Source organism: Callithrix jacchus, chromosome 2, assembly GCF_049354715.1.
Source record: "Callithrix jacchus isolate 240 chromosome 2, calJac240_pri, whole genome shotgun sequence".
Taxonomy (NCBI): Eukaryota; Metazoa; Chordata; class Mammalia; order Primates; family Cebidae; genus Callithrix; species Callithrix jacchus.
In genome coordinates, this window is record NC_133503.1 from 66,775,869 (window position 1) to 66,847,754 (window position 71,886).

Here is a 71,886-nt window from a genome sequence, read left to right on the forward strand (position 1 = left end):
AACAGGTGTGAGATGATATCTTATTGTGGTTTTGATTTGCTTTTCCCTGATGATTAGTGAAGTTGAACTTAACCACATATGTTCCATATATATATATATGTACACAAAACAAGTATATATATGTGCATATGCATGTATATGTACACACATATATACACACACACATATGCACATACACACACACACACATATATACATAATTTTTTCTGCAGAGATGAAGTCTCCCTATGTTGCTGGTCTCAAATTCCTGGGCTCAAGCAATCTTCTCACCTAGGCCTTCCAAAGTGCTGAGATTACAGGTGTGAACATTCTTTTTTCATTTGACTTTTGTTTAGTATATGTATGTTTCCTTTGGAAAAATCTCTATTCAGGTCATTTGCTCATTTTTTAATTGGGTTATTTCTTGCTATTTAGCTGAATTCTTACATGTTTTGGATATTAGCCTCTTATCATTTACATGGTTTGCAAATATTTTCTTCTATTCTGCAGGTTGTCTTTTCATTTTGCTGATTGTTTCCTTTGCTGTGAAGAATCTTTTTAATTGGATTTAATCCCATTTGTCTAGTTTTAGTTTTGTTGTCTGTGTTTTGGGGGTCATATCTTAAAAACTCATAGCCAGGATAAATGGCAAAAAGCTTTTTTCCCTATGTTCTCTTCTAGTAGTTTTACAGTTTTAAGTCTTAGGTTTATAACCTTAATCCATTTTGAGTTGATTTTTGTATATGATGTGAGATAAAGGTCCAATTTAATTTTTCTGCAAGTGGATATCCAGTTTTTCTAATATAATTTATTAAAGAAACTATCATTTCTGCATGTGTATCCTTTATGACCTTGTCAAAAAGTAGTTGATTCTATATGCTTGAGTTTATTTCTGGGTTCTCTAGTCTGTTTCGTTGATCTATGTGTCTGTTTTTATGTCAGTACTATACTGTTTTGATTTCTATACCTTTTTTAATAGAATTTGAAATCAGGAAGTGTGATGTTTCTAACTTCGTTCTTCTTTCTCAAGATTGCTTTGGCTATTCCAGAGCTTTCGTAAGTCCATATGAATTTTAGGATTATTTTTTCTATTGCTGTGAAAAATTCATTGGGATTTCGATAGAAGTCATATTGAATTTGTAGATTGCTTTGGGTAGGGTGCCTATTTCAATTATAGCAACAATATTAATTCTTTTTATTCATAACCTAGCAGTTTTATTTGTGTGGGGCCCTTCCTCCTGTCTCCCTCTTATTCTCCAGGGAATGCTCATGGATAGGCTGTCCCATTTCACCAATTCCCAAGGAAGCATAGCATCTCCCAGGAATCTCTAAGAGACAGAAACAAGGAGAGTCAGTAGTCTGCATGCCCCACCCATTCTATTAAGAACAACGAGGTCGTGCAAATAGGTAACCAAACGAAGAAAATGTCAAAAGTTTTGTCTCCATCTTCCTTTCCGTGTCCTTAACAAGCAGTTTGCTGAGATGAATTCATGCTGGCAATGAGGAACTGAATCCCCTTTCCAGTAATCTATCAGTCTGACAGCATTTGTTATCTGTCAGTTACCCACCCCATGAAGAAGGCTGAATGAAGAAGAATGAAAGAAACTACCTTTGTTGGAAGACAAAACAGGGACATGATATGAATGTCCCAAAAAGGAGAGCCTCTGAAATGGACTTTAAAAAAAAGAGGTACAAAGAAATCTATATTTATACCAAAACAAAAAGGAAAGAATAACAAAAGGAAGAACAGAAACAACGAGTGACTTTTTTTTTCTCAGAATGAAGCTTCACAGGCTGGCTTGGGGCATGTGCCTATCTGGAATCAAAGATACAGCCTGGAGTAGAATGGGTGGCTCCTCAAGGAAAATTATGATTAGACATAAAAAGAACCACATAGATACCTTCAGAGCATGATTTCCCTTATGAGTTTATCCATGACCTTTCTGGGAACCCAGTGGAGCTAGCTTTCTTGGAACTATTCATCTGAATAAAGCTCCAGAGGTTTTATATGAGAGCAATCTCACAGGCATCATTGTTGGGTCCATTTTACCAAGATCCAGCCAAGGCTTTTTATTAGTCACCTTTTCCCTTATTTCTATGGCAACTGTGGGGATGGGAGGCTTGTTTCTACGTGGGCTGTGCTGTTTTTATCTGACACCACTTTAGAGCCATTTAGCTTGGGCTGAATTTGGGTGGCAACTAAATTCAGGGAGCGAAGAGGAAATTCAGGACCAGCAGAATCCCAGCAAGATGGAAAAAGCCCATTAAGTTTCAGTTTCTTGATGCCTATCAATCTAAAGGGAAGAAGAGCCTTTCTTCACCCTCTGTCCTAAATATTTTGAGACTCAGAGACAGACAGCTGAGAATCACAGAAAGTAAAATATTAATATTTGAAAATGTGTTTAATCTTGGAAGTAAAACAACTACTCTTGGGAGATAGCTGGGAAAGTGGTCTTGGAGTCAGATATAACAAAATAGCATCTGTTTTGAGCATTTGTATGCCATGTGTTGTGCTAAGGACTTACATGTTAGTTAGCCATTGCTGCATAACAAATGACTCCAAAACAGTCCCTTCAAAAAAGTTATCATCTTGGTTTCCAGGGATCAGAAACCCGGGCATGGCCTAGCTGAGCCCTCTGCTTCATGGTCATTCACAGGTTGCACCAATGGTGTTGTTCAGGGTTATACACATCTCAAAGCTCTCTTGGGGAGGGATCTGCTTCCAGGTTCACTCATGTGCTTGTTGACAGGATTCAATTTCACTGTTGAAAGGCTGTTGGACTGAGGGCCTCAGTTTCTCACTGGCTGTTGACTGGAGGCCACCCTTAGTTCCTTGACATATGGGTCTCTTTCTACATGACACCTGCTTCATCAGGGCAAGCTTAAGAGATGAAAGAGAGAGACAACATTAGTGTCTTCTGTAACCTTATCTTGGGAATGATAGTCCAACACTTTTGCTATGTTCATTTCATTAGAAGAAAGTCATTAGGTCCAGTCTGCACTCAGAGGGGGAAGATTACACAATGGGGTGATACCAGGAGATGGGAGTCAGGTAAGCCATGCCAGAAATACCTCCCACACCTTGGCACATTATGAATGCTTAGCCCTTCACAGCACCGCCTAGTACCCATGCCCCCATGGTTTATAACCATTCCCCCTCCCCAGGCAAATCTAGGTGCAGAAATATTCTTCTCTGCAGGCCATGAAAAGAAGTCCCCTCCTGCCAAAACATCAGTAAGAATGAAGAAGGAACATTTATTCCCCGTTTGTATTGTTTCCCTGGGAGAGACTTTCTCTGAGCACTCATGGTCCCTCTCCACACCCCTTACTTCCTCTTCCGGGTGGGAAGATGGGGAGATGATGCTGAATCATATCTTCTTTTCTTTCCTTTATGTTTGACTGTCTATGGGAAGACAGTATTCTGGTTGGCTTGCTCGGCCATCTTAGCAGAGCTCTGTCCTTCAGAGGGGAACATTGAAATTTAATTCAGGGAAGTTTTAACAAACTTTTTATCACACCTAAGTACCATCTAGCATAGCTTTTATCAGTGACAAAGTTGCACTTTAATCTTCACCTTGCTGATTCTTAGTTGTGTTCTAAAATAGAATGTATTAGTAGAAAATCTGAGATATAGTGAAGTCAGCAGATCAGGAAACAGATACCATTGAAAAGATGTTTTATTATTCACAGTTACCAAAAGGAGCAAGCATGCTGTACCACAGGGACTTGCAAGGGGAAGGACCAGACTTGGTCACAGGGCAGATGAAGAAGCCCCTGTGTGCCAGGAGCCTTTATTATGGTCACTGTGGGATGGAATGGGGAAGGCAGGGCAAGCAGGTTCAGGATTGGCCAGTTTGAGTAATCTCAGTGGGCTCTGGGCACTGGGGCAATCTTAGTTGTCTGGAACCTGCCCTGGGTGATTAGGGCAGATGCACAGTGGACAGAATATGAGTGCCTGATAAAGGAGTAGTTGGGGCTGTAAACTCTAGATTGATTGGTTTGTATTTTGAAAACTGAGTCCTTGGGAGGAGGGCTCCTTCCTAGGGGAGGAGTGGGGGTGGCAGGCAACAAGGGAGGCTGGAGGCCAAGGTGAGGTGACTCAAGTATGTTATTGGGTTGTCCAGAACAAGGCATGCCTGGCATAGATGTGCAGATGTGCAGGGGAAAAGTGAAAGCCTCAAGTTCACAGAAGCTGGAAATGCAGTTAACACAGCTTCCTCCCAGTAAGTGCAGGAATCATAGGAGGCAACGTGTAGAGAGGGACGTGATCTGACGTAGGCTTTAAAGAGGCCCCTTTCTCTGCTTGGTTGTTAATGGGCTGCAGAGCAGTCAGGGAGACCTGAGGAGAGGCTCTGGCAGGCATGGGCCAAGAGGGTGGCAGCTATTCAGGCTGGGAAAAAGTGAGAAGATTCTGGTGAGATGCTGATGGTGAAGCCAGGAGGAGTCACCGACTGATTGAAGGCAGGATGTGAGAAAGTGGCGGAACTGAGTCTTTGTGACTTGCACAACTGGAAGGCTGAATCACGTCCTTCTCCACACGTCCCTTTCCACACGTTGCCTCCTATGATTCCTGCACTTACTGGGAGGAAGCTGTGTTAACTGCATTTCCAGCTTCTGTGAACTTGAGGCTTTCACTTTTCCCCTGCACATCTGCACATCTATGCCAGGCATGCCTTGTTCTGGACAACCCAATAACATACTTGAGTCACCTCACCTTGGCCTCCAGCCTCCCTTGTTGCCTGCCACCCCCACTCCTCCCCTAGGAAGGAGCCCTCCTCCCAAGGACTCAGTTTTCAAAATACAAACCAATCAATCTAGAGTTTACAGCCCCAACTACTCCTTTATCAGGCACTCATATTCTGTCCACTGTGCATCTGCCCTAATCACCCAGGGCAGGTTCCAGACAACTAAGATTGCCCCAGTGCCCAGAGCCCACTGAGATTACTCAAACTGGCCAATCCTGAACCTGCTTGCCCTGCCTTCCCCATTCCATCCCACAGTAACCATAATAAAGGCTCCTGGCACACAGGGGCTTCTTCCTCTGCTCTGTGACCAAGTCTGGTCCTTCCCCTTGCAAGTCCCTGTGGTACAGCATGCTTGCTCCTTTTGGGAACTGTGAATAATAAAACATCTTTTCAATGGTATCTGTTTCCTGATCTGCTGACTTCACTATATCTCAGATTTTCTACTAATACATTCTATTTTAGAACACAACTAAGAATCAGCAAGGTGAAGATTAAAGTGCAACTTTGTCACTGATAAAAGCTATGCTAGATGGTACTTAGGTGTGATAAAAAGTCTTGCCCTCTGGTCAGACTGGTGAGGCTGCAGGTGGAGCAGGTTTGCAGAGGGAAGAGCAGGGGTCAGGTATGAACTTGTCAATTGTAAGAGGTCTGGGAGACATTATAGCAGGCAGAATCATAGCCCGTAAAGATTTCCACATCCTCGTCCTTGGAATAGATGATTATATCACCTTATATGGCAAAGTGGAATGAAGATTGCAGATGGAATTAAGGTAACTAATCAGCTGACCTTAAAATAGGGAGATTGTGGCTCACGCCTGTAATCCCAGCACTTTGGGAGGCCGAGGCAGGTGGATCACGAGGTCAAGAGACCGAGACCATCCTGGTCAACATGGTGAAACCCCGTCTCTACTAAAAATACAAAAAATTAGCTGGGCACGGTGGCGCGTGCCTGTAATCCCAGCTACTCAGGAGGCTGCTGAGGCAGGAGAATTCCCTGAACCCAGGAGGCGGAGGTTGCGGTGAGCTGAGATCGCGCCATTGCACTCCAGCCTGGGTAACAGGAGCGAAACTCTGTCTCAAAAAAAAAAAAAAAAAAAAAAAAAAAAAAAAAAAAAAACAAATAGGGAGATTATTCTTTATGATTTGTGTGAGTAAGCTCAATACCACTACAAGGGTCCTTCAAGGTGGAAAAGGTAGGCAGAAGAGGAGTTGGTGTGAGAGTGCTGTGATGTGATGTGATATGATGTGATGTGATGAAGAGTCAGCTGCCCGTTTGAAGATGGAGGAAAGAGGCAGGAGCTTGGCCGGGCGCGGTGGCTCAAGCCTGTAATCCCAGCACTTTGGGAGGCCGAGACGGGTGGATCACGAGGTGGACCAGATGGAGACCATCCTGGTCAACATGGTGAAACCCCGTCTCTACTAAAAATACAAAAAAATAGCTGGGCACGGTGGCGTGTGCCTGTAATCCCTGCTACTCGGGAGGCTGAGGCTGAGGCAGGAGAATTCCCTGAACCCAGGAGGCAGAGGTTGCGGTGAGCGGAGATCGCGCCATTGCACTCCAGCCTGGGTAACAAAGCGAAACTCCGTCTCAAAAAAAAAAAAAAAAAGAAAGAGGTAGGAGCCAAGGAACACAGGGGAGCCCAGAAACAAGAAAAGGCAGGGAACCAGATGCTCCCCTAGAGCCTCCAGAGGAACACAGCCCTGCCCACATCTTGACCTTCATCCAATGACGCCATGTTCTGACCTCCAGAACTTTAAGAAATTTTTATTGCTGTAAGCCACCGAATTTGTGAAACTTTATTATGGTAATAGATGGCTGGGCTCAGTAGTTCATGCCTGTCATCCCAGCACTTTGGGAGGCCGAGGTGGGAGGATCACTTGAGGTCAGCAGTTTGAGACCAGCCTGACCAACATGGTGACACCCCGTCTCTACTAAAAATACAAAAATTAGCTGGGCGTGTTGGCATCCCTCTACCCCGCTACTCAGGAGTCTGAGGTAAGAGAATTGCTTGAACCCAGGTGGCAGAGGTTGCAGAGAGCCGAGATCACACTACTGCACTCCAGTCTGGGCAATAGAGTGAGACTCTATCTCAAAAAAAAAATGAAACTATTAATAATATAGATATTTACATAACTGACCAGTGCTGTTGGAAAAATAAATAAGCAAATAATATAAAATAATTATGCAATGAGACACAGAAGGAGAGATGAGAGTTGGGGGTATGGGGATGGGGGAGAGAGAGAGAAATAAGCTGGAGGTGTTAATTCCTGGGGCATTGGCTCCTGCAACTTCTCCTTCAAGAGCTAACCACATATTCTTCCTCAATTATGAGGGAACTCAATCCTCTTTCTGTTTACTCTTGTTTGAATTAGGTTTCCTTAACTAGCGCCCATAAGTCCTGACTCACACATAGGTTTGTGGTGAGGGAGCTAAGTGGGACGCCATCTACCAAGTCCAGTCTCGCCTGGGTGGAAGTACAATCTCATCTCTCATATAAGTTCCACTGCTGATCAGGCACGGTGGCTCATGTCTATAATCTCAGCACTGTGAGAGGCTGAGGCGAGGGGATCACCCGCGGTTAGGAATTCAAGACTAGCCGAATATGGTGAAACTCTGTCACTACTAAAAATACAAAAATAAGCTGGGCATGGTGGCACTTGCCTATAATCCCAGCTACTAGGAAAGGTTGAGGCAGGATAATTGCTCCAACCTGGGAGGTGGAGGTTGCAGTGAGCTGAGATCGTGTCACTGGACTCCAGCCTGGGCGACAGAGCAAGACTTTCATAAAAAAAAAAAAAAAAAAAAGAGAGAGAGAGAGAGAGAAAGTTCCATTTCCTCCCTTTCCCCTCAACCTTTCTTTTCACCTACCAGACTGGAGGCTTAGGGGACTTGGATGGGGAAGAGGGTGTAGGCTGCTCTTTTGTTTCTTCTTGCCCTCCCTTAGCTTGTACTACAGGGAGCTGCAGCTACCTGTTTTGGAGATACTGCCAGCCTTACCCTTCTTCTGGGCTCAAGAAAGAGGAGGAAGAGGGTTAAGGACACATGACTCTGCTTGCCCAATGCTTTTGTCCTTTCAGGCTTTTTGCGGTCACTGCCAAATTTGCTGGCCAACACTTGATGAGGCTTTGAAGGCCTCAATGTGGAAGGTGCTGGAGTGGCTCTCACAGGGGCACAAGTGTGGGACCTGGAGGAAGAGAGGAGTGAAGCCCCCTGAAGTCTGCATTTAGCAGATGAATGACTCCAAATCCCTCAGATTTTCTCTTCGTGCCTTCCTGTCTTCTGCTTAGTTAGCATGGGAGGTATGGGAGAGGATTGAGGTGGCTCTGCGGTGTCAGTTCCACCCTTCTTAGTAAATCCTTAAGGATAGGCAAACCTTGTCCATCCAAGAGCCCCGGTCAATTGGCCCTGTGCAACCACCTCCTAGGCCCGAGCTTCAGATGGCAGGGAACCTGTCCACCTCATCACCATGCCCATGACATGGAATAGTTGCCAGTGTGTGTTTATGCGATGAATAAATGAGGGCATTAGTGGCTTTGCAAGGGAGAGAGATCAAAAGAAAATGAGCTGGGTTGTATCCTGGGAAAAGGAACTCGAAATATTAATCATCTGCCAGAGATGGAGACAAAGGATGGAAAAGCCAGTTGTCACCACACACAGCTGAAAGCAGGAATGGGAGAAAAACAACAGCTTCATGTTTATGCTGCTCGGAGTTTAGAGTATTCAAGAAAACGTTACATGATCTCCATTATCTCACTTAATCCTCACAGCCATCCTTGGGGGCAGGTACTATTAATCCATTGTGCTGATGTGCAAACTAAGACTCAAGAAGCAAAGTGCCTTGCCCAAGGTCAGACAGGTGGTGGGTCTGCTGCTCCAACTCATAGCTGCCCCTGGAAATTTCCATGGCCTCAGGATGCCACCATCAGCAAGAATCCCAGAAATCATTTAACTTACATGGAAGACTCATCCTGGCAGCTCTCCTCGGCTATTCTAGGAAGTCAGACAATGCCAGGGCAGCTGTGTCAGAAAATATCTCTGCCTTGAGGTTTGAAGCTCTAGGAGCTCCCTGACCTCAAACCATCAGAGCTTCTGAAATGACTTAAAGAGACAGCTACAAGCATCTCCAACAGAGGGAAGATGTTTCTTGAATGCTCTTTTTTCCTTTTAATCTTACATTCTACTTGGCTCGCTCTCAGCCCCTACCACTGCCATTCAATTTTTTTCTTTTAAGACAGTCTTAAGAATGGAAGAAAGGTGAAGTTGCTGAAGCCGAGTGGGCACATGGGAATCACTGTTAGTTTCTCTACTTCTCCCTAAGTGTGAACATTTGCCCAGACTGAGGGTCTATGACAGGCAGGTTTGTGTCCTGTGGTGGAAGGATGCTTGATCACTGGATTCTCATGTAGCCAGGAAATATTATTCTGAAATCTGTTTAGATCAAGGGTCTGCAGAACCACACCCTATGATTGGCTGACTATTTTTGGAATTAAAGTTTTATTGGAGCACAGCCACACTCATTCATTTAATCATTAATTTAGTATCTGTGGTTACTAAGCAGATCTGTGAAGGCAGAGTTGAGTAGCTGTGACAGAGACCTAATGGACAGTGAGTCTTAAACTATTTACTAACTGGACTTGTAGAACATGTTTGTCTATTAGATAAATGTGGTTTAGACTGATGATGATGATAGTGATGATGATCATCATCATGACAATGATATTGATGGTGGGGATGATGACAGTGATTATGATAATGATGTAACTGACTTACCTTAAGGCATGCCAAGAAATGCCTGAGTGCTTCCTTAAACCAGATGTGGACTCAGCAGAAAAAGGATGACAGCTGGGTGTGGCTTTAACTTCTCCTGAGGGGATCTCCTGGAAGAGGCAGCTAGCACTAAATAAAGGGATGACCAAGAGACAAGGGCCCAAGGGGAGACTGAAGACTGCAAAAGGAAAGGCATCTCCATCACAGAAGTTCCAGCAGAGGAGCCCCCAGAGAACCCACAGAAACACCTTTGATGGAAAATCTCAGCTTTAACACCTTCCCAAACCAGAGAAGGCAAAGCTGCCTTGTTGTGTCAGAAATGTCTCTGCCCCTTTCCTCTCCTCCTTTCCATCCTGAGTGGGTAATGAAAGAGCAGCTAGCAAGTGCAGAGGAGGTGCAGGTGCAGTCAGCAGAGATTACTGGTTGACCCCACCTGTCCCTTCCACTGAGGTTGGCTTTAGCTGAGGAAGGGGTGGAGGAGCAGCACCTTTACCTTTGAGAGGAGAGGGAGAGATTGATTAGTATCATGGAGGGACACTGTTAGCTCCTGAACTGAGGCTGTGGCTGGGGACTGAAGTGGCTTAGGTCTGCCTTGGCCACACAGGAGGGAGGGGCAGGAGAGGCATGGGGACTTTCCTTCTAATTCAGGAGAAACAGAGAAAGGTGGTTTTTGACCACCCTCTGCAAGCCATTCTTGTTCGATGTAACCATTACAGTGATAACAATGACAAGAGATTCACAAGGACCTCTTTATGGCACCAGAGTAGTCTCTCCATCTTGTGCACTCCTACCCCTAACCATAAAGTCTATGACTTTGAAGACAAGAGTCCTCTGACCTCACCCATCTGTCCATCCTCCTCTCTCGGTGGCCTCCCTCTGAATTTGAAGCTTCAGCCACATGGATTGCATGCCTTGACCTGAAATTGATATTCTCTTTTTTCTTTTTTCCCTTGGTACCAGCTCTTACTTGTACCAAGCGCCTTTCTCTCTCCTTCACCTGTCTGCCTCCTCGTCAACTTGAAAGACTCTCTGATCACCCAGTGTATCATAGCCACTTCTTCCTGTCTTATTGGTCACCCTGTGTGGCCCTTATTACCATCCAAATAAGTCACTAGTGTGTGTAAACACGTTTGCCATGAGTCTGCCCAGGCCTCTATTCGGGTCTCACTATGCTCTCAGCGCTTAGCCGAGGGCCTGACACACAGCTGTGCTTTCTACATACAATCTTTCGTTTTCAGAATATTGCTTCACATTATTTTAAAACAGTGCAGGCCAGACAAAACTTATCTCTAAGCTGCATTCATTGCACAGCTGCTTGTTTTGGATGGATGTTCCAGGAAGCTTTCTGAAATCCGAAAGTGGGGGCAAGGACTCATGGCCTCCAGAGCTCAGGAGACCACAGGGAAAGGCCTGGATGAGAAGAAAGTGGGCAGGAGAGATAAGGAGTTGCCGGAGGACTAGGGAGGGCCCCAGGGAACCCAACTCCACGAGCAAGGCTCTTCCCAGAATGCAAGACTCGGCCTAAACACCCTCTGCCCAATGACAGTCTCTGCTGCTACCAAGGACAACAGTCCCCAGACTATTCCAGCTCAGACTCAGAAGGAATTCTGCCTATGAAAACAGAACAGCATCAAACTGGGTTTATGATGCATGACCAGGTCCCAAAATAGTATCCACGCCGCCCCCCTTGTCCCACTGGAAGGCTCCGTGTGAGTTTCTTTATTTTGAAGTCACTGTCTGCAGGCTGCTCTAGCTTCCATTCTTTTTCTTCATCCTGCACCCGCTGCTGGCTAACTCTCAGCAGGAAAGCTGTGAACTCAATTGTTTTTTTTTTTTTTTTTTTTTTTTTCAGACGGAGTCTTGCCGTGTCTCCCAGGCTGGAGTGCAGTGGTGCGATCTTGGCTCACTGCAACATCTGCCTCCCAGGTTCAAGAGATTCTCCTGCCTCAGCCTCATGACTAGCTAGGACTACAGGCGACTGCCACCACCCCCAGCTAATTTTTTGTATTTTTAGCAGGGACGGGATTTCACTATGTAGCCAGGATGTTCTTGATCTCCTGATCTCATGATCTACCTGCCTCAGCATGAGCCACTGCGCCCAGCCAAACTCAATTCTTAATTAAGTTCCCTTGCTGCAAAAAGTAACCACACACCCTCCTCCCGCTCCTCGCAACACACACAGAGGCGCCCCTGGTCTTTTTCTCTGTGCATCTGATGAGGTTGGATTGGAAGGGAGAGGGAAGAGATGAAGAGACTGTTGCTCCATGTCTGTTTTCTGTCCTTTATCCTCACTGAATTACATTCAGGTCCATGTAATAGACTTTTGAATAGTGACAGACTGGACTTCAACCTCTTCCACTTACCCACTTGCTATGTGTCCCTGGGTAAGTCACTTCACCTCTCTGAACTTCGGTTTTCTCATCTATACCTTTATGTCATTAAGTAGACACCTAATTAAATGGTAGTGGTCCAGCAAGGTGGTCCTGCTGGCCCCCACTTTACAAAGGAGAAAAGTGGCTGGGAGCACCTCAGTGACTTCTCCAGCCATGGCGGGTGTTATGGGTTCCAGCCGGGCTTGCAGGTCCCCAGTCTTGTTAAAATCTGACCACTTCGTTGGTGTTTCCCACCAGGCCCTTCTCCTGTGTCTCGATTCTTCCTTCCTGAGCCCTCCTTCCTGAAAGCCCATCTCTCACTTTATTCTTTGACCACTTTCTCTCCTCAGCTACCCTGCTTGCTTTCAATTCCTTGATGCACTGTGCTCCCTCCTGCCTTGGGCCCTTTACACATGCTGTTGTACCCTCTCCCCGGATGCAAGGCCACCTCCTTTCCCCCATGCTGTGCCCAGTGCCTCCTTATCCCTCAGTGCTCTGCTTAAGCTTCTTTTCCACAGAGAAGCCGGCCTCCTTGGGCCCCAGAGGTATTTCTCCTGTCTCCTTCCACCTCTTACCTTTGTAATTAAACATGTAATTAAATATGTGTGGAAGGATGATGATGATGACAGCTGTCACATTAGCCTGTGAACCCCTCGAGCACTGAGGTTTCACACTTCTTATCCACCATTTGATCCCTGGACCTAGAACTATGCCTGGCCACAGCAGGGGCTCCATTTGTAGTTGTCAATATACAGAAATAAATGATTGCGTGGAGAGCTGAACCTATCCTCATGCCCTCTGAAGGGAATCAGGATGGTCTCACAGACCACCCCATCTCTCAGCCGGGGCTTCCGACAGCAAAGAGCTCAGCTGCCCCCGACTCCAGGAGATGGCTCTGAGCCTCCACCACGTGCTCCCAACACCCTGCAGATGAGCTTGCCTGGCAAATGGAAGGAATCGTTAATTAATAAGCGGCTGGCTCTCTGGAAAAATACAGCTTGTACAAAGGCAGCGTTTTGAACAGTGGAGACCCAAGGCCATTTCTGCTCCCCCTACCCCCACCCTGCAATGCCTCTCTGGCCTCCACTCCCACTTCCCCACAGGCACAGGGTCCTGGGTTCCAGCAGGGGCCTCTCACATCAGCCCAGGAGATAAGGAGTCTTCCCTTTGTCCTTTCCCTGACAAGTTAGCCTAGCTGGTGGGTTCTGTTAGCCCAGGGCTGAGCTTCCAGCAGAGCTGCAGTTCCTGCAGTGCAGACACTGTAGAGAGAACTGGGATTTGGGCAGCGGAAGGGACAGAGCAAGTGGAAGGAGCTGTGTGCTGGGGGCTTCAGGTTTTTGTCACTTTTAGGAGCAGGGAAAAGGGTCCCACTGTGTGTTGCCCTTTTTCAAAACAAAACAAAACAAAACATATTATCGTATCAGGGAAATTTTGGAAAAGAAATGAAAAAAACGTCTCTTACAAAGTTAGCACACTACAGGTGCAACACGGCGTATTTTGCAGGCTTTGTGCACAGGCAGTTCTGGTTTTGCATAGCTGGGGTCCTGGTGCAGAAGCTGCTTTGCTTTCACATTTCTTTTTTCATTCGAGGTTTTGTGTGAACATTTCTTGGATGGTGCTTCTAATGATCAGGGTCTGTCAGGGGCTTCAGAATGCGGCTTCCCCTTTGTGGCCTTGCTCTGTCCCACCTGCCAGTCCCTTCTCCCACCATTCCCAGATCTGCTACCCTGACCTCCCCCAGGCCTTCTGTGTTGGTCCTGTTCTGGCCAGGGTCTGGTGTGTCGGGTAACTCTGGACAAGCTACCAAACCTTTGTGAGCCTCTGGACCCATCACTAAACTAGAGCACAGTCAGAACAGCCCCTCGGAGACGGGGCAGCTCTAAGGATTAGCTGAGTGGGTTTGCGGCCCATGGCTCCCATAACATATAGCCACGAACTGTGTGACTTAAAACAAGAGAAATGTATTCTCACTCAGATCGGGAGGCCAGGCATTAGAAATCGAGGTGGCAGCAGGGTCGCTTCCTTCTGGGGCCTCTAAGGAGAAAGTGTTCAGGCCTCCCTCCCAGCTGCTGGGGCTGCTAAAATCCTGGGAGTTCCTTGGCTTGTGAAGGTGTCACTCCAACCTCCACCTCCATCTTCTGATCCTCTTCCTCTCTGTGTCTCTCTGTGTCCTCTGTCCTGCTTATAAGGACACCAATCATTGCATTTAGGGCTTTACCCTAAAGCAAGGATGATTTCATCTTAAAGTCCTTGACTAGTTACAGCTACAAAAGCCCTGTTGTAAATAAGGTCAATTTCTCAGGCAGACATGAATGAACCCACTATACTAACACAAAACGAAGGAAGTGGACAGCACCGAGAAATTAGCACTAGCCATAGCAGAGACCAGAGATGCTCAATAAACACTGAACCCACTAACAGGTCTGCTGTGAGGGTTGCCTTCTCCCACCCAGGGAGAGAGCGGTGAGCAAGGCTGACCCCTCGTCTCCCATGCTGAAGTCAGAGTCCCCTGACAAAGCACACGACCGGGTCCCGGTGGGGTTAGGTGGGACATGAAATGCAGGGGGTCTGGGGAGGAGAAGCAGGTATCCTTAGGAGCCCTCAAAAATGTTTCACTTTACTTTAAAACAGAAAGAGAAAAGTGACTCTGATCCAGCCTGAATTATATGTGTCTTTACACCAATGCAGCTACAAAACATACTTCTTAAAATGTTTTTGAGGAAGGAGGTCTATAAAGGCAAGTATGCCTGAGGCCCATGAAAGTCCTAGTAGGGGTCCTGACTCCTGGGGAGGCCCAGAGTGAGGCATTTGCATGTGTTGCCCCTGTTCATTCCTTGGTGATGTAATTGGCATCACTGTCCCCATTTTTTGGGTGAAGGAACTAAGGGTCTATGAAAATTTGAGTTGTACCAACCCCAAGCCAGGAGAGCCTTTGGCACACTCTAACCTGGCCCCCAGGAAGGGGGCCCTGCAAGAGCAGGCACCTGCAGGGCTGCACTGAACTCGAATGGAGCTGTGCCTGCAGCCTGGCTCTCCTGGCTCCCTATCTTGTGACTGTTCTGCTCGCACCTGGCTGACCTAGAGGGGACGTGTCTCTGTCACCCCTATCAGCATGCTGGCTGCTCTCTTGATAAATCCACTACCTGATCTAGAGGCAGGCTGTGTCTTTGCCAAGTCCCCAATGACCACTATGGAGAAAGGACATTGCAAGTGGTCAGGGATGCTCATGCTCACTTGCACCAGCCCTCAGGGAGGCTGGCTGAGGACCACGTCACTAGAGGATCTGGTCTTGCTTCTGGGACTAGTGGCAGAGTCTGTCTCCAGAGGTAAATGAGTCTTACCTGGTCCCCCGCCTGGAGGACATACAAATGAATGCAATGGAACCCCTCCCCTTCAGGAGTCCCATGCAGGTCGGGGAAGCAGACTGGAGAAGCCACTGAGGGCTTCCTGGAGGGGGTGGTAGTCCAGGTGAGACTGGAGTGATGACCAAGAGACAGACAAGTAAAGAGAGTGTGTGTAGGACAGGGCTTGGAAAGCACACAAGTGGAGGTCAGGGAGGAATGGAACATTCTAGATTAGGGAGCAGCTGCAGACTCTGATGCAGAAAGACTAGGACAGGGAGCCGGTGGAGAGAGGCTGGAGGAAAGGCCAGAGAGGAGGCAGGGGCCAGGTGACACGAGGCTTTGGGTCCTTTATCAAGAACTTGAATTTCATTCTGTGTACAATGGGAGGTTCTAGAAGATTTTAAACAGGGGAAGGACGTGCTCCAACCGATGTCTTTCTAGGGTTCCTCCGGCAGTGGAGATCAGATTGGAGGGGAGGTTGGAGGGGTGAAGGCGAGGTGATTGTTGTTAGCTGGGTGGCAAATATTGTAGGCTCGGCCCACAGTCCTGGCAAAGAAGATGCCAAAAAGCCAAAGTATTTTTGGAGAAAGAGTGAGTCAAGGAAGCCTCCACGAGGAAGGTGGTGCTGAGTAGGGTTTTGAAAATTGAGTAGGAGTTTGCTCAGCAAGCGAAGGCTAAGGGGTTTCTCCTGATGATGAGGCCAGCATGTATGAAATTCCACAAGGGTGACTCTGAGTGGCTGGATGGTGCTGGAACACCACCAGTAAAGGGGGGTGTGATGGGAGGGGAGAGCCTCCAGTATCATGCCCAGAGCTCGGGCACTGTCTCATAGGCAGTGGGAGCTCTAGAAGCCACATCCTTAGGTCACACATTTAATTGCAATGAATGGACTGGGAAGCATTTTACAGGTGGAAGGCATGAATGAATGACTCAAATACACTGTAAAATCCATCTTTAGAAAATCGAGAACAGATGATGATGCCGGAAGGAACATTCCCAGTGTCTGGTGATTACTCTCTCTACTTGTTCCCTCTGATATCTCAGGCCCCAGGGCAGAGGCCGTGGCAGCAACCAAGGATGAGAGAAAACTCCACAGGGAGAAACAGGGAAGGCGAGATCACACCCAACCCAAAGGGGGTGCCCCCACCAACACGGGGGCAGGTGGGCTGAACAGCCATCATCACAATGACAAATTTATGAATTTTAACAGAGAAGCATTTGTCTTAACATGCATAAGAGAAAAGTACTCATCCAACTCATTATTTACATATGGCGTTGCTAAAATGGAACTAAATGTATATAAGAAATGAGTCAACCTAAATAAAACAGTAAGTAAAAGATTGTAGAAGATGACGTTGCTGTAGTGTAATAGATAATCTGGGAAGCACTGAGAACACTACCTCCTGGGGCGAGGGGGGCGTGGCGGCTGCAGAACTGTCCATCAGTCTGCCTGGTGGGGCAGAGGCAATCTGAGGGGGCTGGAAAGTGCTGCTTTGTAAATAGACAGAAAGGGAGGGATGCCCATAGATGCCGCTGGGATTCAGTGCAGCAGTGAACTCGCCTTGCTCACTGTAGTACCTCCAGCACAGTATTCCTGTACCCGGCTGGGTGGGTGTGCTGTGAGCTCACTACACTTTCCACCTGCCCCTGAGGTATGAACTCAGAGACAGCTGGCAACGGGGCTCTTTTCTGCAGAGGCTGGTCTCTAAGTTGCCGTCATGGATTGACACAGAGGCCCTTTTTACTGGAAGGACCAGCACAGGGTACAGAGGCATGGGCAGCTGTCCTCCCACCCACACAATAACATAATCGTCATAGTGATAATGATGCACATGTCACAGCTAGCAAATTCCCAGCTGGGGCCTGCTCTGTGCATTTCACATGCACTCCGTAATCTACTCCTCATCCAATCTAGTGAGGTGGGCACTTTTACCCTTTTTCTACAGTTGAGGAAACGGAGGCTCAGAGAGGTGGGTGCATTGCCCAAGGTCACAGGGCTGTGGCAGAGTTGGAATTCCAGCCCGAGACTGGCTGATTCCAGAGCCCAGAGCTTGCATGAACAAGCTGGAAGCAGTGCTGCTGCAGCCCCGAGGCCAGGTTGGGCTGCACATGTGTTTGGTTTGGCTCGCTCGGTGTTTAATTCTTTCTAATTGGCTGGCAACATCTGAGGACTAGAGATTTCACATGAAAACCAATCATTCTGGCTTCTCTAAGCAGAGCTGGGCCATCCAGCCACCCGGGCCTGCCTCCTTACCTGGCCCCATGCGTGGGGCTGCCCTGGGAGCCAAAGCCTTTGGTCTGTGCTTTTCCACAGGCCCTGCCAGTCCCTATTGTCCCTCTCACCCACTCACCTCACCCACAACCCATGGGGCAGGTATGTGCCTTTACCATGGTTGGCACTGGGACAGTCTGAGCCTCCGGAGCGGGAAAGGTCTGCTTGGCCTCCACACGGCTTTGGGTCCCACTCAGCAGAGCCTGAGCATGAAGCATGCCCTGTGTCCACATCCCCAGTGGGGAAACAGAGGCCCAGAGAGAATGAGGAGCATTATTTTCTTATTGTTCTGTAACATATGAATTTCCTGCCTAAAAACAACATCCATTTCTTCTCTCACAGTTCTGGAGGTCAGAAGTATAAAACAGGTCTCACTGGCTAAAATTAAGGTATCAGCAGGGCTATGTTTCATCTGGAAGCTCTAGGAGAGAATGCTTCCCGTCATCTTTTCTAGCTTCTAGAAGCTGCCTTCATTCCTTAGCTTGTGGCTTCTTCCTTTATCTCCAAAGCCCAGAGGCACACATCTTCATATCTCCCTCCAGCCTCCCTTTCAGGAGGGCCTTTGTGAGGCCACTGAGTACCCCTGGTTAAACCCAGATATTCTCCCAACTCAAGACCCTTGCCCAAGGTATGGTGTGAGTAGCAGGAATAGCGGGCAGGGACACTCAGGGCAACATTCTCCTCAGTTCTCCTTCCAGATGCCTTCTTATGCACTGCCCTGCTGTTTAAATTCTGATGTTTTTTAGGGAACTGAAAAAGGCAGGTGCAAAGATTAGGATAAAAGCCAAGTGAGGAGGCCTCCAAGTTGCAGGGAGCGAGGACATGGGTGTTCACTGGTGCAGCACAAATGTGACCCATAATAAGGACATTAATGGAAATAGCAGCTCTGAGGCCCTTGGCCCTGCCCCTTTGCTCCCCAGATTCCCCCATCACCCTGGCAGGCACCTACCTGCATGTCTCCCATGCCTGCCTCTCTCAGAACCCAGCCTCCCATGAGCCTTTCCTGAAATGCAAATCTGAACATTTCCTTTCAAACCCTCCCTGGCCTCCGGATCAAATCCAAGGTCAGTGCCCAGCATTCAAAGGCTCCATGGTTCGCCCGGCTCCCCACGCCCTGCCGCCGCCCTCCGCTACTGTCTCTGCCTTTTGATCTAGAGAAAGCCCTGGCTTGGGGGCCAGGAGCCTAGTGGTTTTTTTTGCCTTGATGACATCAGGTATATTCCCATTTCACATACAATTCTCATCTACATGAAACCAAAACCTTGTGAGTGGCTGGTCCATTTCTCAAATGAGGAAAAGTGCCCAGAGAGGCCAAGTAGTTTTTCCCACATCACACAGCTAGTAAGGGGCAGATCAGCAGTCTCAATTCAGCTTTTTTGTCTCCCCTGAGGCTGCTCATGGGGCTCTGAGCCCAGGGCCCGGCCTGCACCGTGGGCTTGACAAATGTGCAGAGGGCATGAGGTCAGCGGGCTGTCCCGAGTGGCTCACAGCTGGGCCTCCAGCAGCCTCCTGTTGGGAAGTATCGTAAATTAAAAGCCAGCAGTGTGGCCAGGCTCGGACGGTGTCCCTGGTGCTGGAGGAATAATTCATGGCACAGAACTGCAGCTGGAGATGGCAAGGCCTGCTAGGACTCAGCTCCTGCCTTGTCTCGGGACACAGGTTGCAGCCCAGGTGGCTGTGTGGACCTGGGTGGGTGCCCTTTCCCCACCACCTGCTGTGAGGCCAAGGCCAGTGACGTCCCCTCTCTTTGCTGACCCCTTTCTCTCCCTCCATGATTTCCTCTCACTCATAAATGGAGACAGTCTGAACTGATTCTACAGGGCAGTGTATAAGGGGGTGCCTCAGCAGGCATGGGGGCTCGTAAGGCCCCCAAACCCACCGTTCAGCACAGGCAGGTCATGAGCAACTCAAATTCACTGCAAACCCTCCCAGCCTCTCCTCTGGGTGTAGCTAGCAAGGCTCCGGCTGGCAGGGTCCCACAGAATACTTTATTTACCCGTCTGTTGGTGTCATTTTCATAACTCCGTTAGCAGGAGGAGGGGGCATGACCAGGGAAGCCCACACAGTGCCCGGACATTTTAGCTTCAGCCTGGCTCTCTGCTCCACTTGGTCAAATTCCAGCTGTGTTCTTGGCTCACAACACACCTACCGTAACAGCAACCTAAAAACTCCAAAGCCTCCTCCCTCCGTCACCTTTGCCTTCATATGGTACTTTTCACAGAGTTGACTATCTTTGTCCATTCCATTTCTGTTATTAACACACGCCAGGTATTTGCAATATACGTATGTGTAATTTCATCTTTATAAACCCTTTAAGCAAATACACTTTGATAGACTTCTTGATTAATTGGTATCAGACATTTTCCTTCTTTTTAGTTCCAGCTCTAACTCGGAGCTCAGATTCATTCCTTATCTGTAACATGGGATGGGGATGGGGATGATATAACATACACCCTCAAGGATGTTTTGAATTTTCAGTCATTCGTTCAACACATTTCATTGAATAGCTACTATGTGTCAGGCAAACTGCTATGAGCAGGAATAGGATGGTGAACAAAATTAGCATGGCTCCTGCCTGGATGGCGCTCAGAATTGAGGAGACAGGCAGTGGCAGTCATGAGAAACTATACGAGAACATATTGTGTCACCCTCTCAGGAAACAGGCTGGGGGCTGTGAGAGGGGGCAGGAGAATGCTTCAGAATCAGAGGGCAGGGGAGGGCAAATGGGGGTGGGCGGGTTCCAGGAAGAGTGCAGAGCTCTGGGATGCCCCCCAAGAGGATGAGCTGGTGCAGGTCTTTCCCCAGCTCTGGGCCTCAGCTTCCTCATCTGTGGAATGGGCGTGGCAGCATTTCAACTTTGTGGGGCTTTTTGAAGGTGAAATGAGGAAAGGCACAGGAAGGACAGTTTCCAGCTGGTTGTAAGCTTCAGTGCAGGGCAGTGCACACTCTTTCCTCTGTGTGTGAGGAGGCCTGTGGGCTGGGACAGGAGGTTGGGGTTTGCAGCAGCATCCCAGCTCTGCTGATTGCCAAGTTGTCGCAGAGGAGGCCCCCTTCGGTGTATAGAAGACTTGACGCACAGCTGCCCCAGACCAGGAGAAACATGGGAGGGTGGGCATGCCTGAGAGGAGCCCCCAGGACCCAAGGGCACCCCTGGGAACCCACAAGGGCTTGATCAGCAAGCACCAAGCTGGGCCTCGGGGGACAGGGGCGACTCAGATGTAGTCCTGGCCCGAGGAGGTTGCCGTGGGCGGATGGAGAAAGATCCAGTAAACTAAACGGACGGTCCCAGCCCCCAGCCCGGTGTGGCCAGCATGGGACAGACACGGCCCAGGAGGCCGCGCAGCCCGCCTGTTTCTGCAGGTGTCTGGGCTCCATCTAGACGGCGCTGGGATGCTGGAATCTGCATCTGCGCTGCACTGGACGCTGTGGAGACTTTCACCCGCTGCAGGGCGGGGGCTGCTGGAGGGGCGGGCGGGGGCTGCTGGAGGGGCGGGCGGGGAGGGTGCGGGTCTGCGTGCGGAAGCCGGAGGAAGGCTGCGTGGGCGGATCTTCGAGCGAGGCCCGGAGGGACCGCCGGCTTCCGATCTGCCAGTCGAAAAGGGAAAGGCGGGCGGCAGAAGTGGCGCAGGCGGCAGCCGGGGCGTGGGGGCCTATGCGGGTGCCTGGGCGGGCGGGGTGCGAGCCGGGCTGCGCCGGGATTGAGGCGGCCCCGCGGCGGCGTCGATGGCCGCACGCTGCCCCCTGGCGGCCAGGCGGCTCCCCGCAAACGCGAGCTCCTTTGTTTTGCGGTCCCGGCTTTGGCGGCCCAGGCTTGCTGGAGAGTCTGAAGCCCGGACTTCCAGAGAGGATGGCCAGGAGGCCGGGGCCGCGCGGGGAGCCTGGGGAGCCGAGGATCCAGTCCCAGCCCTGCCGCTCGCTGGCGGCGAGGCCCGGCTCCCCAGCCTGCTCAGATGCAGTCTCCCGCTGCTGCAATGGGAGGAAGGCCGCACCGGTTCCCTGGGTGTGGGGCGCTGATTGTGGGGTTATTTGTGCACACGTGGCTTGGAAGCCGGTCGAACCTCCTTGGGGCTTGCCCCACCCGGTTTCCCCGCACAGCCACGTCGCAGTTCCTGCACCAGCTGGCGGGGCCTTTGTCTCCCCCTCACCCTTTGTCAGCACTATTAAGAAATCCACTCACACGCACCCTTTTGTGAGATTGAGTAGAATTTTAGAGATTTGGGGGCGGGAGGCAGGCATCCCCTGCCCCTCCCTCCCCACCCTTCTTTCCCTTTCCCATTCTCTCCTCAGCCCTGCTCGCAAGAGTCCCCCCATCCCGCCACACACCTTGCCCTGCAGCCATCAGTGTAGAGAAGATGCCCTCGGGCCTCCCCCTTCACCACCACCACCTCCCCCGCGCTTCTCAAGCAGAGACCACCCTGGTCCCTGAAGGAAGCTGAGTGGAATGTCTCACGGAAGCGTGTGGGGTGGATCTGTGCTCAGGACCACCTTTCCCCACACGGTCTGCCAGATCCACCCTGCAGTCATCGTGTCCTTCTTTAATTTGGTCATGTTATGTCCCACCAGGTACAGGAGGAAGAGACAGAGAGAGAGAGGAGGCGTGGAAGGAAGAAGGAATAAAGGAGGGAAAGAAAAGAGAAAAGGAAAGGAAGGAAGGAAGGAGAGAAAGAGAGGGAGAGAGAGAAAGAGGGAGAAAGGGCAGGAAAGAAAGAAGGAAATGAATGAAGACATTTGCTGGGGCAGCCGTGACAAAGTATTACAGACGGAATGCATAAAAAACAGAACTTTATTTCCTCCCAGTTCTGGAGGCGAACAGTCTGCCATGAAGGCATCAGCAGCGTTGGTTTCTGCAGAGGCCTCTCTCCTCTGCTTGCACATGGCCGCCTTCTCACCGCATCTTCACGCCTTTCCTCCTGTACCTGTCTGGGTCCTAATCTCCTCTTACAAGGACCCCAGTCATTTTGGATTAAGACCCACCCTGATGGCCTTATTTTAACTTAATCACCCCTTTAAAGTTTCTAGCGCCAAATACAGTCACATTTTGAAGTACTAGGGGTTAGGGATTCAGTATAGGAATTTGGGGGGCGTGACTTAGGCCATAGGAACAGACAATCCGCATTGGCTCCTGCCAGTGTTTGGGTGCTGCAGTGGCTGGACAGTGGCTCAAGGACCCAAAACAAAACATAACTGACGACATGGAAAAATCAGGAGATTTCCCGGGAAACCTTGGATTTTCCTTTCCTCTTGACAATCGGATCCTGGGTTAGCATTCAGACTGAGTGGAGCCCATTTTCAGAGGGTGTTCACTCTGTGGTCCACTTCTCTCACCACTGTCACCTGCCCAGGAGCTTCAGGGAGTGAGCTGGAGACCCAGCTGTGGGAAGAAAGTGTGTGTCTCAGTCCCGGTAGGCTTGGCTGGAGAGGCAGTGTTCAGAGGATCTGGGGATGTGGACTGCACAGTGGGGGAAAGCTGGGACTTAGGCAGACCTGGGTTTGAACCTGAGCTCTGCTATCTGCAAGGTGTGTGTGACTCTGGGCATGTGGTTACCCCTCTGGGAGCCTCAGCTTTTCCTCTGTAAAATGGGCACAGGGATGCTTACTGCCCAGAGCTGTGTTAGAATTGAGTCAAGTGAAGTAGTTGATGCCCAAGCCCTCAGTCAATGCCCATCCCAAGCCCACCGCAACCTCAGTAGATTTCTTCAGGCATGGAGCTCACTTGGGCAGTGGTTGTTTTTTCTCATCCCTCCTCCTCCTTAGTGCTCAGCAGGGGAACCACATCTTCAGATAGCCGTTAAAAGTCAACACATTCAGTGGGTGGCAATGGGTGAGTTCTGGGCTCAGACTCAGGAATCTGAGATTCATCCAGTCCCAGCTTTGCAAAATATCTCCATAGGCAAGTGGCTTCTTCTCTTACCCTCACTTCCCCCTTCAGAGGAGTGAAGGCAGCAGGAATGCCATGGCTGGGGTCAGGTGGGGAAGGGGAGCTGAGATTTGCTGAATGTCCCCAGATGCTGAGTGCTCTGTGTACACCCAGCATATAGCAGGTTGTCACCAAAAAGGCCCCATCCCTGCTTCAACATCACAGCAAGCTAGGTATGTGCAATGGGCTTGAACCTCTTATTCGTAGAGAGAAACTGAGGCTCTGACCGGCCCGAGTCACATAGATTGGAGAAAGAAGGAATTTGACCTAGGAAGGTCCCGTCCCAGTAGAGTCTGTAACTCTCCCTCAACAAAGCCACCTACCGAGAGGAAGGGCAGGGACACCAGGAGCTCCATTTATGGGAGGTCTGCTGGGTTCTTCCCAGTAGATTTTCTTTGACCCAACCACCAGAGATTCTGGAATGAGTTTAGGAGATAAGCATTCTGTGTGTCCCTAAGGAGAGGTGAGTCTGTTTTTGGAGGAATTTGGGTCTGGAGTGGACTTCTGTACATGGGTATTTGATCAAAATCCTTTGATTCTGAACCAATCCTTCAGAGCACATATGTGGGTTAATGGGAAGCTTTTCATTCATTCACTCACTCACTCAGTCCTGCATTTACTAATTCATTCATTTGCTCGAGATGTATTTATTGAGTGCCTATTAGTAGTGCCAGGCCAAAGGCTAGTGAATAGTGCCGGGCAGGGGCTTGGAGAGAACAAAACCAAGCCTCTGCCTTTTTGGAGTTTCACAGGTGAGGGGGCACGGTGATGGCATTAAACCCATCATGTGGCATTGGGTGCTAAAAGGAAGCAGACAGCAAGGTGAAGGGATGGAGACCCGAGGAAGCACAGGGGAGAACAGCCTTGAAATAATAGGGAAGGAAGGAGCAGCTCTGTCCTGGTGGCCGTAGCAGAGACCGGGATGAATAGAGGAGCCACCTTTGGCTGCGTGGGGAAGGGTGTGCCGGGCACAGGGGACAGAAGTACAGAGTCTCTGAGGCATGGATAAGAAGGAGGTGGTGAGGCCCTTATAGGGCCAGGTGAGGGCTTTGGATTTTATTCCATGTGAGTGAGACAGAAGCCACTGGAGAGCTCAGAGCAGGGGACAGACAGGATCTAACTTCGACTTTAAAAGACCACTCTGTCAACTTGGTGGAGAGTGCAGCCAGGAGGTCCCCAAAGCCACTGGCTTGGCCCAGGTGTGCTGATAACATGACTCACACAGGAGGTGCAGCAGTGGTCGGGCTGGAGGTGGGGCGGCTGCCTTTGAGGACAGACTGGCAGGAGTGAGGCACTGAGGTGGAAGTGTGGCTTGAGCCTGAGCACCGGGAAGGGTGGAGGTGCCAGCTGTGGAGGCTGGGTCTAGTGTTGCCTCTGTGTCGCCAGCCTATGTGCCTGGAACTCACACCTGCCTTATTCAGTCCTCAGACAGCTCTACAGGTTGAGATGACCAGCACCTGTTTATTTTATAAGACATTGCAAAGGAGAGGCGACACTGGGCTTCGGGCAGGAGCTGGGAGCAGAGCCTTGTAGTCGAGCAGTTACCCTGTGGGCCTCTGCCATCCCACCAGCACTCCCTGGGCTCCAGGCCTCCAGTCAGTCCTCAATACTGGTGCAGTGGCTGGCAGTGTCCCCAGCTCAAAGGTGAGAAAGCCAAGTTCAGGAACTGGACATGACTGCCTGGCTGTGGCCCTCGGCACTGGTGGCCTCTTTCCAGGAGTACAGCAATGGACACCAAGAGCTTTGCAGAGGAACGACCACTGCCTAAGTATGGGTAAGGTTCAGGGCACCCCTGCTGCAGCTGGACGTGGGACAGCCTCTCCCGGGACAGGTCCTTGCCATGTTGAGCTGCTGCCTGTCAACAAGCGGCCACCTCTGTTGCTCCCCAGCATTGAGCCCACGAATGAAGACCCAATACCTCCTTTGTGAGTGTGTGCCTGTGTGTGTGTGAGACAGGGGGGTGGGACATTGTAAAGATGCCCCGCCTACCCTCCCCAGTGCCAGACCCTGCCAGGCAAAAATGTGTGAATCCAGAGGAGGAAACTGAGGCTGCATCAACCCTGCCTTCACAGACTGTGAGCCCATGTGGGCAAAGCCGGGGGCTCACAGAACACCATTGCCCATGGCCTGGCGTACATTTGGCGTGCAACAAGCATGAGCTGACTGGAGACATTAGTGTATTGCTTATTTGTTTTGAAGGATTCTGCGTTCGCTGTGTTACTGGATCTCACAATAACTCTGAAGTAGTGACTGCAAGTCGCATTTTACAGGGGTTCAGAAAGGGAATGCTGAGATTGAGCAGCCTGCCCAGGTGTGCAGGCGGGGCTGGGGAGGGCAGATCAGATCCCGTTGCCAGCTCTAGACCCCTCTTCTCTCTCCATTGTTTCTGCTGTGCCAAATGAGGAAGGGGAGCCTCATGGCATCATTTAGGCCAGGATTCAAGGCCCTCACTGTGTGGCTTTGAGACAGCCCCTTTCCTTCTGTGTCCCACCTCTAAAATGGAAAATTATAGTTCAAACCTCAGATGGTGAGCACAAACACTAACAAGACCCTAACACACTGTGTCAAATAATCACAGGAGCTGCCCTTCCTGGGGGATCAACAGGTGCCAGGCACCTTTCTAAGCTCTATCAATGGGGTACGGGCATCATGTCATGTAATCATCGCAATTCCCTGTGAAGTTGACACTGCTATATGCCCCGTTTTGCAGGTGAGAAAACCGAGGCTAGTGGTGTTTTAACTTCTGATACTGCTTGTAAGTATCAGAGCCAGTTGGCCTGAATGGTAATATGCTGAATGTCTTATTGTTATCCCTGCTTTTGAAATCCATGGGTGTAAGAATGCTAAGGTTTGATTTCTTCCTCTCCCTGACCTCCACCACTAGGGAAGGGTCCCCGGGGAAGGGGTCCCAGGACGCTGAGGGCTGAGACACTGGCTGTCCACTGCTGACCCTGGGAGCTCCTCCCAGCTGGGCTTGGCTGGGCAGATGCCTTGCCTGGGGCAACACTGCCTCCCAGTGGCGAGGATGCAGCATAGCGCTGTCTCAGGTTCCACAGACCACAGTATCCTCAGGAAAGGATGTTACTCCCCGCCAGAGACCAGAGACCTCTGGCAAATAAGAGCTGAAAGGTCCCCTGTGTGCTCTAAAATTATCTGTGCCCATGCATTTCCCCGGTGCAAAGAGTAAGCAAGTATTTGAGTGTAGGCCTCTGGAGATGAAGCGGAAGCGGCATTTCCAGTCCTGTGGCAGTGACATGCTGAAAAAGGTTTAACAACCGGCTCTTGAGGGGAGGAAACCCTGCTTCGCAGCATTTGCCAATTTCTGCTGTGCAAACGCTTCCAGCGTGGCCAATTTCAAAGAACCAGCACGAGGTCACTGAACAGAGTTTACAAGAGATGCTCACCATCAGCTTACAGCTGCAGCCCCAGCACCACCCACACTGAGAGTCTGTCTGAGGAACGTGGTGTTCTTGGGGCCTCGGATCTCACCCGGCTTGAGGTTAAGCGTCCTAAATATTTTTGTGTGTGCGTGATCATACATACATTCACATCTACTGGGTTTTTTTGTTTGTTTTGCTTTTTTAACAAAAGGCGAGATGGTGCCTCATGCCTTTCTCTGTATCTTGCTGTTTCTGCTTAAGGATCATGCATGGGCAGAAGCTGCAGGCTCTGGTGCCAGACTTTGCACTCAAAGGAGTACTTCCATAGCTCAGCCACATTCCATTCAGGACCGTGCGGGCGGCTTCTATGTTTTCTGTTTCCACCTTCCGTGCTCAACTATGCATCTTCATCCTCATATTTCTAAATATAAGGAATAGTTTTAAAGAGTGAGGTTACTGGACCAAAAGATGTTTGTGGATGTATAATAATTTCCAGAATTCCTAGCAAGATGGTTGTAGCAATTAACACTTCCACACCAGTATATGAGAATGACATTTTCCTACATCAGAGGTGTCCCACTCTTTTTGAGCCCTGTGAATCTAATGAGTGAAAACAATATTGCATTTTCAAAATGTTGCATTTTTCTGATGACAAGTAAGATGAATTTGTCTTTAACTATCCTTTGTCCATTTTAGATGACTTTTTTTGTAACTTATTAATTTATAGGAGCTTTTCATATACTGAAAAATATTGATTCTTTTGGTCTTACATGCAATGTTTCCCCTCAAACCTTTTGACTCTATGATTTCTTTTGCTATACAAAAATTTAAGCATATTGCAAAGGCAACCACTTCTACTTCTTAAGGCAACAGGGTTTCCTGTCTTGCCTAAGAAGATTCTCTCCATTCAATGCTATTTTCCTAAATGCCTTGTTATTTTTACTTTGTTTTTTACATTTTTATTCTTAATTCACTTTGAATCTTCAAAAAAAAAAAAGGTGTCAATATAGCCCAGTTTAGGTTTTCCTTCAAATATGCAATACCATTTATTCTCACTAAAATAAAATGGCAATGTAAATATTACATTTCCATGTAAACTTGAGTATGTTTGTCAGTATTCTAACCTGTATCTTTGTTCTCTTGTGGCTCATTACCCTGTTTCGTCTTTGTTGTATGCTGTGTTGGGTTTTCTTTTGTTGTTGTTGTTGTTGTTTGTTTCTGTGGTAATGCCATATGGTTTTTATTATGGTAGCTTTACAGTAAGTTTAGATGTTTTCCCTTGTCAATAATACATTGCATTGCTTTGACACTGGTTCTTTCATAAGAACTCAGAAATGTTTTCCTTTTCAAAAATATTGGAATCCTAACTAAAATTGGATTGAATGTATGTGTTAACTTGGCAATAATGAACATTTCCGTGGTTTTTCATCTTCCTATTTAGGAGTCTAAGATTTCTTTTGTCTTATTCTCAATAACACAGTTAGCTTTAATCATACAGGTGCTGTATTCATTGTGTTAACTCTGATTATATATTTTATAATTTGTCTTTTGAAGTAAATAATTTCATTTCTGTGTTTCCTTTTTTATTTTACTTCTAAATGGTTAGTGCTGATGCAAGAACGCCATTGATTTCATCAGGACCTCCAAAGAAAGGCACAACTGAGAAAATTTATTTCCCAAATCTTAGCTCAGGTCAATATGAGGAGAACTGGGCTTCATTTGGGTCCAGCTGGTGATGAGAGTCGAGATCACTAGCTCCCATGGCCCCCTGGGCCTCGGGCAGCTCCTCCCAGCTGGCCCCTTTTCAGGGTCCTTGCATGGCCTGCTCAGGAGGCAGCATGATGAAGGATTGTCTTGGCTGAGGGGGTGAGGCATCCAACTGACCCTTCCTGTGTGCTGGGTGCCTGCAGCCAATACTCTGACTCACTCTGCCTGCTTTTCCAGCTATAAACCAGGGATCATAAACTTTGACTCCTAGAGCTTCACACAGCATAGGAGTCCGGTAGAGTTCCCTTTCTCTTTCACTTCCTTTAATCAGACTAAAGCTGATCATTCACTAGCACCCATACCTGCACTTCTGCAGTTTGCCATCACTGTAAATCCACACGTCTTCAGGGCACGGTCAGAGGCCTCTGTGTAGGGGCCTTCCCTCCACATCTACTGCTGGCATTGGAGTGGACCTGAGTTCTCTGAATCACTGTCTCCTACTCACCAGCCGCAGAGTTGCCCTCCGTCACTGAGTGAGTGCAGAGCTGGTTTCCAGGACAGTAGACCCCCTGACAGACAGATGTGAGAGGACACCACCTGCATCCAGCCCTGGTCTTTTCAATCCACATTCCCTGAAATGACTTGGGCTTCTCTCCTTGCCTTTGTGGAGCTCAGATAAAGCCTATGGTGGCTTCAGGAGAGTGGATTGTCTCCCTGCCTGCTGGAAGAGGCTGGAACGACCCAGGGGTTTCAACCATGTTGGATGCCACTCTTGTGATTTTTCCCCTTCCTTCCTTCCTTCCCTCACTCATGAGCTTACTGAGTCAGCCTGTTATTTGCTAGCTATTTAGGGAGCACTGCCAAGTATTCTAAGCTCTGGATGAGACATAAAAGGATTGTATCAGTCAGAATTCTTCAGAGAAACAGAACCAATGGGAGAAATGGATAGATAGATAGATGAGGTTTTTTTTTTTTTTTTTTTTGAAACAGGAATTACTCAAGAGACTATGGAGGCCAAGAAATCCCACTATCTGTGATTCGCAAGCGGAGAACCAAGAAAACTGGCGGCGTCATTCATCCTGAATCTGAAAGCCTGAGAATCAGGATGCTGATGGGGGTCAGCCCTGGTCTGAATCTGCAAACCTGAGAGCCAGGAGCACCCATTCCCCAGGGCAGGAGAAGACACAGGCCCCCACTCAAACAAGGAGAGCAAATTTACCCTTCGACCTTTTTTCTATTTGGTCCCTCAACAGAGTGGATGGTACCTAACCATATTATTCAGCCTATTGATTTAAATGCTAATCTCCAGAGACACTCTCACAGACACGCTCAGAAATAATGCATCCCAGCTATCTGGGTATCCCTGAGCTCAGTAGAGTTGACACATAAAATTCTTCATCACAGGGGTGGAACCTTGGACACTTCATCACAATAGATGTTTGTCAACTGAAGGAATGAACATCAAGGTTCATACCCTCAAGGGAAGCACAGCAGAGCTGGTGGGCCAGAAATCAGACCTCCCGTGTCACTGGTCAGGGAGAAGCTGAGGGTGAGCCCAGCCCGTGGAGGACGAGGTGAGGGCAACAGTGAGAATGAAGGTACTGATTGGGGCAGAGTGGTAGGTGTGGGAGTCAGAGCTGAGGGTTGAGTCTGTCACTGGCTGTGAGACCTCGGGTGGGCCTCTCTGCCTCCCTGCATCTCTGTTTTGTTATCTGTACAGTCAGGCAGGGCTGTGTGGAAAGGGCCTGGCTCAGGAGTGCAGTGGTGGGAGGCAAGCCACTGAAATGCTTCCTCACGGCCAGGTATGATTAAGTGTGGCTTTCCTCTTGCTCTTCCCAGCTGAGCTTCTGAGGGTAACCCTGCAGCTGTCAGGGCTCCTTCTGCTCCCTCCCCAGACAGGCTTGTTTTCTTTCTCTGGGGTTGGTGGGACCCTCTCTGTAGTTTATGTGCCGATAATCTTCTTGTCCCTGGCACCATGCATCCATCCTCTTTCTTGTTTTCTTTTGCTGATGTGGATTTTTCTTAATTTTTATATCCATTATCATTTTGCTTAGATTTTGGAAGGGTGTGGAAAGTCTAAGTACCATTCCCCACTAAGAGGCACCAGAGCTCCTTGTAGTAAAGCTGGATTGTCCAACTCCCGGTCTGGAGCAGGAAATGTACAAGACGAGTCTGGAATCTCTTGTCATGCTGGAATTAAGACGTGATCAAAGACTTCCAGGAGAGAGGGTCCAATTTGAAGGGCCCCTCCACTGTCCTAGGATGGGATAATTTTAGCATCAGAAAGAATACTGGCTGCAATGGATTGAAATGCAGCAAATGTTAAAAGCTATGAGCTCATAATGACACTACTAGTTCTTTTTGGAGGGGGTTAGGGTACCAGTTCATTATCCTAAAAATTGATAAATAAAGGGTAAGAATACAATACTTACCTTGCCTTCCCTCTAAAGACTATAGCTCAGGATAAGAAAAGAGTTGATGAGAGGAAGTTCTCTTTCGAAGGTCAAAGCTAACACATGCAGGAGGAATGATAAAATGGAAAAATTAGCCTTTTATAATACCAAATCAAGCACTCTATCTCAGTAATGCTCATGAGTGTCTGCTAAGACTCACATGGAACAGACTAATGTGGTCGTGTATGCTTGACAGATCCTGCAGACACGACCTCACACAGAACGATTTTAACAACACCAAAGGAGGATGCCCAGGCACGATGCACCCCTTACATAGTAGGGAGTACATGAGCTCCACCTGGCAGGTATTTAATTTAACCAAGAATTTAATCAAGCTTCTAGAACTAAGTTTCCAGGATATATGTGGGAGAGATGAACAGGTAAGCAACATCAGTCAATCAGTCAGAGCCATCATGTAGAAAATTCTACAAGAAAAATGTTACCCAGTTTTTCAGAGCAATTAATGACGGTCAGGTGTCAGATGGAGAGAATCACTGGGGCTTAAGAGAGAATTAAGCGACATCAAAAAATGCAGTTTGAAGGCCAGGAGAGGTGAGTCACACCTGTAATCACAGCACTTTGGGAGGCTGAGGTGGGTGGATCATCTGAGGTCAGGAGTTCAAAACCAGCCTGGCTAAAAAGGTGAAACCCCATCCTTACTAAAAATAAAAATAAAAAAAAAATAGCTGGGCATTGTGTGCTTGAACTTGGGAGGTGGAGGTTGAACCTGGGAGGTGGAGGTTGCAGTTAGCTGAGATCTTGCCACTGCACTCCACCCTGGATGACATGAGTCATCTATCATGTCTACTCTATCTCAAATAAAAAAAAAAATAGTGTTGGATCCTTTATTTGGATTCTAACAAACCAATTGTTGAATGACACTATGGGGAAAAAATGAACATGGACTGGGTATTGAATGCTACTAATATTACATAAATATGATTTATTCATTGGATGTGATTATGGCCTTACATTTTCAAAAAATCCTTATGTAATAGGAATTCATACTGAAAATAACAGCCCAGAATTTCTGCCTCGACATTAACTGATATCCTGGTTCTCCTTTGGTGAACTTCATTCTGGTAGCAACATCAGTGCCCACATGGTTGGGAAGGCGATGAATTTGAGCATCTTTCTCTCCTTCGTCTGCCTCACAACCCACCTTTCATACTCCTCTCCTTCCATTGCCTACTGATGTTCAGGCTATATCTACTTCTTTTCATCTCTAATCCATCATTCACATCCAGGGCACCTCCTCACTGGCCCACACCCACTGTGGCTCCCTTTCTCATTTATTCTGCACAAAGCAGCCAATATAAGCTTTTAAACTTTGGCTACATGGCGCAGAATGACACAAGCAGCTGTAACAAATAAACTCTAAAATTCTATGGCTTACCGCCAAAAAAATTCTACTTCTTTCTTCTGTCACTGATCATCCGGTGTGGGAGGTCCTGGTTGGTAGGAGACTTCCTTCCATGAGAGAATTCAGGAGACTGGATGCTTTACATCTTGTGCCTCACCTTCTCCTAGGATCCTAGAATCCTCTGCATCCTGTGGCAGAAGGGGAAGAGAGTGCCAGGAAGGCACGCCTGAGTCAGAGGAACTGGCACCGGTCACTTCAGCCTGCGTTTGTTTCATGGTTGAGGACCAATCAGGTGGTCTGCTCTGGAAGCAAGGCAGGCTGGGAAATGTAGTCCTCGGCTGGGCAACTGTCTCCATGGAAACAAAGCCACTTGTGGAGGCCGGTGCATGAGGTCATAGGTGCGGAGAGCTTAGAAGCGTGCCTGGCTCTCAAGTGTTCGTGCACTGAGGGTGCAGAAGCAGCAGAGGGGAATCTGCTGAAGCTTTGGCAGGGATGGAGGGAAGTGGCAGCATGCTGCCGTGGCCATCATTGGATTCTTCACAGTTACCATGCACTTGTTGCTTTAAAAATATGCAGATGCCAATTTCACTAAGAATGTCCCTGACAAAGCTGTATGAATTAATGTTCTTCAGCCTCAACTCTTGCGTCCACAACTTTTTGAGATAAAAGGGAAGCTATGCATGAAGCACTTTTGCCGCATACTCTAGAAGGATAGCTGTCTTGAGGAAAAACACTTCAGCAATTTATTCAGCTGAATCCGCCACTTTTTTATGGACAACGATTTCACTTGAAATTACAAATGGAAAACTATTCGGACTTGAGTATTTAGTAGATATTTTCTTGAAAGCAGATAAAGTAAGTTTGTCACTTCAAAGGGGAAAAAATGATATTTCTTACCAATGATGATAAATCTGATCTATCAAGTGAAAATTAGAATTTGAAAAAATCTATATCCGCTACTATGAGCTTGACCATTTCTTAATAATTAAACACTCATCTGAGAAGACATGTGGTAACGTTCTCAGTCAAGATCTTTTGATATTTAAGAGAAATATGCTAAGATTTGGAAGCTGGGCATGACACAGTAAACCAATGTTTTCTAAATGACCAGTGCGTGATGGTACAAAATCAGGCATGAGGAAAAATCCATCCAAGAGAGAACAATGGAGTTTATGTAACGGAATAGAAAACAATTTTTGTCAATTTTGGGTTTCATATCAAAGAAGAATATGCACAATTATCTGAAAAAGGCAATTGAAATACTCCTTCCTTTTCCAACTACATGTTTATGTGAGGCCAGATTTTCTTCACATACTACAACCAATATATCTCAGCAGATTGAAAGAGGAGCCCACACGAGAATCTAGCTGCCCTCTATTAAGCCAGATGTTAAGGAGATTTGCATAAACAAAAAACAATGGCATTTTTCTACAATTTTTTTTGTTTTTAAAAAACATATTTTTAAATAAAAATATGTAATGGGTTTAAAGATGAGTTAAAATAAGTATTTTATACATTTATCAAGTTCAATGTATAACCCAGTAAATATGGATAAACTTAATCCACATCCACAATAATAATAATTCAAACTCCAGTAAACTCCATAAATATATAAAAATAAGAAATAATAGGACCAAGAGTTTTTTAGGAATGAGACCAAAAAGTTTAAGAGCTACGAGTAAAACCACACTTGGCATTTTTCAGCTTGTCCGCCCGCTTCCTAATTGGGATGGCCGTTGCATTGTCTCAGCAGCAACTCACACTCCAGGAACTGAAGAGAACTAATCATGCAGGGACAAGGCCCAGGTCACACAGCGAGAACTCATTCCACAGGCACAGGCAGTGCCCCGAGCCCTGGCCATGGGGTTAGGTGTTTGCACAGGTGAAGAGCAATGTCACCACCCACACAGACGGAGAGGGTTGGGTGGAAAGGAAGTGCCAGTCACTAATAATTGCTAACACTTAGCAGGTGCCTACCAGGAAGTAGCTCCTTTGTCCTCATAAGGAGTTTATCAGGTGCTTAGTAGTTAAGGACTTACTCTGTGCCAGCCTTGTGCTGCACTGGCACTAATGAGGGAGAGATGAGTAAGAGAGGGTGGGGCCTCTCTGCCACTGTCTCTGAAGAGGCAAAAGGGCTGGAGCTTGGCTTCCTAGGTGGCGGTACCACCTGCCTGGGTGCAGATCCTCATTCCGTCACCTGCTACTCTGTGAACCTCAACAGGCCGCTTAACTTCTCTGGGCTTCACTTTCCTCCTCTGTAAAACGGGATAGTAGTGAGGGTTAAATGCATTAACATACATAGCAAATGCCCTTAGGACAATGCCCGGCATGAAAAGAGTATGATGTGTTCCCTCTTGAGTGACAATTGTTTTTGTTGTTTTTCCATCTCCCCACCCCACCACTGCCCCACAGGCAAAGACTATGTGCCACTACGGAGGCTGAAATGCCAGAGATGCATTTTCCCAGCCTCCCTTGGCCTATGTCTAGACAACAAGACCTGAGAGAGAGTCCCTGGATGAAAACCTTTCTTTCTTTCTTTCCTGCCTTTGGTCACAATTTTGTGAGGACACAGTGTTGGAGGCAGGGAACAGGTCACAAGACGCTGGTCTTCTGCCTGCTATGGGAAGCCAAGAGAGTCACAGAGAAGCCGATCTGGCCCCAACAGTGTCAATCTGATGAATTAACTCAGCTTGGGCTCACCTGGCTCCTGGCTGTAATGCCACAGTGAAAGCTGGGAGGTTTCAAGCTGTCTGCCCAAGGTCAGACAGCTTGCAAGTAGTGGCATGAGATTTCATCCTGGGTCTCCAGGTCTGGGGAGATGGTCCAGATAAATACAGAATATTCATTTGAATTTGGCTTTAAATTTCAATTTATTTTTATTTGCTAAGTCTGGCAATCTTATAACGAGGACCCTATTTTTATGTCACACTGCAAAGCTGCCCTGAATCCCTCCAGCATGCCAGCCACCTACATATCAAGGGACAGAAATGGACCATGTGGTGGTCCAAGAGTGCCTTTCCCCAAGCTGGAGAGGACAGAAAGGTGGCAGGTATATCAGTTCTTGCCACAGCTTCACCAGGGGTAAGTTCACTAACCTCAGAACCTCATTCTTCCTCAAGCTGACAAAAATATTAGTACTTAAGAAAAAATTGCTGGGCACGGTGGCTCATGCCTGTAATCCCAGCACTTTGGGAGGCTGAGGAGGGTGGATCACCTAAGGTCGGGAGTTTGAGACCAGCCTGGCCAACATGGTGAAACCTCATCTCTACTGAAAATGCAAAAATTATCCTGGAATGCTGGTGTGCACCTGTAATCCCAGTTACTCTCGGGAGGCTGAGGCAGGAGAATCACTTGAACCAAGGAGGTAGAGGTTGCAGTGAGCCAAGATCACGCCCTTGCACTCCAGGCTTGGTGACAGAGCAAGACTCCAAACAAACAAAGAAACAAAACAAGAAAGAAAGAAAAAGAAAAAAATGAGATAATACCTGTAAAGTGGTTAGCATGGTGACTGGCAGGAAGTGCTCCAGAAAAGCATCTTTGTCCTTGTCCTCTTCTTTGTGATGTCATTATGTAGTATTACTATTATTGTCATCGTTACTTTTTTTCTGATGTGCAATTAATATATTTATTACTGTTGTTTTTATAGTTAGCCTGCAGCCAAGGCCTCTCCCTTTAAACAGCTCCTCTTTGCGCTGCCAGCAGAGGGTGCCATTGTCTGACAAAGAGGTCCAGTGGCCTCCAGCCACCTTCTGCCAAGCTGCAGTCACTTAATAATACATCTGGGATCAGGTTTCTCAGCCTGGCCCCAGGTCATAACTCAGTTTGTCAAGCCTCATCCCACAGCTACCCTCCTTTCCAGTACAGTCCCGTCCGAGAAGCCTGGGCCTGGATAGCTGTGTGAGGCGCATTTTCTCATAATGCCACCATCTTTGCACCATTTGCTATTTTCAATTCTTACCAGGCCATGCCCCTGTTTTTTTCATAAAGGCCCCCAGGTAGATGGGTAGAGGAGACCCTGCTTATCTGCTGTCCCCAGGCCTGCTGGTTCCTCTCTCCCAGTTGGTTCAGCCTGGCAGAGTCAGGTGGCACTGGGCTGGAATCCCTGGTTCTCCACTCCCCTGCCGTGCCACCCTGGGCATGCTGGGCCACCCCGATGAGCCTCGGTTTCCTTATCTGTAAAAGGGGGGCTGGAGCTGGAGGAGCCGAGGTAAGTGAATGTGCTGGTCACACCCTGGGGGCATGTCTCAGTTCCTTCCCCAGAGTCAGAGACCCATCCATTACGGTTTATGCAGGGAAGGCTGGAGAGGCCTGGCCACACCAGACACAGGCTGCTGATGACAATAACGCATTAACCAATCATCATTTCCAAAGAAATCGTCACATGTGCTGTTGCTTTATCCTTACAAGAATTCTGTGTAATGAGATGGAATTTCACACCCATTGTACAGCAAAAGCATCTCTTCAAATGAAGGGTGAATGACATTCAAAGCCACAGGCTTATGCCCACTGGCCTCCCCTCTGGCCCATCAGTGTGGGCAGCTGGTGGCCAGCTAGCAGTTTCTGAGTGGTGGGAGGTTTGCATGGCTTTTTGCAGACATCCTTCCATTCAATCCTCACAGCAGGCTTATGGGGTCCAGGTGATTTCTATTTCTATTTTACAGATGAAGAAACCGAGGCTGAAGGAAGTCAAGAAACCTATTAAGAAGCTGGGGTGAGAATGCAGGTTCCCTGACTCCAGTCTCCTGCTCTTGGGCACCAGACCATGAGAAATGTGTGACAGAGAGGAGTGGGGAGCCGTGCTCCTCAGGAGACAGGGATCTTACTGGACCCTTCACATGATGCTCAGAGCTTCTGCCTCCCATTTGCAAAGGAGAACTATTTTTTCTGCCAACCTCATAGGATTATGCTGAAGCCCATTTGAGTTACCAGGTAGAAAATTGTTTCCTAAACCAAATGGGAAGGTAGATACTCTAGCTTGAGCCCAGTCAGGAATTCGGGCAAGCCAGGGTCTGTTTGGGATATGCCTGGGCAGGCCCCCAAAGAGTTGATTTAGCAAGATTTTTGGTCGTCTTTGATTGAGGGAGAATAAGGACATGATTTTGCACACTGGGTTTAAGGAAGGTGGGGACCAGGATCCCCTGGGTCTGTCTTGCACAGCGTCCTGCTGGCTCAGCCCTGTGGGTGGCAAAGAGGTCCAGGGGATCCCTGGGGGAACAGCACTCCCAGAAGGTGTGTGGAACCAGGGCACGAAGTGACTTAGTGACACCATGCCTCATGAGGTGTCTGGAGCAAGCAAGGGGATTTTTGGGAGAGCTTTTGTGAGGAGACCCTCCTCTGGTGCTCCTAAAGACGTGCCTGTACCTGGAGGGGCAGGGCCAGGACGTGGGGTCCGGACAGGCAGAGGCACAGCTGAAACAGAAAGGTGGTTACTGCTATCAAGTTGCTGCCACGGTCAGGCCTGGGGAAACCCAAGGACCTCCTTCAAAGGGCCGTGGCACTGACTGGGCTTGCTTTTCACTCCCAGGAGTAAATGCAGAAAGAGAGGGCCATTTTCTGACTAAGCCTGTAGAGACTGAGTATAAATGAGATGAATGGTTTTGCCCCTGTCATGGGGGAAAATCAGAGTGTTAGATTTGTAGCTACATGGTTCTGCATTCAGAGCTCAGCCCCACCTGTGCACACAAGGTGGTCTCGACTCTCGGAGCCTCTGCTTCCCTCACCTGCAAAACAGAGGTCAAAGTGCCCCACTCCCAGCTTGTTGGGTTACTTAATGAGACATTGCATGGATGTGCCTGCAGGTGATGCTTGCTCAGCTTGTCGTATTTTACTTTCTTCTTTCCCTTCTCGCACCCCTTCCCTTTCCTTCCCTCTTTATTCATTCAGAATAACCTGTAACGCCTAATGTGATCATTTTGGCTATGCTGATAGCCAGAGTGCACTTACTCTTTGTTAAGCCAATTCACAGCCATTGTGATGATTAGAAGCAAATGTGCACTCAAGAAATAATCCTCTCAGTGCATCTGGTAGGCACAGTTTCAATGCAGCCAAACTGTTCCCTTACAAAAACAAGATAGGCCAGGAACCTCTCTGGACCCATCTGGTTTTCATCAGCTCCCCCATGAAACCAGATTTTTGCTCCATTTTGTTACCATCACTGACCATGGCAACTGGCTCTTTGCAGCCCAGAGCTTTTGCATCCCCCTTTCCTGGAGAGGCCAGTTGAAGATCTGAACTTAAGAAAAGCCAGAGTCTCCTGCTGAAAAAGGCCACCAGGTGGTGTGTGTTTGCTGGTGGGAGATTAGGAGGAGGGTGCACAGGAGACCATCAATGAGAAACCCACTGGGGAAGCTGGTGTAAGATAGGAAGAACTGGGCTTTCACGTTTGCCAAAAGATGATGTCCGCTGCTGCCAAAGGACAAGAGGAAGATGGGGTTCCCAGCGAAATCCCTTTCCTTTCCAAGAAGGCAATAAAATCATGTAGTGGTTTACTTAAACCACCAGGAGTCTCTGACACATAGTCATCCATGTCTGCATGAGGATAAGATACAGTGGATCCCCCGGGTTGAGGGGCTGGTGTTCATTTCAAAGTGTTGCTTACTCTTGTTCTGATATAGTGTGCGCAATACAGAAAACCAATCATGGTATAGTGAAAGAAGTTACATTTTGTCAAGGTCTGATTGCCATCCCTTCTTTCTTCCAGCCAATGAACAATCGATTTTAAAAGTACAGTTGATGATCTATCTAGAAATAAGAAAAAAAAGGGTGGAGGGTGGAAGGTGGTGAGTAACTCTGGGCTATCCCTGTGTCCATTCAGAGAGTGAATCTGAGGATGGCCTGAGAGGTGACAGTTGAGGAGGAGACAGGAGAAGGGGCCCCCACTGATGATGAGGCAGTCCTGAAATGGGCAGCCAGGCAGGGCTTCCCCATCCTTGCCTCATTCCTCCTTCAGAACAGCCCTTGAGGCACACAGCAGCATAGGGTGGTAGCTGAGCACCCTGCTGTTTAGAGCCAGTGGAACCTGGGGTTCAATGCCAGCACCACCATTTACTAGCTGGCAGATGTTGGGCAAGCTTTTTAAACTTTTCCAAGCCTCAGTTTTCTCATCTGCAAAGTGGAATAATGTTCAGTCGTTCATGGATCAGTTGTGATATTATGTTAGCTAACAACTACACTGAGTGTCCAATACTGGGGAGTCATGATTGTGATCATTTACAGTAGAGAAATTTGGAGTTAGTGAGGGGAGGATCTTTCTGCTATTCCCTGCCCACCCCACCTTTCCTTCTTTCCAACCAGTCATCAAATCCTTTTAAGACTTCCTTGAGACAAGGCATGGTGGCTCATGCCTGTAATCCCAGCATTTTGGGAAGGATCACTTAAGTCCAGGAGTTTAAGAGCAACTGGGCAACACAGAGAGCCACTGACTCTCCAAAAAAAAAAGGAAAAAACAGAAAGAAAGAAAAGAAAAGAAAAGTTGAGCTTGGTGGCCACTGCCTGTGGTCCCTGCTATTTACGAGGCTGAGTGGGGAGAGGGCCTGGGAGGTTGAGGCTGCAGTTAGCCAAAGTTGCACCACTGCATTCCAGCCTGGACAACAGAGTGAGGATATGTCTTAAAAAAAAAAAAAAAAGATACTTCCTTGAAAATATCTTCCAAATCTATCCCCTCCTTTCCATCCACTCTCCCACTGCCTGGGTTCATTCACACGAACTCCATCTGGAAGTGTCAGTGACCCAGACTAGTCTCCTTTCCCCAGTCCCTTCTTGTCCACCCTTCACACAGCAACCAGAGGGCCCGCCACAGAGCTCTGACCACATCTTCCACTTAAATTCATCTCATGGTCTCTCGCCTTCCAGACAAGACCAAAGTGCCTTAGGAGAACTGTGCTTATCAGAAATCGTTCCATCGAAAGTGACAGAAATCCCAGTCAAACTGTCTATAAAAAGTACTAGAAAGGGGTTGGAAGTCCTTTAAGAATTAGACACACAAAAGATTTGTTGGGGGGCTCACCGGTGAAGGATTGGGGGGAGGCAGCTGGAGGAGGTAGGGAGACAGGGTGACCCAGGGTGACCCCTCTCCTGTGGAGGGGAGAGGGGAGGAAGGGGCATTGGGTAGGAGTCTCAGACTGCCAGGCAGTCTCCAATAACATTTGGCCAGGCCAATAGGGAGTCTGAGAGTTTAAGTCACCAGGTGGAGGGGACCCACAGGAATGGGACAGTACTAGTTCCCCCAGGCGTCAGGCATTGGCCGGGGGCATCCGAAGGTTGCTGTGTGGAGCATGGCCTGGGGGAAAACGCAGGGGAGGATGCAGAGGGGCTGTCAGTCTACCACGCTCCCACTGTAGCGGGTCTGAGCGGCATATTGTCATGGCTGCCACAGGGAAAGACTTGTAGGCTCGCACAAGCAAAAAGCCCAGAATTAGAGTTGCTTCAGGCACGGCTAAGCCAGGTTTTCAGATGACATCTCCACAATATTCCTCACAACATCTCCACAACATTCCTCACAATATGGCTCTGCTGTCTTTCATATGGGCTCCATTCTTGCAAAGGCTCTCTCCATGTGGTGGTTAGATGCCATCACCAGCTCCGGACTCACCTCTTCTGAGGTTAAAATCCAGCAGAAAAGAACCCGCCACCTTCTGTCCTAATCAGTAGAGCAAATGTCCCAGGAATAGCTCTGATTGGCTCAGACTGGGTCATGTGCCCATCTCTGGACCAATCCCTGTGGCCAGGGTGATGCCATGCTCTGGCCAGTCCTGGTTTAACTGCCCACTCCTGGAGCAGGAGGATCAGTTTCACCTCCCACATGACCCACAGGGCCTGAATGGGTGCCCCTAGCAATCCTGGGGAAAAACGGGGCAGACCAGGCTGGATCGTCTGTTAACAGGAGAAAGAGAAATGGATACGAGTGATGACAGTAGATGTCTCCTCTCCATAAATCATTATTTTATTTTTTAAATTGTGGTAAGAACATTTCATGGGATCCACCCTCTTAACAGAGTTTTAAGTGCACAGCACGGTATTGTTAACTACAGACACGATGTTGTGTGGTGCATCCTTATTCACTTTGCATGACCGAAACTTTATACCTGTTGAACAAACACTCACCATTTTTCTGTCCCACTGCAGCCCCTGGCCAGCAGGATTCTCCTCTGTGGTTCTGTGAGTTTGACTATTTTTGATTCCTCCTGTAAGTGGAATCCTGCAGTGTCTGTCCCTCTGTGCCTGGCTTATTTCATGCAGCATAATGTCATCCAGGATCATCCGTGTTGTCACATGTTGCAGAGTTTCCTTCCTTTTTAAGGCCGAATAATAGCCTGTTGTTTGTGTATGTCACATTTTATTTATTTATTCATCTGTCAATGGGCATTTAGGCCGTTCCAAATAGCATTTAGGCTATTTGTCAGTAGTGCAGATATCTCTTCAAGATTCCAATTTCATTTCCTTTACATAAATACCAAGAAGTGGGATTGCTGAACCATATGGTAGTTCTAGTTTTAGATTTTTTAGGAACCTTCATACTGTTTTCCATAGTGGCTGCAACACTCTACATTCCTAAGAACAGCAGACCAACTTCTCCACATCCTTACCAACACTTAGGTCTAATTTCTTTCATAGCGGTCATTCTGATAGGCATGAGGTGATAATCTCATTGAGGTTCTGGGTTTTAGTAATGTTGAGCACTTTTTCTTATACCTGCTGGCCCTGCGTATGTCTTCTTTGGAGAAACGCCTATTCAGATCATAGATCACCCTCAATCTTTTCTCCTGAGGCACATCCCATGGGCTTTCAGTTCTCTCTTGATGAGCAATAAACCACTCTAACACTTAGTGTCTTGAAATCCAATGGTCTATTATTTCTCGTGAGTCCTTGGGTTTTTTGGGTAGTGTCTCTGCTGATATGACTTCTGGTTGTTCTGAGATGATTCAGCAGGCTCTGGAGCCGGGCTGGAGGGTCTGAGAAGGCTTCGCTCCCAGGCCTCATTCCGGAAGGTGGAGGATTGCATACTGCCCTCTCTGCATGCTCACTCATCATTCAGTAGTGAGCCTGAGGTGCTGCTTCCAAGAGCACAGAGGCTGAGGCTGGCAGCCCATTCCTGCTGCCTCATTGCATTCGTCAAAGCACGTCACAAGGACAGCTGAGTCAAAAGGGAGAGGGAAGCAGTCTCCATCTTGAAGAAAAGATCAGTAAAGAATTTGTGGCCATTTTTAATCCACAAAAGTGGAAATGTGATTAAGAGGTGGGTCTGAATTTGGCCCAGCAGCTACAGGGCTAGAGAGCTTTGCTCTGCCACTTTCCTCAGTTTCAGCCTTTTCTTTAGAGATTTAGGAAGCAACTGTAATACCTGGTGGGGGCAGGATACTGAGTCTGGTTCCAGTGGACAGACCACAATGGCAGCTCACACCAATGGTAAGCTCTTGAGGAGGACCCTGAGTATGTTCCGTCCCAGTGCTGGGCCCAGGACACCATGAGACATGAGGTTGGCAAACATCTAAGGTTTTGAAACAGGCAGACCCAGGTCTCCTTCCTGCCTCTGCTGCATGTATGGATAAAAGCTCCAGGGCCGGGCACGGTGACTTATGCTTGTAATCCTGCCACTTTGGGACGCCTGAGCTCAGGAGTTCAATACCAGCCTGGGCAACACAGTGAAACACAATATCTACTAAAATACAAAAAATTAGCCAGGCGTGGTGGTGTGTGCCTGTAATCCTGGCTACTTGGGAGGCTGAGGCAGGAAAATCGCTTGAACTCAGGAGGCATAGGTTGCAGTGAGCCAAGATCATGCCACTGCACTCCAGTCTGGGTGACAGAGCGAGACTCTGACTCAGAAAAAAAAAAAAAAAAAAGCAAAAACAAAGCTCTGCAGCAACAAGGCCCAGTCATAGCCTGTCCCAGTCATAGCCATATCCCAGCTCCCAGAACCATGCCTGGCACATAGCAGTTGCTCAATAAATATTTGCTGGATGAATAAATGAATCTCTCTGGGCCTTATTTTCTTCATCTGAAAAATAGTGCTAGCAACGGTAACAGTAGCAACTACCTCAGTCAGGATGATAATGTCAAGATCCAACTCCTGGATATGGCCTATGACACCTTGCATGCTGTGTATTCATACCTCTTCAGCTTCATTTCACACTGAGGACCATGGCTGTCTATACTCCAGCCACCTGAGCCTTGCTCTAGTTTCTCAAACTCATCACTCCCTTGTCTCAGGGATTTTGCAAATGCTATACTCAGTGCTAGATGCACTTCCCTCCCTTACTTCCCTTAGTTCATCAAATATTTTTTAAATTATTTTGGAGACAGAGTCTCTCTGTTGCCCAGGCTGGAATGCAGTGGCATGATCTTGGCTCACTGCAACCTTGCTTCCCTGGTTTAAGCGATTCTTGTGCCTTAGCCTCCTGAGTAGCTGTGATTACAGGTGCATGCCACCATACCCAGTTGTTTTTGCATTTTTAGTAGAGACGGAACTTCACCATGTTGGCCATGCTGGTCTCGAACTTCTGACCTCAAGTGATCTGCCCGCTTTGGCCTCCCAAATTGCTGGGATTACAGGCATCAGCCACCACACCCCAGTTCTTCAAATATCTTGCTCTCATTGGCACTTCTTGGAAGAAGTTTCCTCAGACCTCTAGACCCGGCTGGATCCTCCAGTCTTAAGATTTTAGAGCACCATGCACCTTTTCTTTCTGGCTCTTCTCAGAAGTGGTAGCCACAGATTTGCTGATTACTTTTAGTCTAATGCCTGTGTTCCCCAGCCTTCTGTCAGTTCTGTAAGATACAGATGTGGCTGGTTTGCTTCATGATGTAAACGCAGAACCTAGCCCAGTGCCTGGCATGGGGTGGGTGCATGATGCATGCTGGGACTACACGGACAAATGGATGGTTGCCTGGCATGGCCCACTATGCCCGGAGGACAGTCAACAGGTATCAGCACCATTTATTTAAGCAGATTAACTAATGAATGAGTTAGTTAGAGAGTGGTGGGAATGGATATCTAGTACTAATTTGTGAGAGAAGACAGATTCAGAATTAATTACCATACAGTGAGCAAACATCAGAAGAATGTAAGCAAATAACTGAAACATTTCCCCAGCTGTCCCTCTCATTGCTCTTAAAATTAAAGCATTTCTGCGAGTGAGCCAGGGAAATCTGTGAAAAAGTCACATAAAGGAAGAAAAGTGACTCTCGAGAGTTGGCATCCCAGGGGGAGAGACCAGAGCCATCAGCGACTTCACAATGGACCGTCATCACTGAGGCCATGAAAAGCTGAAAGCACTAGGCTTGAGACATCCTATCCCTTTGGAGCCAAAAACATAACGACATCATGTCTGTAGTTGACCTCAGTTCCCAGCTCCTTCCTGTGCATTCTTTGGGAGGCACTTGTAAAACTCAGCCCAGGTGCTTTCCAGGAGGCTGAGCCATGGTCTGGAAGTGAGTGACCATCCACAGGCCTTCCCCAGCTTTGGAGCCACAAGGGCGGAAACCACAGGCAGGCTGGCCTGGGACTGAAATACCACCAGCAGCCTGCAGTCAGAAGAGCCTCCAGGAGCCTCCAGCCTGGACGTTTTACAGATGGAGAAACTGAGGTCCAGAGAGGGAGCAATAAAGGATGCCTAAGGTCATCAGCAACTTAAAATCAACAGCGTCACACTGAGTCATATGTGAACCTGAGGTAAGAAAGGAGGTCAGTAAAGCTGATCCTGTCTGTATTTTAAAATTTGGTCTTTTTGTTCAGAGTGGAGTTTTGTGTTCACTTTGTTTGTTTGTTTGTTTTTTTAGGCACCAAGATTTTTATTTACCCACATTCCTGCTTTCTTTTAATATAATAAACATTATGGGCCAAATTTGTCTCTTTTTGACGCAGGGTTGTGATAGAAACCATCTGGTTACAAAGTGGTGGCAGAGCTATGCCTGCTTTTATGTTTTTCTGGCCCCTTTCAACCTCCAACTGTCACTTTTCTGTTCTTTCTCAGTTGCCTCTTAACAGTTAATTCTAACCCCTGTAAAACAAAAGTACTAACCTCATTGTTATGAGGTTTAAGAGAAGGCCCAGCACTAAGCCAGGCCCTGAGGAAAATTCAAACAACAGTTCCTCTTTGCCCTTCAATATACTTCTCTCTCATCTATCTGTCATGCACTTAGGAACCACTGGACCTGTAAACCAAGCACACAGGTCTAAGCCCACAGACCAGGTGAAGGCCTAGATGGCAAAATATACATGGGCTTTGTGACTCCACTGCTGACTTCAAGGCTAAGGAAGGTGAGCAGCTCCAAGACCACTGAGCTCATGGTTCTCATGGCTGGCACCTCCATCATGACCAGGGCTTGAGGAGGGCCCTCTCAGTTCCCACTGCCACACCTGGAACAGTATGAGGGCTGCAGCAGAGGCCAAAAATTGAGTGACCAGCCCCAGAGAGTCCATGGGGGACAATGACAAACCAATCACAAAGTTGGTGCCATTTACTCTTAGGGAGGAGAGGTGGGGCCTGGGCAAGGACAGCAGCTGGAAGGCAAAGCACAGACCTGGCTCTCAGTAGCGGTAGTGATCCAACTTGAAGGGGCCATTACGGGACATGCCCAGGTACTGAGCCTGCTTCTCTTTCAGCTTGGTCAACTTCATGTTCAGCTTGCCCAGGTGGGCTTCAATCACTGCCTCATCCAGCTTCTTGGGCAGGAAGTGAACCCCAACAGGGTACTTGTCAGGGTGAGTCCACAGCTCGATCTGAGCCATCACCTGGTTGGTGAAGGAGTTACTCATCACGAAGCTGGGGTGGCCCATGGCACAACCCAGATTGACCAGCCGACCCTCTGCCAGCAGGATGATGTGGCGCCCATTCTTCAGCCAGTACTGTTCCACCTGCGGCTTGATGTTCACCTTCTCCACAACATTCCCGTTGAGCCACTTGACATTGACCTCCACATCAAAGTGTCCAATGTTACACACGATGGCATCATCCTTCATTTGCTCAAAGTGGTGGCCAAGGATGATGTCAACACAGCCTGTGGTAGTGACGAAGATATTGCCCTCCTGACAGGCCTCATCCATGGTGGTCACCTCATAGCCCTCCATGGCGGCCTGCAGTGCCTTGATGGGGTCAGTCTTGGTGATGATGACGTGGGCCCTGAAACCCCGCAGGGCCTGGGCACAGCCCTTGCCCACATCGCCATAACCTGCTACCACTGCTACCTTGACGGCAATCATCACATCAGTGGCTCGCTTGATACCATCTATGAGGGACTCCCGACAGCCATAGAGGTTGTCAAACTTGCTCTGGGTGACAGTCATTAACGTTGATGGCAGGCACCTTCAGGATCCCATTGACCATCATCTTGTAGAGGTTGTGGACCCCAGTTGTGGTCTCCTCAGAGATGCCTCGGATGCCCAGCAGGAGCTGTGGGTACTTGGTGTGGATGAGGTTGGTGAGGTCACCTCCGTCGTCCAGAATCATGTTGAGGGGCCCACCCTTGAAGTACAGCGTCTGCTCAATGCACTACAGGTACTCCTCATCCGTTTCGCCCTTCCAGGCATACACTGGAATGCCAGCCTTGGCAATAGCAGCTGCCACATGGTCCTGGGTGGAGAATATGTTGCAGCTGGACCACGGCGCCTCAGCACCCAGGGCGACCAGGGTCTCAATGAGGACGGCCGTCTCCACCATCATGTGCAGGCAGCCAGCGATGCGGGCGCCCTTAAGCGGCTTGGAAGTTGAGTACCTCTCACGCAAGCGCATCAGGCCCGGCATCTCGTTCTCCGCAATGTTCAGGGCCTTGCATCCCCAGTCAGCCAGGCCGATGTCAGCTACTTTGTAGGGCAGTTTGTCAGACATGCTGGCATCGCTGGTGACGGGCACGGGCGAAGGGGGCTGGGCCTCAGTCAGAGAAGAGGCACTGGGCGGGTGACGCGGGGCAGGGCGTGTTCACTTTGATATTGCAAAATATCAGGTTAAAATATGATCCATTTTGATAACGAAGTTTTTCGGTTACCTCTTTCAAGTCTGCTTCCGAGGTTAGTCCCGGCCCTGAGAGTCGGGGCACAGCGCGGGATCCGTACGCCCTGGCTGGCACATGCACTGTACTTCTCCGGACAGGCAGAGCATCCTTCTGGGAAGAAATGGCTTTGTGTTCGGTCTGACCCAGGTTTTAACCCCACTTCTAGCATCCCCAGCCATGTGACTTTGGGCAGCTCATCAAACTTCTATGAGTATGGATTTTCTCTTCTGAAAGTTTCACAGTCCCTCATTTATCTAACCAGTTCTTTTCAGGGTTCTACCATGTGCCAGGCACAGTGTGTGTGGCAAGACCGTGATGCCACAGGATGCTGGGGCCAAAGCAAAGGGCTCCCCCAAGACTTCTCAGAGAGATCTCTGAAAGGGGAGAACAGCCCCAGGGTGTGTCCTCTGGGAAATCAGCAAAGGAAGGGGCTCCAAGCAGAAGAAACAGCGTCTGCCAAGGCCTAGAGGCAAGAAAGCTAGGCTTGTTTGTAGACATTACAAGTAGTAAAGGAAGATGCGGCAGAGAGAACTTGGGTGCTCTACTGTGTGTGGCCCTGGGCCATGATGGAGGGTCGAGTAATATCTACAGATAGCAGCTGGAGGGGACAGGAGGACCCACGGAAACCACCTGGGGCCAAGCCTGAGTATAGAGGCCTGAGTCAATATTACCCTCCCCTCTCTCTCTTCTTGAGATAAGCCAATAGATGTTTGATGTTCACTGTTCAGAAAGCCAGCCTGAGGGCTCTCAGATGATTAGGCAAGAGGCCAGAGTCGGTGGGGTGGGGGATGGGGGTAGGCCTCCCCTCTTCTGTTTCTAGAAATCTGACCTCTGCCTCAGCCACATTCCCCGACTCCTGGGCATGAGATAAGGCTGCTGTCTCCTGTTCCTTTCTCTTCTGTCTGGCCTGGCTGAGCTGGCGTATATGGTCTTAGTTTTCTATATTTATAGAGACAAGGATGGGGGACCATGGTAGGGGGCAGGGAGTCGGGGGTGGCTGGTCTGGAGCTTCAGGGCCTGTGGAAGCCTCCTGGCCGCAGGGGGTATTTAACTTTCTACCCAGTGGTTCTAATTCTGGGGGCAGTCGAACTGGTGGGATCAGGTCCCTCTGGCTGCGATGACAGGCCTTCAGCAGGCACTGTAATTGCGGAGTTAAAACCACTCATTTTCTTCCTGGCAAGCTGTAGTTAAGAGGTGCTATCGGGCAGCCGGGTTGTCTGCAGGGAGGCTGATCAAAGGGCTGAAGGCATCTGTTTTGTCTCTGTTTTCTTTCACCACTCCCCCCCAACTTTGAAAAAAAAAGGTTAAAAAGTAATTTATGAAAATGAATACCTGTCCTCTCCGGAGGCTAAAAGGCAGCCGCATTTAGAGATATTAGATGTGCATTGGGTGTTTTCCACACTTCTTCAGTCAGTTTCAGAATGAGAAAATTGGAGCTGGAGAATGTGCCCACTGTGTCCGCTTCCATTAAAACCTCTCAGCAGTGTTTTTATAATATCGGGCCTGATTTTTCACACCCTGAGGATTTCCTGAAGAAGATTAAACTCTCCCACCTCCAGCCAGCGATTGGCAATTATGTCTTGGCCATGCCCACACCCCTTCGGGCCTCCCAACCCACACTCCTCTCCCAGTTCTCCCACAGCCCAGGGCGGGATTGCCTGGGGTGAGGTTGTCCAGAACTCTGCCTCTCCCTGCTCTCGGTGCCCTGAGGCCTTGGAACTTTCTTATCAACTGACTGCAAAAGGAAAGGTTTCCAATTTTTAAATAGTGCACTGCTCACCTGGTTGGAAAACTGAAAGAGAGTAAAGGCAATTAGAGATGAGAATGACAAACCCCTAGCAAAGGAAAAGAACAGCTTAGGAGATGGAGTGTGTTTAAGGAAAGCCTCAAGAGAACAGATAGGTTTAAAGCAAAGAAACAAAAGCAAAAACAACCATCTCTAAGCTGTGTTGCTGTGGGGAGAAGCTTCACCAACCAGACTCCACACTGTGGGTCGGCGGCTTCAGTTTGAAACACAAGCATGTGTAGTCCAGGACTCTGGATGTCAAAGAGGGGCTAATCAGGGCACATGTTAGAAGGACACAAAATGCAGTCTTAGCAGCTCCCTGTCTTGCATTTCTTTCATATTCCCATGTGCCAAGACTTTGCAAAGCTTTTCATACATGTTCAGTAAGGACCAGCTGCTCCCTGGGGATTTTCCAGCCTGGTCACCTTTAAGAGTTAATTCTCCACCCTACCTGCCATTCTCCTGCCTTCTCTGGGTTTCTAGATCCCCTTGGGAACTCTCAGAATAAAACAAGTTCTGTGCATGTGTACAGAGAATTGATCATTTTCATAGTATTTTCACAGCCTTCATTGCAATAGAGTCTCCACCATGATCCTTTGAGACAGGCATTGCTAGTCCCATTTTACAGATGGGAATGATCGAGGCTCTGAGAAAGGAAGGTGCCTCTAAGATCACACAGCTGCTAAATTTAGCACCAGCATCTGGATGATTCCAGATCAGGTCTCCCCACCACAGTGAGCTTCATGGGAATTTGCCTATGGAACATCCCAGGCATTGGCACCTATAAGACCCCCATTGGAAAGTGACTCTGACCTTGGGTCTGTCACTTCCCTGCTCATCTCAGTGTCTCAGTGTTTGGAAAAGAGCTAGAGCTTAGCTAACTGGTGGCACTCTGTAAACACCACCCTTCTTCTGATGAAGTTTGGTTCAAGGGGCATGGATTGCCTGCTCTTGGGTTTTCCAGGCCCTGGTTAGGTCAGGAAAGCAGAAGACATTGCTCAGGGCTGTGGGCGTGCAGATGCCAAGTTCTGATCTCTTGATGACCTTATCCTTACCCACTCCCAGCAGGCTCGGCTACTCAGGAGCACAGCAGGAGTATGGCCATCTGAATATCCTTTCTGCTTCTCAGACATTCTTGAGGAAAGAGAGACTGTACCATCCCATGATTTAGTGATTTTATGACATACACCAGGATGTCACTCCATGTGGAATGGGTGAGCTGATTGAAGTCTTTTCTTCAAATGGGCCTAATTCTCTTCAAGAATCAACCCCTTGGCATGTCAGCTTTCCATTCATTAGACTCTGGGCCTCTGCCTAAGAAAACTGAGCTGGCTTGCATGGAGACAACCTCCCTGCCCAACACGAAACCTCGACAAAGGTGGATTTGGGCCCCCCACCCCCCATTCACATTCCCTCTTGGTATCTGTCCAGTGAGATTTTCAAGAGCGATTTCCAGCCATAGGCCATTCTCGGCTGTAATGGGAAGACACAGAACACCTGCTTTGTGCCTAGCACTTCACTAAGTACTTTGCAAAACAATTATTATATAATAATTTACGATGTGTATTTAGTGCTTACCATGTATCAGGCTTTGAGCCAAATAATTTGCATACACTATTTCCTACTTAAGCTTCATAATCACCCTTGAGAGGTATGCTATTATTTTCTGTATTTTTTAGGTGAGGAGATAGAGGGTAGAACCACTTTCCCAGGACCACAGTAAACAAGCAATGGTGCAGGCACACAAACTGAGGTCTGTGTGACTCAAAAGCCCAGTATGCAAACCTATTTCATAATGTCATCTAATGTGATCTTTGTAATATCCCACGAGGATGGGTTACTAATTCCATTTTATAAATGAGAAGATTAAGGTACCAGAAACAGTATGTAACCTCTTCTGAGGTCACATGGCTGGTAAGTGGTAAGGGTGGGATTTGAACTCATGAAACTTAATGAGAAAGGGGCATACCCAAAAGCTCCACCAGATCCTCCAACATCCTGTTCCCTTGAGGCTAAATGCACTTCCTTGGCATGATCTAAATGCCCTTCCTTGGCATGATCTAAATGCCCTTCCTTGGCATGATCTAAATGCCCTTCCTTGGCATGATCTAAATGCCCTTCCTTGGCCTGACCAAGCTTCTATTTAATCCCTCCAGATCAAATTCAAATGTTCCCTCCTTGGGAAAGACTTCCCTGGTGATTTCAGGCGTCTTCCTTGATGCATTAAGGTACCCAAGACTGTATTTCCAGGTGTCACTTTTTATTTGTATCTGTCTCTTTCACTAAACAGTAGCTCCTCAGTAATGTGATCCAAATCTTATTTGTCTGCATGTCTTGAAACTTAGCGTGGAGTGGATGCCTAAATAGTTATGGAATGTAGAGGTTAGGTAGTATCTTTCAGATCCCTTGGGTCTTAGAATGCATTCCTTGATACATTGTATCTGTATTTATTTAAGGTATAGATAGATCAATTCCAATCGATCAATTCCAATTGGGATTGCACATGAGAGTCACCTATGGAACTTTTTAAAATATAGATTCCAGGGTCCTACCTGAAGCCTACCAAGTCATACACTGTCATGGCTACTCCATGTCTGTCCAAGACCCAGGCATCCATCCTCTTTGATAAACAGCGCCCTCCACCACCATCACCACCACCACAGAGGCAGGAGTGTCTCAAAGCTTAACCAGTCAGAGTCCTTCTTTGAATTTTATGTTAGAATCATGGGAAAGAGTTTTCTCTGTGTTTCCAATGTGAATCTGTACCTGGCAGCAGCCCTGTTCCCTGACACATGAAGAAGCATGTCTTCTATAGGAGAAAGAAAAGAGGGAACAGGTGCAGCCATCCCCAAGGCCTGCTTGATTCCTGCCCTTGTTGAGGTTTGAGGATAAGACAAAGAACCCCCTTCTACTTTTTCTAGAACTACTTTGTGAGGGTTTCCTGTCCCTTGCAAATGCTCGTGTGTGATGTGTGGTGTGTAAGTATATATTATGGTGTACGTACAGATTTTTAAAAGAATAGCATTAAATGGTATTTTATATAAAAAGATGAATAAATAAACATGGAGATGCTGCTTTTACCTTGACCTAACGGCATGATGAGACACAGTGTAGCTCATACTTGGGTCCCTGCCTGCCCTTCCCTCTGTGGGCACAGGCCCCTGGGCCAGGAGGTCCTCTGGCCTGGCACCATTGATCCCCATGCCCAAAATGGGTGGGAAGAGATGATTGTAAGGTTTTCTCAGCCACCAAAGTCAAGTTGAGTTCAGTTTTTTTAAGACATATCTCACCACTCTTGTTAGTTCCCAACTGACAGGCACAGGGCAGGCCCTCAGGACAGACTCGGGACGCAGCATGACATGATGGCCTCGGGGTCGAAAAGCCTTGGAGTTTGATTCCGAATAAGAGGGACCTGAGGTCACATAGGGGCCTTGCTGATTCCTGATGGGCTACTTCTCCTCTTTTGAGGAATGATGGAATCTTACTTTTTCAAAGGGAAAACTTGAGAGCCACCAAATTTTCTTCCCTTGCCTATTATAAATGAATGCACATACTTCACTCATTAATCCATTAGCTAAGCACCTACTCTGTGAAAGGCCCTGTGCTGAGTTCTTCGGTAACATTATGGATCAATATGGTCAATATGTGACCAAGGAGGCCACAGCCTCTAGTAAGAGACAGACAAGGGTATCTGTTTCTATCAGAAATCAACAGGCTATCTTGTGCTATGACAGAGGCCTCTGCAATAGGTAGTTCAGGCACAAAAGGAGGGGCCCACTGGCTTTAGGAGCATGTTAGGAAGGGTCACAGAGCTGGACAACTTTTATTTAGGCTTTGATGTATGTATAGGGGTCTACCAAGTAGAGCATCTTAAGGCTGCATGCAAAGATTTACCAACTCAACTTCAAGAATTATGTCTCTGAATGTCTATCTTTCAGTAAAAAATATTTTTTTCTTATAACATTTTTTGAAGAAGGTAAGAATTTATATGCCTCTTGGAGATTTTTCTGGGGCCTTCTGACTTGTACAGCTGCTTTTTGAGGGAAGGAGAACCTGGTAAAATATCCTGTGTCTAAAAGCCGCAAAAATATACAGAGCAGGATCTAAGTCTGACATAGAAATACATTATATAAATGCATTCACAGCTCCGTTTCCTCACCCTTCGACTGCCAGTAATTTATTCAGACAGCTTCAGCTGAAACCATTTCTCGCTTGATCCAATATTCTGGAAAGGTGTGTCAGGGTTTTCTTCATTCCGCAGGACTCTGTTCTTCTCATGCCAAGGATTCTATCCCTTGGCCTCTGACTTCCATGAGCTGCGGTAGATGGGGAATGGACCCAGTCCTTTCTAGCAGGAAAAGCAAATGATTTCTCTGTTTTTAGATGTTTCTTTTCAGTGCACTTCTGATTGATGTGTTCAGTGCCACAGGGTTGATAGAAAGCTTTCTCACACATCCTTTATATGACCCAGGAAGATGGACCTTCCAGTTCAGTCTCTTTTACAGGTGAGGAAACTGAAGATCAGAAATGGAAATGAAAGGATAGAAGAGAGGAGGGGAAAGAAAGAGAGAGACTTCTTGGGCACTTGCTTTTGCAGGTACCTTTCACATAGGAGACTGAATCATGTCCTCTGAACAACCCAGGAAGGAGGCATTATGGGTCCCATTTATAGCTGGGGAAACTGAGGCTCATAGAGGAGAAGTAGCCCATCAGGAATCAGCAAGGCCCCTATGTGACCTCAGGTCCCTCTTATTCGGAATCAAACCCCAAGGCTTTTCGACCCCGAGGCCATCATGTCATGCTGCGTCCTGAGTCTGTCCTGAGGGCCTGCCCTGTGCCTGTCAGTTGGGAACTAACAAGAGTGGTGAGATATGGATCCTCCCCTCCCAGACTCCCATATTGGTGAGGAGCAAGAACAAAGGGAGGCATTCCAGGATGCGGATGGGACTGAATAATAACTGCTGCCTTTGTAAAGCCCTGACACACCAGACATTCACTGCTGAAGCATTCAGTCCATCCTCCTGACAATCTGGGATAAATGCAAATATTATCCTCATTGTACAGCCCAAAGCAGAAGATTTGGACAAAGGTTGCGTGATTCCACAGCACACACTCCTAATCACAGAAGACAGTCATGCCGGTGCACGGCTGGACGACTGTGGCTAAACACCTTGTGTGAGTAGGAGCCACCCTCTGCCCTCTGGTCATTCCAGGTGTCATATTTGCATATTCATTAGATCCACCCTGAGCACAGGAAAAACTGGCATACCCAGGAATGTCTGTTGTGGGTTCTGAACCTACCCCTTGGGAGTGGAATACAGTTCTACCAGGGGAGGACAGAGCTGGGTGAAATTTTGTCTCCTTGTTACATGTCCTTAAAACAGCCAGCTTCTGCAATGGTGTGTTATTCTTCCTCTGGCAGGATTTGGTAGGCCTGACCCTTAGGAAAAGTTGGTTGGATGGTGAGGGAGGTGAAAAGTGTGTCTCCATTAAATGTTCCTAAGAACCAAGTAGAAGGAGCTTTTTCCTAAAAGGCCATTTGGATTTGGGAGGCAAGCTCTTGTTCCAATTGTTTCTCTCAGGCTTAGTTATCTGATGTGAAAATTTACCTCCCTCCTATGTGCCATTTAAGTGACTGAATGCATTCTCAGTACTATCTAACAGAGTGGATAGGAGTGGTAACACTACCCGTAATGCCTGGTGGGAAAAGGGAGGGAGCCCTATGGAGCCAGACACACCACCTGCTCACCACCTGGCTGGGTTAGAATCCCAGCTCAGCCACCTCCCACCTGTGTCACGTTGAGCCTTCCTCTTTTCCTGTCTAATCCCCAGTTTCCTTTACTGTAAAATGGGAGCAACAACGGTACTTGTTTCCTAGGCCGCCATAATAAAGTACCACAAATGGAGTGGCTTACAACAACAAAAACGTATTCCCTCGCAGTTCTGGAGGCTGGCAGTGCCAAATCAAGGTGTTGGCAGGGCCATGCCCCTTTCGAAGCTTTAGAGAATCTGTTCTGCACTTCTTTCCTGGCATCTGGTGCTTCTGGCAATGCCTGGCATCCCTTGGCTTGTGGATGCATCACTCTCCTCTCAACCTCTGTGGCCACATGGCGTTCTCTCTGCGTGGGTCTCTGTGCCCCTTCTTCTTAAAAGAACACCAGTTATACTGAGTTGAGCCTCCCTACTTCCCGCAATAGCCTCCTCTTAACTTGATTACATCTTCAAAAACCCTATTTCCGGATAAGATCGCTTCAATGTATTGTTTTGTTGAGGGTTAAGCAAGCACTTATGCCATGTGGCCAGCCCAGCGCCTGGCCCCCAGGAGCTTTCATTCTGGAAGTTGTGTGAATGCATTTCTGCTATGTTACATCTCAGTGTCCCCAGAAACATCTCAGAGACCCAAGTGACTTTGCCCTTGTCTTTTTTAACAAAATGTGTTTGCTTCTTCATGACACAAGAATACATATTTATAAAGGGAAAAAATATGATATGAAATATATTTATACAAAATGTCTGGAAAAGAAAAATTTCATTCATTTTTAACAGCTACATGGTGTTCTATAAGATGGCTAGAATTGAAAAAATTAAGCACTCCCTATTTGGGTACATTTTGATTACCTGTAGTTTCTTACCACTACAATAACACGCTTGTAGGAACCACCTGATGCGGGCATGACTCACCTGTGCTCCAACTAGTTTCCTGTTCGGGACAGCTGGAACATCTGAATAATTAGAATCTTGATTAATGAGATGCAGCTTGGCTCCCCAGAGGCTGCTTTCAGGGGCTACCTGGGACTCTGAGCTGCTGGTATTCTCCAAAGGCCTGTGCAACACAGCCGGGCAAATGCAAAAGTGATAGCATCACAGTACAGCTGACAACGTAAATTTGTGAGTGATAACCTTGATCATGGCCACCACCAGGCCATCATCCTCTCTTGTCTTTTGTTTATTTCCTCACCTGCTAAATTGGTTCTACCATGAACTTCCTAAGATGTAAGACATGCACTACCTGGTCAAGAGGTTCAGCAAAATCCTGGAGTGGCTTTCTTCTCTACCTACCCAGAGAAGCCAGTGTAAGGGTGTAAGGGTGGGAGAGCTGGAAGCAGATTAAACCTCTGGCAGGAAGGCATAGCCCGCAAAACTTTTCCATTCCCAGGACAATGTGTTCAGCTGGGGCTCCGGCAGCACTTAACCTCTCAGGTCAAGTGAACTTGCCAAGTTTCAAAGGCAATTTGGGCTGAATATGTAACCACTTTGATAAAAAGGTTCAGAGTGAGGCATTGAAACACTGTCACCCCCCTTGCTCTCCAAAAGGCCAGCTTCTAACAGCTTCCATCCTGTAGGTGGGTAATCTACGTGTTATCAAATCATGAGAAAGAGAAGGTGGCATTTGGCTGCAATAACAATTGAAATTCATCATTTAGGGTAACAGAAGCCCTATATACCATCCTCTTCTTCCTTCTCCATCCATTTAACAAATGCGCCCTAAAATCTTCCTTATGTGTCAGCCTTGGCCAGGAGCTTTCCAGTCCCGGTATCTCAATCATTCTTTACCACTACCAAGTGGAGGTTGCTGCCTCTGTAAGGCAGATGAGGAAACAAAAGCTGAGAAAAGGGTTCAAGCTTCACCCAACCGGTAAAAAGCAGAGTCAGAATTTGACTGCTTGCCTCTCTATTGCCAAAACCCACATGCTTTTCTTGATGATCTGCCTCAGTTTCTTTAAGGCTCCAGATTTTTAAAAATTATCAAAAAATTATTAAGGGAAAATCAACAGTCAATTATCCTATCACCCCCATCTCTTTTTATTTGGGATTATTACCTCAATTATTGCCTGCTCTGTTTCAAACATTGCACTGGCTGAATAGATAAATGAATGGGATAGATGGATGGATGGGTGGGTGAGTGGATGGATGGGTGGGTAAGTAGATGTATGTATGTATGTGTGTATGTATGAATGGATGGTTGGATGGATGAGTGTGTGAATGGATACATGGATGTATGGATAGGCAATGGATGGGTACATGTGTGAAAGGATGGGTGAATGGATGAATGTCAATGGATGGACACATGGGTGTGTAGGTAGCAGATGGGAGGATGGGCTAATCAATTAACTAGTTTCTTTTCCTTTGCATGGACGACTTCTCCTGGAATAATGCTCCTCACATTATGAGTCATGCTGTACATACACACTGCATGACCTGCAGTGCTCACTGCCTGTCTTTCTTCACTAGAGAAATGGAAAAGCAAGATTGAGGAGACCATGCTCCTGGTGTTTAAGGACATCAGCATGACCAAGGTTAGAAAGCAGGGCTGATAACAATGGCAATTTGAGTCATGGTTTTTCCAGAACTGCTTGGCTGAACAGTTGCTTCTGTTGTTGAGTAAAGTGGAAGCTAAATCCAGATTAAAAGACTCCCAGCAACGTGCCTGTTAGAATCCTGTAAAGCCATGGCTTCTGGGCCAGGAGGAGGTTTCTTACGTCTTAGGACTCCCTCTCTTAGACACTTCAGATGGGGAGGGCCTGTGAAGCCTATAGTCAACTACAACATTGAGAACCAACCCTCCATTGTTTAAGACTGACCCCAAGAGCAGGGCAGACAGGTCCAGGGGAAGAGCAGTTGTTTAGGAGTCAGTTAGGCTTGGGGTTGAGTCTTAGCTTTGCCTCTGATCCTGAGAAATTTTCTTAGCTTTGCTGGGTCTCAGTTTCTTTGTCTAAAATTGAGAATAATGATATTACCTACAACAGGGCTGAGAGGCTATGGGGGTTGGGGCAATGGTGGGGACTATACTGCATAGTAATGGGCCAGGCTCCTGGCACAAAGCTGGAAAAATCCTAGGAGTTCAGTAGATATCAGTCTACCCATTTCTGCACCCCTGGCCTTTGCGACAGGCTTCAGAATACAAAAATGGGAATATCTGAGTAAAAACACTCCAGGTTCTCTATTTTCTTATACATTGGAATGGAAATTTGGTGGGCTTGGTCTTAGTTTATATTTCACTTTCTATATCCTGCTTGGCTAAAGCTGAGGTCTCTCGGTGGAGAGAGTTGGAAAGGCTTGAGCTTCAAAATATTTAGAATTTGACTGAATTTGCTCCCATTTCCCACAATGATACAAAAAAATAGTTCATTCTTCCCACTCCACTGACTCGGCAAAGATGTGATCCTCTAAAATAACAGCCCCAGCCCAGGAAAAGGGTATTTCACACTCTCCATCTGCAATGTGTCATGAAGAGAAAAAGAAAAATAAAGAAACCTTTAACAAGTTGCCATATTGTATGCTTTGGAAGAGCCTGGTAAACTTGCCAGCAAATTGCTTCTCATTATAGGAAACCTGCCTTTGGCTTCAGGAAACACTCACTAGCATCATTCCAGTACTCAGTTCTTGGCAGAAGCAGAAGTTTCTTCCATTATTATTTCCGTTGGCTTGAGCTATCGACAAGGCATTTATCAAGGGGGCATGCAGCTGCCTCCGTGGAATTAGTAGTAGAGGAGGCAATGTGTGGGAGCCAGGTGAAACAGGACAACCACTGAAGAGTCCTGATGCAATCTCCAGGACCAGCATCAGCTGTCGGCAATAATGATCTGCCTGTCTTATACTCAATTTTTATTTAAGAAGTTACAGAATACATAAATGTTATTATCACAAAATCTAGTAAAATATCAAATTCTCACACATTTCTCTTTCCTAAACCTGTACCTTTCCCCAGGACAGTTCACCATTCTGCTGGCTTTTCCTAATTCTGCTGAAACTTGACAAGAGTCCTCTTATTAACCACTGCTCACATGCCAGCTTTGGGTACACCATCAGGTCCCTTCTGGGCCCTTCCAGATCCTTCAGTTACTCTCCCTTCATCTTTCCTCTTTCTCTTTGCAATGTGTATATACTTGTTCTTTTTTTTTTTTTTTTTTTTTTTTGCCAATCAGTTTGAGCTTATGAGGTTAGCCTTGAACTGATGACCTCGCCTTCGCGAGCGCCATGACCTCCGGCGGGAGCCACTTTGGACCCCTACTTGTTCTTTTTTTAATTGGGTGATATATTTAGCTAGTGTTCCACAAAAGGGTCATATATGCAAAGTGGTCCCCAAACACAAAAGGAACTGAAAAACCAGAGAAGGAGGCAGACAAGTCCAGCTTGTCATTATAGGGTGATTTTATTGGGAAACTTATGAACACCGTTGCTCCCAGACCCAGGGGCTATATACCATAGGGAAAGGGTGTACCTGCTTAATTTAATCTAAGGGCAGAATTTATGGTAGGTATGAGTTTATCAAGGTTGATTTGATCTCAAGGCAGGATTTACAGGGAACAATAGAGAAAATGAAAATCTTAAGAGATTCCCAGAAGCTGCATTAATCAGAGGTCAACATAGTGGATTATCTTACAAGATGGAGTCCCCTTCGCATCTAGAGCAACACAACTCTCCTTCTTCCCTTCATAGTGAATTTATATTGGAGATCATCCTTGCTGGTATCTATAGAGGTACCTCATTCATTTAATGGTTATATTCTATCTTTATAGCATAGAATAGTGCAGTTCAGTAGAAATACAATGAGTCAGTTTTTTAGTAGCCACCTCAGAAAAAAGGAAAAAGAAACAGGTAGAATTAATTTTAATGCCCCAGGCCTTATCAACCTTTGTCTACAAAGATCATACCTATTCTAATGATAGATAGTATGGTGTCATGGAAGGTCCTATCCCTTTTCTACCTTCCACCCAAGGGTCTCCAAAGCCGGTCCAAAGAATCCTGGTGAAGGCAAACGCTGCTTTTTCCTCATCCATCCAGCTCTCCTAGCATGTCCTCTAATAAAAATGTCCATTTTGCAGTGTCCCCAAAACTCTCATCCATAGGAATATGTGTAAATAGCCACTTGGGAAAGGCCCAGAGGCAGAGTAGCTATGGAAAGAGAAAATAATTTAGCTAGTCTCGACTCAGATATGATAATTAAAAATACTGTAACTCATTCATTTATTCTGTAAGGGTTCAGCATCAACCCTGCCCCAGGCCTTTTTCTGGATTCGGGGAATGCCTGATTTCTGCTTTCAAAGAGTTTACAGTCTTATGAATGATTCAGGCAGGCCAATCATATGCACTGTACTAACATGCTACACACAAAAGAGGACAACCAAGAATTCCTGCAGGAGGGAGTGAAGCCCAACCTCGACTGGAAGGATGGGCAGTGGTAAGTCACAGAAGGTATCGACCACTTGGAATGTCCAAGATTAGGAGAAGTTTGCTAAGTGAGGGAAGAAGAGAAGCACCCTTTAGGTAGAGGGAGCTATGAGTTAACGGGGTCCAGAGTGGCAGATGAAATGGCATATTCCTGGGGCCATGTTGCATAATGGTGCAGGGTTAAGAAGAGAAACATTAGCTGGAGAATCAGATGGACCAGCCCAACTAACTTTTTTCTAGCAGCCAAAACAAATTCTAAAATATGTCAAAAATCCAGTTAACCATCTTCTCTCCAAAACCTGCTCCCCGTCCACTGTTCTCAGAATGGCCCAATACCCTCCCACCACTCAGGTGATTTTTCCCTGTCCCTCAATCCTGTATTTCAAGCCATCCTTGATGACCCTCCTGTCCAATCTCTTATCCACATCACAAACGCGATCATCCTACTTGCACCACCTCAGCTTTCTAAGGGGGCTGTGCCAACCCAAGACTTGTCATCTGCCTTCTTTGTTGTTGCTTCCAACCATTCCCCACACTGTAGAGGGGCCATTCCAAAATGGAAATCCAACCATGCACTAGTCATTCACTGATTACCATTTTCCTCAGTATAAAGAGTTTTAAACATCTCTGATCTGCAGATCTGTTAATAAATGAACTTTCTGGAATAATCTCCACTCGCCTTCACTTACCCCATGTATTGGTCCATTTTCATACTGCTATAAAGAACTGCCTGATACTGGGTAATTTATAATGGAAAGAGGCTTAATTGACTCACAGTTCAGCATTTCTGGGAAGCCTCAGGAAACTTACAATCATGGAAGAAGGTGAAGAGAAGGCAAGGTACCTTGTTCACAAGGCAGCAGGAAGGAGAAATGCTGAGCAAAAGGGGAAGATCCCTTTATAGAACCATCAGATCTTGTGAGAACTCACTTACTATCATGACAACAGCATGGGAGGAGCCACCCCCATGATTCAGTCACCTCCATCTGATCTCTCACTTGACACATGGGGATTGTGGGGATTATGGAGATTACAATTCAAGATGAGATTTGGATGGGGACACAAAGCCTAACCATATCATCCCAGAACCCAACCTTATCAAGCCATTCCATTTTCTAAACATGTCATAACTTTCCCATTTCCATGCCTGCCCCATCATATTATATCTGCCTGGAATTTTTATTTACCTATGCTACTGGGCTAGTTTTAATTTTTTTCTTTGAAGCCCTAGCTCAAAATGCTTCTTCTTCTTTTTTGTGTGTGTTTTATTGAGACGGCGTTTTGCTCTTGTTACCCAGGCTGGAGTGCAATGGCGCGATCTTGGCTCACTGCAACCTCTGCCTCTTGGTTCAGGCAATTCTCCTGCCTCAGCTTCCTGAGTAGCTCGGATTACAGGCACACGCCACCGTGCCCAGCTAAAAATGCTTCTTCTTTAGCTAGCCCAACCTGTTCCTCCCATCCAGGAAAAAATAAGATAATTGCTTCTTCATCTGTGTTCTCAGGCACTGTTATTGTCTCTTCAATACACTGCACCATGATCTTATGATGGCTTCTGTAACTCAAGTAAATTTCAGACAACACAGTGGTCCCCTGTCAGCCCAGTCTCAAGTCCCAAAAAGCACAACTATGCAACTCACAAGTAGTGAAAAGTAGTTAAAATCTTTGCTGAGCCCTCCTGTGGAAATGACAAAGAGGGGAATGAATTTCCTATTAATAATACACATTTTAAAAATTATCTCCCAATGATTGACTCTTTCAATATCCTTCTCAGTCAACATTTGTTTCCTAAACTAACTCATTCATTCTCTCTCTCCCATATCCTAACTCCCTAAAGCTACCTCTGACATCTGCCTTGCATGTTTGTTTATTTCTGCCTTCTCATCAAGGCCACTGACTTATACATGATGGACACCATTCCCACTATAGTCTTTGGAGTGGAGCTTTCCAGGATGCTATTTCCATAGAATACCATGTGAATGGTGTTCCCTGCAACACAGTAGATCTGCTCCCATTCCTCTCTCGGCTATGTTCTGAATATATCAATTTATTATCTCTGGCTTTCTCTCCCTTAGCCAGTTTCTGGATGCTGACTCAAAGAAAGATCTTTCTCCCAACAGCCATGGGAGATGGTAGAGGGTCATGACAACGGTTCATTAATCACTGTGGTCTCTGTTACATCTGTTTTTGAGTCAGTCTTTCTCAGCAGATGGTGAGCTCTTCCAGGTCATAGGGTATATTTTATTTAGCTTGGTGGTTCCAGAGCCAGCGCAGATTCCAGAATATGTAGACCCTCAATTATTGAGTCAATGACTTTTAAAGAAAAAACTATGTAAAAGCTTAAATAGCCTACAACTTTCCAAAAGAAAAATACCACTGAACACATTGGTTCTTATATTTCTAATATATCTACCTTACTTCTTTTCAAAGGTTAGCATCTTTTAACAATGGGCTTTCAAATTATGATCTACATCAAACAAATGTTTCAAGGACAAAAGTTACCATTACTTCATCCAATACATTATAGTTTATTTTGTTTCTTTCTTTAAGTATTGTTTTAAATTGAAAGCTGGTCATAAACAACTGAATTGATGTCCCTACTCCTGTGTCTTTTCCTCTAGTTTGATGGATAGAAAGAGCTATGTGGTTTTTCTTATTTATTTATTTATTTTTGAGACAGAGTCTTGCTCTGTCACCCAAACTGCAGTGCAGTGGCACAATCTTGACTCACTACAACCCTGTCTCCTGGGTTCAAGTGATTCTCCTGCCTCAGTCTCCTGAGTAGCTGGTACTACAGATGTGTGCCACCATGTCTGGCTAATTTTTTTTTTTTAGTAGAGATGGGGTTTCACCATATTGGACAGGCTGGTCTTGAACTCCTGACCCTGTGATCTGCCCGCCTCAGCCTCCCAAAGTGCTGGGATTACAGGCGTGAGCAACCCTGCCCAGCCTGCTCTGTTTTTCTTAAGAAGGGTCCTTTTTTTTTTTTTTTTTTTTTTTGTCTCCTCTTTAGCACACCATTGTGTGTTTACCCAGATCAGCAGGCTCATGTGACAGTGGTCACCAGCTGGTACTCCTGGATAGCATCTCTTCCTTGGGAGAAGCTTCCTTTTTCATGGCTACCTGTGAAGAAGTGGATGTGGGAGTTTGGTTGGGAGAGGACTACTCTGGTCCTCTAAGTCTCAAAACAGAGATCAGCTTGGGCACGAGGTCACCACTTGGAACCCTAGTACTCAGAGCCCTGGTACTCTTCCTCCCCATGCACTGCAGGCCTGCCTTCTCTCAGTTGTACAGAGGGCAACTGTTGTCTTAAACATGGCATACTCATTTGTGCACATATAGACACATGCAAACACATACACTTGTACACATGCATCACTCATGAACAAACTCATCAATTCTCAGAGAAAATGGAGTCTCAAGTCACAAGGAGAAAAATAAAGTTTTTCTTAACCATTGAATAATGTGTACGATGCCTCTTTCTTGACAGTCAGAACTCTGTGTTATTATTTTGAATAGTGTTTAATTACCTTTGTGCATTGAACCTCACCCTACTTTCAAATTGTGCCCCATCGTGCCTGCCAGAAAGAAGAAAAGAGCTTGTTTTATATCCTCTTAAAGACTTCTGCCCTATGCTAAAGTTGATGTGAGTTGGTCATTCTGGGAAGAACTTGACTATATTCCTAGCCAAGTGCTCACACTAACCTTGGTTTCTGTCTGTGGACACGGATGGATGATTCTCTTCTTCCCAACATGGAGGAAATAGGAGAGCCTTGCTGAGAACTGAGACTCAGCCCAACATGGCCAAGGAAGCAATGACGAATTTGTAGCATCATAGGGGTGTGGGTTTGGATTTCCACAGATGCCCAGACATGAGGGCTACCTGATGATGTGTGTGATCTCGATAGCCAGTGTCTAGCATTTCCCAGGAGGGAACATTCTCCACCACACAGCTCTTTCTATCCACTACCAATAAAAAGGGACAGAAATAAACAATAATACCAAGAGCAGGCCCAGCCCAAGCAATGGACTTTGGCAAGAAAAATGCCCTGTTAAGACTCTCAATCCCTTGGTTTGTAATATAAAGACCACACCTGCCCTGCCAGCTTTGTAGAGCTGCAGGTAAGTAGGCTGCACATGAGATCCATGTGAAATGAGAATGCAGTTCGAATACTGCATGGCACCATGCAAATGTAAATGTCAGGATATTAAAGAGAATTTTAGTCACAATTAACAATAAAGCCTGTAAGATACATTTGCATTTCACAAGTGAGAGAAAGGAACTAACTAACATTTATGTGGCAGACATTCAGCTGAGTCATTTCATAGATAATATTTCATGTCATCCTCATAATGGCAGTATGGTGAGGCAAAGCTATTTATTCTATGTTACAGAGGAAGGAGAGGTTCAGGGAACTTACGTAACCCTCACAATTTCACAGCCCAATAAGACAATAAGAGTCTAAGCTGGGAGGCAAACTCTGGCGGCTCAGGGCCAGGGTCTTTGCTTCCCACCTCTGCTCCATATCTATGAGACCAAAATTAATCAGGGAGAGACCCTATTGCACAAGGCAGAAATCCCAGTGGCTGTCCTCAGAAGATTCTGGGAAGGGCAGGCCCTGAGCACCAGGACATCACTTCCAGTAGAATCCAGTTGATTTTGGACCTCCCTTCCAAATCTGACATTCATGGATTCCAAGGATTACAGAAAATGAATTCCTTCTGGGCTGATCAGGGAATACTGCTTTCTTAAAGCCACTAGGCTCCCCTCGTGTTGTCCTTGAGTGGAATCTTCAGCGATGACTGCATAACCTCTATTTATTCTGTGGGCTTAAAAGTCAGTCCTCAACACTTGACTTTGGCTGTCAGCTCTAAACTGAAGTGGGATCTACTTGAGGTGGTTTGGATCTCAATGACTCGGCTCTTGGACCTGGGAGACATCTCCCTGTTCTTGGAGAAGACTTTTAAAAAATTTTAAATGTTTTCTGATAGCAGTTACTTGAGCACTGCAGCTTTCGGGTCTCATTCTAGCAGGAGAGATGGGCTGCCTTGGAGAGGCCGTCTGAAGCTTGATGGGAGGCTGACATCTGAAGTTGTTACATCCCCTCAGTCTGTTTTTAGAAGGCTCTTGAAGAGAGGAGATAAACTGCTTGGCATCCCTGTTCATGATAATGGATGGGAGGGAGCCTCACAACTTGGGCTGGATGGCAGGGGAAGCTGGCAGGGATTTCAGAGACACTCCTGACTCTGCACCAGCCCAAGGCCAGTCCAGCCCTGAATACCCTGAGCCATTCCAGGAGCAATCTTCTGAAATGTTCATCTGACCCCAACACCCCTTGCTTCCATGATTAAGTCAAAAGTCCTTAACCTAGACAGGCAAGCCCCTCATGATCAGCTCCTTCCAACCTCTTCATCATCTTTGTTTTCCCTTCTCTTCTTCCTCTACCTTCTCTCCAGGATGGCAAGTCTACATGCAAGGCAAAACATTTGGTGCCTTTATGCCCTTGCTCAAACTATACGGTCCACTTGGTATGACCTTCTTTAACTCCTTGGTCTGACGAACTTCTCTTTGCCCTCAATATCCAGTTTAATCATTTACCTTTTTCAAGCCTACAACCTCTACATGGCTCCAACCACACAGCAACACTGTGTCCCCTAGTGACCTCATGATACTCTTTGTTTATCCCATCAGAGCACTTGCCACTCTAGGTGATGATTATCCGTTCTCATGCATGTCTCTCTCCCCACTAGGCAGTGAATATCATAAGGGCAGGAACTGTGGCTGATTCTTGTGACAGCCTTAGACTATTGCATGGCTCAACTCTTTACATATAGTAGATATATAGTAAATGTGAAAGAAAATTAGTAAGAAAAAATGAAGTTATGGTGTTTCTATTCTCCAAAAGAAATAGAAAAAGCCATTTGTAGTCCCTTATTGTCAAAGTTTCCAGAGTGTTGCTAAGAACATATATGCTGGGAGTAGACTGTCTGCTGAACGCCTGCTCTCTTACTAGCTGTGAGAATTTGGGCAAGTTACTTAACTTCTCTGTACTTCAACTCCCTCATCTGCAAAATGAGAATGAAAATACTTGTGAGGATGAATAAGTCAGTACAGGATAGCCACTTACAAATACAACTGTGATTTAGATAGCATGAGCAACATTAGCTACTATAACAAGTCAACTCCTAGTCTAAGTGGCTCATGGTCACATTTCAGTGCATTCCCTCCACAGAGTCTTTCAGGGATTCAGGCTTTTTCTATCTTGGTGCTTATCTTCCTCTAGGTCCTGATGTTTCTCTCCCTTGAGCTGGCAGATGGGGAAAGAGCAAGGTTCATGGAAGGAATGGCCAGGCCTAGATATAAGGGGACAAACATCATCGTCCAGTGGCCACAGCTAACCCAGAAGAGTGGCTCAAAATTGTGGGTTCCGCTGTGGGCATTGAGAGAAGGAGACAACAAAGATACTGATGGGCATGGGAATTCTCTGCCCCAAACACCAATTGGGACATTGTAAATCTTGAATAAACATAGGTGCTGTTATTATGGGGTGGCGGAACCTGATAAAAAAATATCCACTATGATTCTTTATAGATAATGAGGATATTTTGCAGGTGGCAAAGAGTGGGTTGTGGAAGGGGATTCTTCTTCAAGGTATGGGCCCTAAAATCAACATATTTTTGAATCTCTGTTCTTCAGGTACACCTGCACAGTTACTGTCTTTCATCTTTGCTGGGAAAGATGGCTTTGTGCTCATTTGGTTGGTGATGTAACTATCTTAAGGGAGAGCAGGCCCGGAGCAGTGGCTCATGCTTGTTATCACAGCACTTTGGGAGGCCAAGGTAGGGGGATCACTTGAGCTCAAGAGTTCAAGACCAGCTTGGGCAACCTAGGAAGACCCTGTCTCTACAAAAAGTACAAAAATTAGCCAGGTGTGATGGCATGTGCCTGTTGTCCCAGCTACCCAATAGGCTGAGGTGGGAGGATTGCTTGAGCCCAGGAGGTTGAGTCTTCAGTGAGCCATGATTATGCCACTTACTGTACTTCAATGTGAGTGACAGAGCAAGAGCTTACCTCAAAACAAAACAAAAGAGTAATGTAAGTGCCTAGGTCATACAGAGAGATTGTGGGAGGCTGTGAACTAGGACACTGTTCGAGAGATGAGCTTTGTGCCTCGGTGGCCTCAGTCGACCTAATTTCAAAGGGAAACGACTTTGAACAATGAAAGATCTTTACAAAAAGGAGGGATTGATGTTGATTATGTTGCGATTTAGGGAAAGTACAAGTGGGACCTACACGTGACTGCAACAGCCCCATCTCAACAGAAAAAAGTTATGCTGATTTCTACAATGGTGTCAGGGACTTTGGGGTTAACACTCTGCAGATTTGACCAGAGCAAATAAATGTTGCTGAGCACATTCTCGCAGAACATTATTTTTGTTAAAAAAAAAAATAGTGCTTTTAGTTAATAGCTGACATTTATTTAATTTGCGCAATCAGATTTATTGTCGACTGAAATAGTTAAGATACATAAAAGAAACACAGGCTAGAGGAAAATTAAAATGCAGTTTCAGTTTTACAGAGGGATGGATGGTCTTCTTTGAAAGTAGTTCAGCTCAAGAAGCTTGTGTCTGTCTAGCACCCTAGTCTATTGGTCTGATCTGTGAGCACATCTCGGTGTCATGAAAGTTTAATTTGTGTAAGTAATTCAGTAATTGTATCGTTTACTCTTTTGTAAAATTATTAATCTTTTTTTTTTTTCACCAATTGCTTTTGTGAAATCATAGGCACTGGATATGCAAACAGTAGCCAATTTGTTTTTATCTCACTTTGTTTAATCAAATTTTCAGAGCAAAATATTTTTAAAAGTACAGATACCAAAGAAGCAGAGTATTCATGAAATAGTATCACAAACAATGGGTGGCCAGCAACTGTCCCTGATCAAAATGTCGCATCTGACTTGACAACTTCTCTTGGGGCTCCAATTTCTAGACTGCCTGCAAATGATTAGCTTGCAGGATCTCAGTTCTGGGCCAGAGGCGGCTCAAAGGCTGGGATTATGCAGCTACTCACTTGGTTTGTTCTTCTTTAACTTTTTATAGATTTTGAAAATGTTTATGGGGAGAGGAAGGCAGAGCAGAGCAAAGGGAATTAATAACCCTCATGTGCTTGATTCTCGGCGAACCCAGTCGAGAATCTGGGCCAACATGACATACACCTTTGCTCTCTCTTGGGGGTAGAGGGTGGCTTTTCAGCCTAATTTTAGAAGTAAAATGATGTCTGACTTACTCTTCAGATGAAATCTCAGAATGTGTTGGGGCTGAAATTGAGACAGGATATGGAAGGCAACTTTCTCCTAGTTACTTTTACTTTTTCTGGGAGAGCTCTGCCAACTGCAATGTGGACTGACAGGAGTAGCCTAGTCCATACATTCAGTTTGTTTCTTGAGTACTGACTCTGCTCTGGGCAGCTGGTAGGCACTAGAGGTGTATGTGAGAGCAAACACTACATGGCATCTTCCCTCCTGAGCTTACAGATTCACGGGGAAACATATTAATAAAATAATGTCTCTCAGGCCGGGTGCGGTGGCTCATGCCTGCAATCCCAGCACTTTGAGAGGCCGAGACAGGCAGATCACCAGTGGTTGGGAGTTCAAGATCAGCCTGACCAACACAGCAAAACCCTGTCTCTGCTAAAAATACTAAATTCGTGGGTTGTGGTGGCACATGCCTGTAATTCCAGCTACTCAGGAGGCTGAGGGAGGAGAAACAAACCCAAGAGGCGAAGGTTGTGGTGAGTGAAGATGGTGCCATTGGACTCCAGCCTAGGCAATAAGAGTGAAACTCCCTCTCGAAAACAAACAACCCCCTCAAAATAATGATAATCTCTCTTCTCTCGCTACACACACACACACACACACACACGCACACACGCATGCACGCACACACATACACACACTCACTCACTCACGGCGAAGATGATGATAAGAATTTATAAGTGAACTGTCGATCTAGTTGGCAAATCAGGAAGGGAAGTAATCTGGCTAAGATATGAAGAGGAAGCCAGAGGTAGAGACTTGAGAACAGTGTCTGCAGCAGAGAGAACAGCACAGGCCAAAGCTCACCATGGGCAGCAGTAGGCCAGGTCTAATAAACTCAAGGAAGCCCTGTGTGATCTGAGGACAGAGAGAAAGGCTCTTGTGATACAAGATGAGGCAATTATCGAGTCAAATCAGGCCACGTGGATCAGTTAAGGATTTCTACCTTCATGTGAAGGTACTGAAAGCTCATAAGTTTGAAACGAGTCCCAGCTGGAAGACAGATGCATCTCAGGTCAAAATCTGGTCTCAGCACCTACTCATTCTGTGACCTTAGGCAAGTTTCTTCATGCCTTGAGCCTTAGGTTCCACTTCTGTAAAACAGGTAACTTCTACTATGCAAGGTCATTTTGAAGAGTCAATGAGAAAATATAGAAAATATGTATAGCAATACTTAATAGTAAATACAGTGGCTGATACATAACACATGCTCAAAACATGTTGGCCTGAGATAAGTGAAATTGATGGTGTTTCTAGCCTTTAATAACAGGAGTGGACCTGACTATCACCTTGCTTCTTTCAGGGTGAGGATACTGAGTTCAGCAAAACCCACAAAGTTTGAGACCACCCATTCTAATATTGGCTTTTCTTAGGTTAAAAAAAAAAAAAAAAGGAAAGATGTTTACTTTCCCCCTGGAATTATAGAATGACAAATTATTAGACATGGAAGGGACTTTGAAGGTGGCAATGCCAGTCCCCGGCTCATTTTTGAAGCTATAGTAGATATTCATTGTTTTCTGTAGCACCAATACCTATCTCCCTTCACCTTGGTCTCCTTTCGAAGAATTACATCTTTCTCATTAGGTACAGTCTGATGGGCCTATTTGGAGTGCCCGTCCTGCACTAATCAAAGGGCAAGGACCACTCCTAAGCCAGTGAAGTGAGCCTTCCCTTCCTGGAAGTGGAATCCCAAACAGAAAAGTGAAAGGCCGATGTAGAATGGCGGGGGCGGGGCGCTAGGGCTGCATGCTGGCACAGGCTCTTGGACAGGTTGTTCTGCTCTTAGGACCCACTTGATTATCAGCTTTCCAGCCTCTGGAAGGAGGAGCCCTGAATCCCTTCCATGGTCCTCACATGCTGTCCAGCTACCCGTTGAGTCTGTTGGTCCCTGAAAGCCTTCTGTCATAACCCCATTTTAATTGCTAGCTTAGAGCCAAAGCATACTCTTTAACACCACAGTGAGGAAATGGAAGCCAGAGAAATTAAGTGACCTGCACAAGGTCATACAGCAAGTTTGTTGGATCTGGGTGCAGAGTTAATTAATTCTAAGTCCAGAGCGCTTTGTACAGCACCTAGAGACTTTTTTAAAAAACTAGGGAGTTCTAGGAATAAGATAAAGAAAATTCCTTGATTTCCGCCCTTTCCTCATCCACTTTGATTTCTGCCTGCTTCATAGATGCAAGTGAAATTCTAGCTCAAAACATGAGTAGCTTCCTTTTGGGTCTGAAATCTGTAGACATGAAACCTGCCATTCAAGGCCTTCACAACATAATCGCCACTCAGGTCTCCCGCTTCATCTCCCACATAGATAGCCTGCTAGCCTTTTCTTCTACCTAAAACCTGCTGTCCAGCCACAGAGGCCCTTCTGGTCCTAGGCACACACTGTCCTATTCTCTCCCACACTCTCCCAGGCTGCACTGTCTTCTTTCCTTCCTCCTTCCTTTCAGCATTATAGAAAGCTACTCTGTCCCCTGCCTGGGGAACTAACTCAGCAGGTAAGAAGACCCAGTCCTTTTCTAAAGGAGCTCACAGTCTGCAGGAGAGAGGTGTTAGTAAACAATCAGATTCGGCAGGGGCAGGGTAGGAGGTTGTGAGATCACCAGCTGGGTCCCAGCCTTCTTGGAAACCAGAGAAGTTTGCCTGAAGGAGAAGATTTTAAACTGACTTCCTAAGGATGAGTAGAAGATAATGGCAGGAAGAGGAAAATGTGCATAAAATGAAAGAGGAGAGAGACCGAGAGAGAAAAGATAGAAATGATATCAAACACACAAGCAACAGAAGAAAACACAGATAAACTGGACAACAGGATCATAATGGAAAACTTTTGTGCTTCTGCAGGCACCATCAAGAAAGTGAAAAGACAATCCATGTAATGGGGGAAACTTTTGCCAATCATGTATCTGATAAGGAACTTTGATGTGAAGCATAAGGAACTATTATAATTCAATTATTTAAAAAGGCAAATAACCAAAAAGTGGTCAGAGGATCTGAATGGGCATTTCTAGAAGTACGACACACAAATAGCATAAAAGCTTATGAAATGATGCTCCACATCGCTGGCCATCAGAGAAATGTAAATCAAAGCTGCAACAAAATACCACTCTCTGTCCACTCATATGACTAGAATCAAAGGATGGGTAAGAAGAAGTGTTGGTGATAACATGGAGAAATTGGAACCCTCACACACTGCTTGGGAGAATGTAAAACGGTGCAGCCACTTTAGAAAATAATCTGCCAGCTTCTCAAAAAGCTAACCATAGAGTTACCATATGACCCACAACTCCAGTCCTATATAGCCAAGATAATTGAAAGCATATGTGCACACAAA

At 46.9% G+C, this 71,886-nt stretch overlaps 1 long non-coding RNA gene and 1 pseudogene across 2 annotated transcripts; both read right to left on the reverse strand.

The window, feature by feature from the left end:
* Positions 1-22,248: 22,248 nt before the first annotated feature.
* Positions 22,249-32,545, reverse strand: LOC108590548 (uncharacterized). Of its 2 annotated transcripts, none has more exons than XR_001910123.4 (3): positions 32,334-32,545; positions 30,917-30,993; positions 22,249-27,198 (listed from the first exon to the last, which is right to left on the reverse strand). It is a non-coding gene; the product is annotated as an uncharacterized LOC108590548 (long non-coding RNA). The 2 variants fall into 2 exon arrangements; XR_004739507.3 differs by lacking the exon at positions 22,249-27,198 and adding an exon at positions 28,847-30,741.
* A 12,850-nt stretch (positions 32,546-45,395) lies between these two features.
* On the reverse strand, positions 45,396-47,189 carry LOC100388407 (adenosylhomocysteinase pseudogene; annotated as a pseudogene).
* Positions 47,190-71,886: the final 24,697 nt, after the last annotated feature.